General features: G+C 38.8%; 4 protein-coding genes across 5 annotated transcripts; all 4 read left to right on the forward strand.

Moving 5' to 3' along the window:
- The first annotated feature begins 20,536 nt into the window (after positions 1–20,536).
- On the forward strand, positions 20,537–24,640 carry LOC107784131 (uncharacterized protein At4g15545-like). The gene is made up of 9 exons (XM_016605201.2): positions 20,537–21,007; positions 21,096–21,164; positions 22,335–22,391; positions 22,626–22,668; positions 23,115–23,195; positions 23,328–23,582; positions 24,019–24,061; positions 24,164–24,242; positions 24,331–24,640. Exons 1-9 carry the CDS (start codon positions 20,744–20,746, stop codon positions 24,421–24,423), a joined length of 984 nt encoding a protein of 327 aa, XP_016460687.1. The 5' UTR covers positions 20,537–20,743; the 3' UTR covers positions 24,424–24,640.
- A 587-nt stretch (positions 24,641–25,227) lies between these two features.
- On the forward strand, positions 25,228–29,655 carry LOC107784130 (receptor-like cytosolic serine/threonine-protein kinase RBK2). 2 transcript variants are annotated; one of them, XM_016605200.2, is made up of 9 exons: positions 25,228–25,416; positions 26,147–26,250; positions 26,367–26,783; positions 26,886–27,137; positions 27,225–27,379; positions 27,744–27,823; positions 27,910–28,045; positions 28,166–28,315; positions 29,006–29,655. In XM_016605200.2, exons 1-9 carry the CDS (start codon positions 25,379–25,381, stop codon positions 29,123–29,125), a joined length of 1,452 nt encoding a protein of 483 aa, XP_016460686.1. In that variant the 5' UTR covers positions 25,228–25,378; the 3' UTR covers positions 29,126–29,655. The 2 variants fall into 2 exon arrangements, with proteins under 2 accessions (XP_016460686.1, XP_075113319.1); XM_075257218.1 differs by lacking the exon at positions 25,228–25,416 and adding an exon at positions 25,611–25,788.
- Positions 29,656–31,309: 1,654 nt separating this feature from the next.
- Positions 31,310–44,075, forward strand: LOC107784132 (putative prolyl 4-hydroxylase 4). The gene is made up of 7 exons (XM_075257219.1): positions 31,310–31,553; positions 31,966–32,023; positions 32,126–32,230; positions 38,588–38,645; positions 39,567–39,742; positions 43,340–43,409; positions 43,516–44,075. The coding sequence occupies exons 1-7, from the start codon at positions 31,330–31,332 to the stop codon at positions 43,809–43,811; spliced, it is 987 nt and encodes a 328-aa protein (XP_075113320.1). The 5' UTR covers positions 31,310–31,329; the 3' UTR covers positions 43,812–44,075.
- Positions 44,076–47,493: 3,418 nt separating this feature from the next.
- LOC142162086 (uncharacterized) lies at positions 47,494–48,090 on the forward strand. Its single transcript, XM_075218393.1, has one exon. The coding sequence runs from the start codon at positions 47,494–47,496 to the stop codon at positions 48,088–48,090; it is 597 nt and encodes a 198-aa protein (XP_075074494.1).
- Positions 48,091–72,089: the final 23,999 nt, after the last annotated feature.

The following is a 72,089-nucleotide window of genomic DNA, read 5'->3' on the forward strand; positions in this document are numbered from 1 at the left end:
TACCAGCTGACCTACTTCGAAATTCCTGGGTCGGACTTTCTTGTTGTAGGCGCGGGCCATTCTTCGCTGGTACAACTGTCCGTGACAAACCGTGGCCATTCGCTTTTCATCGATCAAAGTCAATTTCTCTAACCGAGTCTTGACCCATTCGCTGTCTTCGATTTCTGCTTCGACAATGGTTCGAAGCGAAGGAATTTCTACCTCTGCCGGTATTACAGCCTCGGTCCCATAAACCAAAAGATAAGGAGTTGCTCCTACTGACGTGCGTACCGTAGTGCGATACCCCAACAATGCAAATGGTAACTGCTCATGCCACTGTCGGGAACTTTGGATCGTTTTCCTCAAAATCTTCTTGATGTTTTTGTTCGCCGCTTCCACAGCACCATTGGCCTTCGGCCGATAAGGAGTAGAATTCCTATGCGTTATCTTGAATCGCTCGCATACATCTCCCATCAAGTGACTATTCAAGTTTGCTGTGTTATCTGTAATGATAGTCGCAGGAATACCGAAACGACAGATAAGATTTGAGTGTACAAAATCCACTACAGCTTTTTTAGTGACCGACTTGAGAGTGACAACCTCTACCCATTTTGTGAAGTAGTCTATGGCGACTAGTATAAATCTGTGTCCATTTGAAGCCTTTGGCTCGATTGGTCCAATGACGTCCATGCCCCAGGCGACAAATGGCCAAGGCGCAGACATGGGATGCAGTTCTGTGGGAGGTGCATGGATCAAATCACCGTGCACCTGACACTGATGACACTTCCGAACGAAGCTAAAGCAGTCCTTTTCCATGGTCATCCAGTAATAACCTTCTCGAAGAATTTTCTTCGCTAAGACATACCCCTTCATGTGAGGTCCGCACACACCTGCGTGTACTTCGTGCATGATCTTTCTCGCCTCCTCGACGTCGACACATCTTAGGAGGTTGAGGTCCGGGGTCCTCTTATACAACAATTCACCGCTCAGAAAGAAACCACTTGCATGTCGCCTAATGGTTCTCTTTTGATCTCCAGTAGCATGCTCGGGGTATTCTTGCGTCTTCAAGAACCTCTTGATGTCATGGTACCAAGGTTGCGTATTTAATCCCGCCTCGATTAAATTGCAGTAACCGTGTCTTTCCCTGATTTGGATTTCCAAAGGATCGACGTGGGCATTGCCCGGGTAGGGTAGCATTGAAGCCAGAGTAGCAAGTGCATCTGCCAGTTCATTGTGACACCTCGGGATATAGCTGAATTCTATTGATTTAAAACGCTTGCCGAGGTCTTCCACGTACTGTAGGTAAGGGATAAGTTTGACATCCCGAGTTTCCCATTCACCTTGGGCTTGCCGGATAATCAAGTTAGAATCTCCCATAATCAGTAGGTCTTCGACATCCTGATCGATCGCCATATGCATGCCCATGATGCAGGCTTCATACTCAGCTGTATTGTTTGTTCAAAAGAAACGCAGTCTAGCTGTGGCGGGATAATGCTGACCAGTAGGTGAAATCAAAATTGCCCCGATCCCTACACCTTTGGCATTCACGGCTCCATCAAAGAACATCTTCCAAACATGAGCGTCCTCCGAGACTACTTCTACGGTGTTTACTTCTTCATCTGGAAAGTAGGTACTCAATGGCTGGTATTCCTCATCGACCGGATTTTCGGCCAAATGATCTGCTAATGCCTGGGCTTTTATTGCCGTGCGAGTGACATAGACTATGTCGAATTCAGTAAGCAAGATTTGCCACTTGGCCAGTCTCCCAGTAGGCATCGATTTCTGAAATATATACTTCAAGGGATCCAGCCTGCTTATGAGGAAGGTAGTGTGGGCTTGGAGATAATGTCTCAGCTTTTGAGCAACCCACGTCAGAGCGCAACATGTTCTTTCCAGCAGAGTGTACTTGGCCTCGTAGCCGGTGAATTTCTTGCTCAAATAGTAGATTGCTTGCTCCTTTTTTCCGGTTATGTCGTGCTTCCCGAGGACGCAACCAAAAGAGTTCTCCAAGACTGTCAGATACAAGAACAGTGGTCTCCCTGGCTCTGGAGGGACCAAAACTGGGGGATTCGAAATATATTCTTTGACTTTATCAAAGGCTTCTTGACACTCAGTTGTCCATTTGATCGCCGCATCTTTCCTTAACAGCTTGAATATGGGTTCACACGTGCTCGTCAGCTGGGCAATAAATCGACTGATGTAGTTCAATCTGCCCAACAAACTCATCACGTCTTTCTTTGTTCTCGGGGGAGGTAAATCTCTGATAGATTTTATCTTAGTTGGATCTAGTTCGATACCTCTCCTGCTTACGATGAAGCCCAAAAGTTTGCCCGACGGAACTCCGAAAGCACATTTGGCTGGGTTCAGCTTCAAGTCATACTTCCTTAGTCTCTCGAAGAACTTCCTCAAATCTTGGATGTGATTATCCTGCGTCCTGGACTTGACTATCACGTCGTCCACGTACACCTCTATTTCCTGATGCATCATGTCATGAAAAATGGCAGTCATGGCTCTCATGTAAGTAGCCCCAGCATTATTTAGACCAAATGGCATGACCCGATAACAGTAGGTGCCCCAAGGTGTGGTGAAGGCAGTTTTCTCGGCATCCTCTTCATCCATCAATACCTGATGATACCCAACGTAACAATCTACGAAAGACTGTATCTTGTGTTTGGCGCAATTATCAACGAGGATGTGGATGTTGGGCAGTGGGAAATTATCTTTAGGACTTGCTCTATTCAGATCTCGGTAATCTACACATACCCGAGTTTTCCAGTCCTTTTTCGGTACTGGAACCACATTTTCCAACCATGTTGTATACTGGACTACCCGAATCACTCCCGTTTTTAGTTGTTTGGTGATCTCCTCTTTAATCTTGTCACTGACCTCTGTTTTGAACTTTCGTTGCTTTTGTTGAACTGGAGGACAATCAGGATGGATCGGCAATTTATGAACCACTAGATCAACACCTAGTCCCGGCATGTCATCGTATGACCAAGCAAACACGTCTTTAAATTCAAAAAGAAGTTGAATTATCGCATCTCGCATTTCCTTATCCGTGTGAATGCTTATTTTGGTCTCCCGGATTTCTTCAGGAGTTCCTAAATTAACTGGTTCGGTGTCATTCAGATTTGGCTTAGGTTTATTCTCAAAATGTTCCAACTCTCGGTTTATTTCCCTAAAAGCTTCCTCTTCATCATATTCTGGTTCTGGGTTCATTAATTTACAGTTAAATAGCTCGTTGTGATCTGGTCGTGAAGTCCGCAAGCATGTCATATTTAAAGCCGCATTATTATAACTGAAAGGAAAGATAAAAGGAAGAATAACAAAAATCAGAACAAAGGAAAAAATGGGAAAGCAAATGACGATTTTTTTTATTTTTTTTGGGAAGTTGGAAGACAACAATGTTTACAACTTAGAAATTCAAAACAACGATTGAAAGGAAGAAAACGTTCAAATTATGTCCTGGAGATAACTTGTGACACAGGAAAGGTGGCAGGACAGGTCTACCCGGACTTCCGTCTAGTCGGGAATGGCGTGGCCTCTCAGTTTCGAAGTTTGGCGTTTGGCCCCACGTACAGCATCTCAGCAGTGCTTGTGCCTTCACCTGGTTGAACCATGTGAGTCTCGTAGAGCATTTCTCTCATTGCCCCACATATCTCTTCGATTTCCTCAGTCGTGAAGACCTCATCGTCTTCTTCTTTGGTGTACCTAGGCCTAATGAAAGTTTCATATAAATCCGGCAATGGTCGAGGTAACTTCCAACCCTCATTTTTCCTTTTCTTTGCCCACTCTTCATTTCCTGGAGTGGGTTTGAAACCTAGTCCAAAAGGTTTCTTGGTGGATAGCAAGGTGATGGGTTCTGTTATTCCCTGAAGGGTTCGTCCAAGCCCTTTCCCTGGCCTAAATCCGTGTCGGATCATTTCTTTGGCACCATAACTGAGGCGTTAGACAAGAAAGGTTGGGGGCAAGGTATTCCCTCTTCATGCTGCTCTGTCAGTACAATCTCGAAAGCTTGATAGACCGTATGTTCGCTCCCTTCTCTTGGTTCAAGATATGGGACGGATAGGTCCCGATAAATAGCATGCTCTTCTTCTCCATGGACCACGATCTCTCGGTCTTTGTACTCAAACTTCACCATCTGGTGAAGAGTGGAAGACACAGCTCCTGCCGCATGGATCCAAGGCCTGCCGAGGAGAAAATTGTAGGATGTATCCATGTTGAGCACCTGGAAGGTTACTTCAAACTCGACTGGTCCTATGACCAACAACAGGTCTATTTCCCCCATGGTATCTCTCTTGATTCCGTCGAAAGCCCTTACGCAGACATTGTTGGGTCGGATTCTTCCGGTCCCAATTTCCATTCTTTGTAGCATGGAGAGCGGGCAAATGTCAACACCTGAGCCCCCATCCAACATTACCCGCTTGACATAGTAGTCCTCGCATTTAACTGTTAGATGCAAGGCCTTGTTGTGTGCCGTTCCTTCTGGGGGTAAATCGTTTTTGCTGAAAGAGATTTGGTTGACGGCGAAGAATCTTTCTGTCATCCGCTCCAGTTGTTCAACCGAGGTTTCAACTGGCACGTATGCTTCATTCAGGGTCTTCAGTAAGATCTTTTGATGCTCGGCCGACCTCATCAACAATGATAGCATGGACACTTGCTCGGGGTACTTGCGCAGTTGATCTATCACTTCGTAATCCGGCATTTTCATTTGTTGGAAGAACACTTCCGCTTCTTCAACGCTTACAGGCTTCTTTGGTGGGAAGCGCCTTTGTATGGCGTTGTTCAGCTCTTGGGTATTTGAATACCTTCCAATGAAAGTATTTTCTAGAAGTTCTCCCATGACCTCTTTACCTTTGTACATTACCAAAGTCTTTTGATAATTCCACGGCACTGTGGACGGGTTGGTCATCGGCTTTTGTGGCACGCGTCCGATAACCACTGGCTCATTCAGCCGAGGTGGTTGAATCGTCCCCCGGACCACATAGGCCCCTTTTGGCACGTACATAGGTTTTGCCTTTTTGATCCCGAAGTTCTGCGTCTTCTCAGCTCGACCTCGTGGTATGTAAAGAATTCCATCCTTTACCGGTACCACTTTCTTCTCCACCTTCTTTTCAGGCTCGCTCTTTATAGCCTTGGCCTCCTCCCCCTTTTCTGGTTTCTGGTCTGTCTAAGGCCTTTTCCCCGTGTCGACAATGGCGATTATAGCTTTCAGAGCAGGGTCGAATTCTTTGTCTTCGCAAATCATTCCGATCAGCGGCCCATTATTGTGAGCAGTCAATGGATTGTTAGTCACATTTGGGATCTCCTCATCCCTTAGCACTATTTTCCCTTGCTCTATCAAATTCTCGACCACTCTTTTCAACGACCAGCAGTCATTTGTATCGTGTCCCTCGGCCCCTGAATGATAGGCGCATCTGACTCCAGCTTTGTAAGAAGGTGACGTCGGGTTTTGCCTCGTTTGAGGGATTGGTTGCAAGAAACCCAACTAGACTAGCTTCGGGAACAAAGTAGAGTATGGTTCACCGATGGGCGTGAAAGTCCGCCTTCTAGGTGGCTCCTGAGGGCGGAAGTTATTCTGCGGGGGTTGTGGGTTATAGTGGTTGTGGTAAGGAGGATGATTTCTGGGAGGTGGAGCTTGGCCTCGGTTGGCTTGTTGCGGCGGATGGACATAAGGTTGGGCATTCATGACCATATAGGGTTGATGAGCATATGCCAGATTTGAGTGGGGATAGTAGTGTTGTGGGGTTCTTTCTGGAAAACGGGGCCTGGGATTACGATATTCCCTTGCTTCCGAGGCTGCCATGGTCGTTTCTTCCTTTTTCTTCCTTCTTGCCATTCCTCCGGACCCGCTTTGGACGGCTTGGGAGGTCGCCCTTATGGCTGCTTGACTCAGAATCCTACCTGTTTTCAGACCATTCTCCACCATCTCTCCAATCTTAATCGCTTCCGCAAATGGCTTTCCCATGGCTGACATCATGTTTTGGAAATAATCGGACTCTTGAGCCTGGAGAAAAGTAGTGACCATTTCTACCTCATCCATGGGAGGCTTCACCCTCGACGCCTGCTCACGCCACTTAATAGCATATTCTCTGAAGCTTTCTGAAGGTTTCTTCTTCAAATTCGACAGAGAATTTCGGTCTGGTGCAATGTCGATGTTATACTGGAATTGTTTCACAAAATCTCTGGCGAGATCATCCCATATATTCCATCGGGACATTTCCTGGTCCATATACCATTCCGAAGCTATCCCAACTAGACTTTCCCCAAAATATGCCATTAGTAGTTCCTCTTTTCCGCCGGATCCCCGCAATTGGTTGCAATATTTCTTAAGATGTGCAATGGGGTCACCGTGCCCGTCGTACTTCTCAAACTTTGGGGTCTTGAAACCCATTGGTAGGTGTACGTGAGGGAACATGCATAGGTCGGCGTAAGAGACGCTCTTCTGTCCGTACAATCCTTGCATATTCTTCAAGCTCTGTTCAAGGCTCCTCATTCTTTTGGCCATCTCATTTTGTTCTGCAGTTCTGGGGTTCTGATCCTGCCCGGGGTGCAAGCTCGCACTGAGGCGGTGGAGGATTAGTGTTGGTAGCGAACCTAGTTGGTTCCATTGAGAACGAGGGTGCTTGAAATGTAAAAGAGGATGAGTCAAAGCTTGGCTTGTACGTAGCAGGTTGTGCCGTAATCGGGCAGGGCAGTGCAGTAAAGATGTTCATGCTTGCATCGGTGGCTGACATTCGGGATAAGGCTCAGAAGGCGATCCAGTAGAGAAGGCTGAAGTGGCTAGGTACCCGAATGGGGTAGCGGGATAATTTATGGGGACATTAGAAGTCCCGCTTGACCTGGAGAATAACTCAGGGAATCCGGGGACGACACTTGGCGGTTCTTTTCGGTTATTCCAGTCGTCCAGCATTTCCAACATACGGAGTCATAGGATTCTATTTTCTTTCGCAGTTGCGGATTCAGGTGTGAGCACGACTGAGATTGAGCTCTCCTCGGAAACAGGGATTGTTTGTGACGGAGTTTCTGAAGACATTTCCACACTTCCTTTTGACCTGGTGAAGTAAGTGTGAGTACTGCTTCCGGTCTTAACAACAGGTAGTTGAACACTTCTCTTTGACCTCGTGAAGTATGAGTGCGAGGCCAGACTTTCACCAGACCAACCGTCTTTCCGAAAACCTGGAGAACTCAACGACACACGAGTGGTTAATTCGAAATAAATAACAGATAGGCAACCTCACGTTGAGCATGATGCACCTATACAGTTAAGTGAATTCTATATGTTTGCGACGAAAGCATGCGTCATTCCGGCATTCTTTTTAGGCTTCCCTTTTCTTATCATTTTTTCTTCTCTTTTTGTTTTTCTTTTTTAAAAATGCGACCGGATCCGATAAGGATTGCCTACGTATCACGACGCCACGTGAATCAGATCATTACGTAGTTCAAAAACACAAATGAGCATAAAAACACACCTTTTATTGTTGAAAAGGTCTATTACAAACTACATTTTGCAAAAGAAAGAGCGAACTTTGAAAATAAACCTAGACTCAACATAGACTAAAACAAACTGATGGGAAAAACAGGCAAAAGATGCTAAGATACAGACTCAGACTTATGAGTACATTATGGTTTTAAAAATTGGTGCCCGCGGGGCATCGTTCGGCCTCGCCGCGGTCCTAGGTGTGAGATCACTCTCGAGCTGCTCCAGCTCATGCATGGTCTGTTTGACATAACCCATCACTGCCGAGAGGACGGTAACACTGGTCATGTCCTCACATCGTAGGCATCGTCTGGTGATGGCATGGGCAATGGCCTTGATCCTATCTCTGGTTTGCTCCTTCTCTATAAGTAGGCGTTTTATCTGATCGCTACATATCTTGAATACCTGGGAATCCTGTATATGTTGGTTCTTCAGTCGCCGTACTTCTAACTTCATCTGGGCTATTGAGTCGTACCAGTATCTGCTCTCAATTTGGAAATTCTTGGCCTGATTAGCTACTTTGATCTCACGTATAGCCATCTCTCTCTTCATTTTGGCAACAGTTTTCTCGTGGTCGCGTTTCGATTGGCTCAAGTATCGGCGATGCTTCTCTACTTTTATTCCTCACTGTGTCTTGAGCTTCGCCATAATCTTTCCCAATTCTTCTAAACCATCTCGCCATTCCGCGACTTCTCTTCTTAAACCCTTAATCAACTGCTGGTCTGATCGACTTCTGGGCTGTTCATCAAGAGACAATCTCAACTTTTGGATTTGGGCCTTAAGTTCTTCATTCTCTTGGACCAATTTATTCTTTTCGCTTCGATCTGCCACGATTTGTATGCTGTTATTGAATTTCAGACTGTCAATTTGTAGCTTCAAATCACCGATCTCTGGCCGATACCCTTTTTCTTTTGCTAACCAGTTCCATTGCCCTTGGGATGATTCCACAAAATCTTTGAGATGCGGTCTCTTAGCTGGTCTTTCACAAGACAGGTCGCCTCTGAACCAAGCGTGATATCCTGGGGCAACTTCCCCTTTTGCTATATCCATCACACAAGTGCTTGCTGTCAGAGGTTGGCACTCACTCCAGATTTGGCGAACTTCTTCTTCGGGGAAACGACCGTCTGGACTGATTTCAATCACTTGGGTACTCAGATCTTCATCTTTCGGCACCACTTGATATCTCTCAAGTTGCCTCAAAACCCGATATGGTGCGTAGGGTTGGATGCTTTTAAGTCTCATCAACAGGAAATGGGGCCTGGTTTCCGGCATGTATATGATTTCCTCAATAGGCGACCATCCGAGCGTCCACTGGATTTGGCTAGCAGTGAGAGTTCGGAAAAATGAGGTCCATGATGCGACGCCCTCAGGTAGATTGAAACCTTTGACTCTAGTGTAGAATTCTCCAATACAAGTCTTTTCGGGCGAACCGTAACCCAAGAGCGGGGAGCGGTGGCATAAATGATCGGTCATCCATATTTGCAACAATAGGTTACATCCTTCGAAAAAGTCGCCCCTGGCTCGACAAGCGGTGAGAGCCCGGAAAATGTCAACCATAATCATAGGCGCTAAAGTACTTTTATCTTGGGTGAGCAAAGTACTGACGACCCCAGTTATTTTTAGATCGATGTTGCCGTCCTTCCTTGGGAACACTATAAGACCCAAGAAGGCCGTCATAAAATCTAACAGCATGTGCTCGTCCCACTTTTGTCGGTTGCCTTTACTACACAGTTTGAAATTCGGCTTATTGAACCCGCCCTCGTGACCGTATCTAGCATACATGAGGTGGAGACTGCAGAAACCTTTGGCAAGATCTGGATGATGAAATGTTCGGGGTATTTTTAGAAAATCCAGAAACCGGTGTACCCTGACGGCCCTAGGTGCAATCAAGTATTTGAACCTTAACGGAGCTTCATCACCCCCAATGTATCCCGCTATTTCCTCCAATGTCGGGGTGAGTTTGAAGTCTGAGAAATGAAATACATTGTGCGCCGAATCCCAGTAAGTGACCAATGATCTGATAATATCGCCCCGAGGCTGAATGTCTAGTAAATCTGGGAGATTTTTCAGATATTTCCTCACTTTGCCTTGCCCCTCCTTGCCTAAGTCGTTCCACCATAATCGCAACTCAAAGGGGATCTTGGTCATTATTGAAAACGGTTCGTTTTGTATCGTGCTCATCCTGCACATTTATTTAGAGTGATAAATTTCTATTAGACCCAAAAATTGAAATTATCTAGATTCTTTTTAAGAGATTTTTTTTTCAAAACGGGAGGTTGGACCCGACGAGGGTTGCCTACGTATCTCACCCCGTGCGAGAATCAAACCGGCGTAGTTCGGTTCAAAATAGGGGAAACAAAAATACAGTCCCTTAAAGAAAAAAAAAAAGAATAACCCTTTTTTTTTTAAATTTTGTTATATTTTTTATTATTTATTTTTGAAAAGAGACCAAGGAAATATTTACACATTTTAAACTTCCTCTTTTTTTGAAATTTCGAAAATCTTTTAAAGAGGTGCTACAAATGAAACAATAAACTTTTTTTTTATTTATATAATTTTTGGATTTTGAAAGTGATTAAAAGGAATAGTCAAACTGAAAGACAAGCTTCTTTTTTTTTATTTTTCTTTTATATATATATTTTTTTAAAAGAAAATTCCGGCGAGGTTTTGACATTACTTGGACATTGGTTTTTTTTTCAAAAGAATAAGTAATTATCTCCCTACCCTGCTATTCTTTTTTTTTTTTTGAAAATTTTTCGGAAACCGGTCAACATGCAGATCTGAAGCAAATAGATGCGCAAAACAAACGGGATGCAGCAGGATGGTCTTTTCATTCCAGGTTGCCTGTCCTAGACGGACCCAACCCCTGTGTTGAGTCCCCTATGTCAAATGCAACATGATGCAGATAAGCGTTCCTACTAGGGATCCGACATGAGGTTTCGTTATACTAGGTTTATAACCTGGGTAGATGTTCTAGACTGTGTACCCGAGCGGACAACTCGAGTCGAGGAGGGGCAACTTACCGGGAACCAAAAGGCCGTCCGGCTTCGTAACTTATCCGACCTCTTTCTTATTTCAGGTATTGACACTAACAGAATAGGGAGCCTCGACCAGCGAGCTTCTCCCCGGAGGTGAAGAGAGAAGGGTTTCGGCACAGTTTATATACAGTTCAGATAATATCAAAGCGGTAAAAGACAACATTTAGTACGTTATGTCAAAACATGCAATAAATATCAGATAATAAAGCCAAATATAACAATTATTTTAAGCTCGAATTCTTAACCCTGAACCAGTGGTTCTGGGTCAATCATTCCCCAGCAGAGTCGCCAGAGCTGTCACACCTCCTTTTTGCGCGCCCGCCCCGAAGGGTTAAATGCGCGAGGGGTTTTTTCCAATTTAAGTGACAATATTCGAAATTGGATTATTTATTTAATTCAGAGTCGCCACTTGGGAAAAGTTTGGTTTTTGGTGTCCCAAGTCACCGGTTTATCTTGAATCCCAAATCGAGGAAATTTTTGACTTTTCCAAATGAAGTCTGCGAACCAGAAATTCTAAGTAAGGAATTCTGTTGACCCGAGGGAAGGTGTTAGGCACCCTCGAATCTCGTGGTTCTAGCACGGTCGCTTAAATTGTTATAATGGCTAAATATCTGATTTAAATACATGTTGTGACTTATGTGCTTTTATTAAGTTTAAACCACTTTTATAATTGTCATTTATTTTTATAGAATTGCACGTCGTGAAAATACATCTCGAACCACGTCACAATCAATGCACCCGTGGTCGTCGACACATTTTGACTCCGTTGAGATTTGGGTTTGGGTCACATCAATGTGGACCCGTGTTTAAGAAGGTTAAATTATTAAAGGTGCGCCTAAAGCAACTAGCGTATTGTTATTTTGGGAAGGCCGTAAAATTCGCTAAACGGCCTCTCCCGAATTCTAAGTATTTTAATATATACATTTAGAGGGCCCCGCAGCTTGTGCATTTTTGTTTGTCGAGGCTCGTCTCAATTTTATTTAAAAGAATAAACCTACAGTGACTATATTTTCCTATTAATGTTTGTCTCCAGAAATAGAAGAAAGAAAATGTATGTTAATTGAATTGCAGGCATAGCCAATCCCGACCTCTTATTAATTAACTGATTGATTACTGCGAGGCAAAAAATTATGCTTTATTAGGCATGCTTTCAATTTGACAAAAGAAATTGCATACAAGATAAATATCATGCTAAACTCATCGTAGGCGTCTGTCTCATTTTATTTGGACTGACCTTTTGAACAGATTAACAGTATTGACTACTATGAATTATTACCAATGAGATTCAGACGTGATCCTATAAACTGCCTAACACGACCCAATTTGATAGAGTTAGTTCGAACGATTCAGAATTATGATGGGTCTTTCTGTTGAATTAAAACATCCTGCCTTTCATGTTAGGGAACAAGAACAGAAATTGATATTTGACTGCCGATATGCTAAGCACACATGCACTCTTCGTCGTACAGACCTCTTAATAACTATAACCACGTGATGCTGGATAGACTAAAACTTCTGTTAAGTACATATGGCGCAAAGGTATATTTTAATGAGCTATAAACTGATCTAAACAAATATATCATCTTCCGACACATCTGATCTAACAATAATCCTGTCTAGTAATCCACCTCGGTTAGGATGTACATCAATTCGTACAGAGTGATTGTAGATAAAAATGAACTAAACCAAATACAAGCTAACTAACACTCAATTTGCTATGTTTTTTTAAAACACAAGTATTGTAAAATAAACAACATTCATTTCTTTATTTCTACTTCAAACTTCAAGTTTTCAGCCAACAAGGTTTCAGGAGTGTGTACCTGGAAATGCTTACAATCGAAGAAGAAGGGAAGTCAGTAGAGTGACAATGGCAACAGAAACAGCAGCAGTAACAGCAGGTAACAAATAGAACAACTCCCAGTACAAGATACAGTTAGAGCCGATGGAAAAATGGCAGAAATACAGCAATAACTAGTAGCATAGAAACAGAGATCCAGGCAATCCAATTCCAGGAGAAACAGACCAATACAAACCAACCAATGGACTTAGCCAATACTTGAAAGAAGACAGAACTGATTGAACAGTTTGAACAAACTAAGAATCGAACAAACAGCAAGAAGAAAACAGTTTCTGATTTTTGTGATATCCCTCTCACTGTCTCCTTTCTTTTCAAAATCCAATGTCAGTCTTGAAATCTATTTGAGCTATCAAAAGAATTCTTTTTCCAGTTTTCTGTTTTTCAGATCTCAGCTCTCAATGTTCAATCTGAGTTCCCTATGTGCATCTGTGTGTCTGTGTCTTAATGTGTATCCTCCTCTTCTTTTTTTTATCTCTAAGCCTAAAACTCAACTCTTTAACAGCCTGTTTATCAATCAGAAAACCCCTCCCATGTGCTGTCTTCTTTTCAGTTTCCACTTACTATTTAAATAAAAACACACCCCCATGATATTCCCCGGCAGACTTACCTTTTGAGTAAGGTTTATTATTTCTGAACTAAAGCAGAATATGGACAGCAGAATGTAATCTGACAGCATATGCTGTCAAACTATTTTAACCCAAAAAGGGCCTTTATGCACATGTTGTGCACAAGTGCACATGCCCTCCAATTCAGATTGCAGCTAACAATCTAACCTTTTTATTTTTAGATTCAAATACAGCAACTATAAGTAGCCATACTTGATTCTTACTTTGATTCAAACAAAGTTGCAGCAGGCAACAGATTCAATTGTTAACATTCTAACTACTGAGATTAATTGATGGCATTTGTCGACTCGACTATACTAATTATAACATATACAATCAAAGACCATGATCAGAAATCTAACAGTATCAAAAATGCTATTCAAATTACACTGTCAAAACAAAATGCCCTTGGGAACTAAATAATCGAACAATTTCGAATTCAACTGACTATACAGTTTAAACACCCACACATTATTAGTGAATGAAGAAGGACTTGACCAAATGCAAGGGCCCGGGCAAGGTGGACAACAACAGTTGATGAAAATCCGAAACACAAACTAAACAAGACATTTCGGCCATACAAACGGACCTTTAATAAACACATGACATGAATAAAAACAAAGAGAAACAAGCTTACCTTAAAAATCCTTGGAAAAATCAGAAAAATCAGCTTGTGTTTGAACAGACCCTTCTCAAGGTTGAACGGACTTTAATCGAAGTGTTTCTCAAATGAGAAACACTTCGATTAAGGTCCATTAGACCCTAATCTCTTGGCTTAAACGGACACGGACCAGGCTTGGGGTTTCTAGGGTTCGTAGATGGTAGATTTGGGACTTAGGCTTCCATGGTTAGATTCGGACCAAACCAAGCATGGTTTGGTCACGAGGAGGTCCGGGGACTATCTGGTATGAAACTGGGGTGCATCAGTGTAAGTTGAGGTTCTGCTCGAATCTTTAAATGAAGATTCGAGCAGCTAGGATCTGATTCGAGGGAAAAGGATAACAGCTCTATGCTCAGGATAATGAGGTGGTCCTATGGTGTCAAGGAGGGGGTCATCGGCGTCCATGCCGCCGGCTTTCATGGTGAAGGTGTACAGAGGCGGCTAGGGTTCAAAGGGTTCGGTCTGTGAAGACGATGAAAGGTGGGGGGTGTTTGGAGGGTGTTTGGACGGGGCGTGGTGTATGGTTATAGGCTTATATAGTTAGTGAGGGGTCGATTCTTGGCCGTTGGATGGGGTGAGATGAAGGGTCAAGATCTTTTGGCTGGTAGGGAACGGTGTCGTTTCAACCAAAAGGGGTTTGGGTCGGTCCGGATGGAACGGGTCGGGTTCATCATGGGTTATGGGGAAGTGATCTTGGCCGTTGATCAATCTGAGATCAACGGCCTAGATCAGACTCGATCACTACGACGTCGTTTGGACGCTCTGGACGTCAGCTGGTGTGGACCGGGTACACATGGGGTTTTGGGTTTGATTTTGGGCCTCGAATTAAAACGAAAATAGGCCCAAACTGATTTCAACCCAATTCTGCACTCTCTTTTTATTATATTTTTTATTTTAAAACAAAACCTAAGTAAATCAAATTAAAATTCATTAATTAAACACTTAATACAATTATTTGCACACATATATTAAAATATTTAAAGCAAGTAAAATTAAACAAAACAACAATCACAGACAAAGATGCTTATTTATGATTTTTCTATTTAATAACCAGATTACGGTTCAAACTGCACATGACACACACTTTTTTTGTATTTTGTTTTAATAATAATAAAAAATGGACAAAAATCATAGATAATTAATAAAATGCCACGTGAAAAATCCAAAAATTGTACAGCAAGACCGATCGCTATTATTTTTTGTTTCTTTTGGAGTGATTGTCGCGTAAAACAAAAATCACGTGCTCACAACGAGTATCTATATGTTGGTGTCAAATATGCCTGTGAACCCTATACTATGATTAATGTAACTCCATTTGTATTGTTCATGCCTTATGTGATGATTTCTATTGTTAAGCAAAGCTTGTGGAAGTAATATTGGTATTTGAATATTGAAGAGCGTTGGCTCAAGTTGTAAAATGAATTGTGGAAGTATAATTGGCAATTGAATCTTATAGAGCATTGGCTCAAATTGTGAATTGAGTTGTGAAGTAAATGTGAAAAAGAAAAGAGGATTATGAAATTATCTCCCTTGCTGGGATGTTGTTGTTTAATGTTGTCTCCCTTGCCGGGATGCTATTGTTGATATTGTTTTCCTTGCCGGGATATAACTGTGGTGCTATTGTTCCCTTGCCGGGATTTAATTATAAATTTATTGATCCCCTTTCCCTTATTGCTTTGTGATTGTTATTTAGGTGAGGAAGAGTGTTAAAGCACGATGGGTGATGCCGTGCATTATTTTGGTAAGAGAGTGTTAAAGCACGAAGGGTGATGTCGTGTATGATTTTGTGAGGAAGAGTGTAAAAGCACGAAGGGTGATATCGTGTCGCACGATGTACATATCTGTGCCGATTATATTGACTTTTATGGTGAGGACGAGAGTAAAAGCACGAAGGGTGATGTCGTGCCGATTATATTGATTCTTATGGTGAGGACGAGAGTAAAAGCACGAAGGTGATGTTGTGCACTTGTTTGATTTCTGATTCTTGTTGATAATTGAGTTATGGCTTTCCTTATATTTACCTGTTGTTCTTCTGTTATTATTTGATGTTTCCCCGCAGTATGTTTCCCTCCCCCATCCTTAACTGTATAATCATGCTTTTATTTTTTGCGGTATATGATTTAACTGCACAGGTTTATTTGGTAGTCTGGTCCTAGCCTCGTCACTACTTCGCCGAGGTTAGGCTAGGCACTTACCAGCACATGGGGTCGGTTGTTCTAATACTACACTTTGCACTGTGTTCCGATTCCGGTGTAGCAGCTTTTGGACCTTAATTTTGGGGTTGTTGCCTTCAGTCCATTCGGAGATCCGAGGTAGTCCTGCAGGGGTCTGCAGGCCTTGGCATCTCCTTCTATCCTTTTATTATGTTTCTTTTATGTATTTCAGGGACAGTGTTATAATAACTCTTTCAGACCTTTATTTGTAGTATTCCTAAACAGTTTGTGAAATTATGACACCAGTCTTGGGTAGTTTATGTATGGATTGGTATTGACATCTTTATTAATATATTATATTTCAGTCTTTCGCTTTGAATTTCTATCGTTATTATAATGTTGCCTCTTAATTGTTAAAGGATTAAAAATGGAAAAAAGGTAAGTAATTCAAATGGTTGGCTTGCCTAGATTTCACTAGTAGGCACCATCACGACTCCCGAGGGTGGGAAGTCCGGGTCGTGACAATATTATAATTGAAAATACCAATCACAAGCAAGCTGTTGCTGACAAAGGAAAGGAGATTACTACAAGAGCCAACCTTGTGGAGGACAATAAGCGGAAGAACAAATCAAATAACATGTATGATAAAAAAAAAATGGTTATAAGCCCAAAACCAACAATCAAACCTTCAAGAAAAAAGGTAATTGCTTTATGTGTGGCAAACCTAGCCATCATGCTGCTCAATGCCGGAAGAGGGTTGGGAATGACAATCTCGCTAAGGCTAAAGTAAATTTAACTGAAGCCAAAACGGATGACATAATTGCTGCAGTTATTTCCCAAGTGAACCTTGTGGCCAATGTGAAAAATTGGGTGTTAGATTTGGGTGCCACTAGGCACATATGTGCTAACAAAAAAGACTTTGTGTCTTACACCCAATTTAAGGAAGGAGAAGAGGTTGTATATCTTGGTGACTCAAGGACTAACCCGGTTCTTGGAAAAGGCAAAGTTCCTCTCAAACTCACATCTGTTGAAACTTTGGCATTGAATGACATGTTGTATGTTCCTAGTATCCGAGCCAATTTGGTCTCTGTGGGATTATTAGGAAAAGTGGAGATAAAGGTATCTTTTGAATCTGATAAGGTCGTGTTGACCAAGAATAATAATTTTGTTGGAAAGGGTTATTATAACCATGGATTATTTGTACTAAATGTTATGAATGAAAATGCCAGTACTTCTTACTTGATTGATTCTTTTAATTTATGACATGCTAGATTAGGACATGTTAGTTTATCTTATATTAAGAAAATGCATTCTGAAGGTCTCATTTCAAATATTAATTATTCTAATATTGATAAGTGTAAAGTTTGTGCCGAAGCTAAACAAACTAAGAAATCATGTGCTTCAGTATTTAGTGAATCTGAATTATTAAGTTTAGTCCATACTGAATTGCTACAAAAGCCAACCTTGTGGAGGACAATAAGCGACAGAACAAATTAAATAACAGGTATGATAAAAGAAATGGTTATAAGCCCAAAACCAACAATCAAACCTTCAAGAAAAAAAGGTAATTGCTTTGTGTGTGGCAAATCTGGCCTACATGCTGCTCAATACTGGAAGAGGGTTGGGAATGACAATCCCGCTAAGGCTAAAGTAAATTTAACCAAAGCCAAAGCGGATGACATAATTGCTGCAGTTGTTTCCCAAGTGAACCTTGTGGCCAATGTGAAAGATTGAGTGTTAGATTTGGGTTCCACTAGACACATATGTGCTAACAAAAAAGACTTTGTGTCTTACACCCAAGTTGAGGAAGGAGAAGTGGTTGTATATCTTGGTGACTCAAGGACTACCCCTGTTCTTGGAAAAGACAAAGTTCTTCTCAAACTCACATCTGGCAAAACTTTGGCATTGAATGACGTGTTGCATGTTCCTAGTATCCGAGCCAATTTGGTTGCTGTGGGATTATTAGGAAAAGTGGGGGTGAAAGTTTCTTTTGAATCTGATAAGGTCGTGTTGACCAAGAATAATAATTTTGTTGGAAAATGGTATTATAACCATGTATTATTTGTACTCAATGTTATGAATGAAAATGCTAGTACTTCTGTTTACTTAATTGATTCTTTTAATTTATGGCATGCTAGATTAGGACATGTTAGTTTATCTTATATTAAGAAAATGCATTCTAAAAGTCTCATTTCAAATATTAATTATTCTAATATTGATAAGTGTGAAGTTGTGGCGAAGCTAAACAAACTAAGAAATCATGTGCTTCAGTATTTAGAGAATCTGAATTATTAAGTTTAATCCATACTGATTTAGGAGATTTGAAACAAACTTTGACTAGAGGAGGGAAAAAAATATTATGTGACTTTTATAGACGATTTTTCTAGATATACAAAAGTTTATTTATTGAGAAATAAAGATGAAGCCTTTGATAAGTTTTTAATTTATAAAACTGAAGTAGAAAATAAATTGGGTAAGAAAATCAAAAGAGTTAGATCCGATAGAGGTGGTGAATTTATTTTATTAAATGATTATTGTGAGAAAGAAGACATAATTCGCGAGATAACTCCATCATATTCTCCACAATCAAATGGTGTAGCGGAAATAAAAAATAGGACCTTAAAGGAAATGATGAATAACATGCTTGTTAGTTCTGATGCTCCGGATAATCTTTGGGGTGAAGCCATTTTATCTGCTTGTCATTTACAAAATAGAATTCCTAATAAGAAAACGGGTAAAACTCCTTATGAATTGTGGAAGGGCTATCCACCTAATTTGAAATATTTGAAAGTATGGGGGTGCTTGCTAAATTTATGTTGCCTTATCCTAAGAAAAGAAAAATAGGATCTAAAACATCGGATTGTATGTTTATTGGGTATGCTGAAAACAGTGCATCATACAGATTTGTAGTAGTCAAAAGTGATGTACTTGAAAACAATATTATTGTTGGAAAAAAAAAAATGCTGAATTTAAAAAAAATATTTTTTCTTTAAAATTTGAAAATATTTCTGATGCTCCTATTATTCCAAGTGATAATATTTCACATGTTCAAATTATTAGAAATGATTTTGAAAGTGAGGATTTAAGAAGAAGCAAAAGATCAAGGAAAGAAAAATCTTTTGATAATGATTTTTATACTTATCTAGTGGATAATGATCCTTTAACATATTCTGAAACTATTTCTTCGTCTGATGCCTCATTTTGGAAAGAAACTATTGATGTAGAATTAAACTCAATTTTACAAAATAAAACTTGAATTTTAGTTGATTTACCTCTGGGAGCTAAACCCATTGGTTGTAAATGGATTTTTAAGAAGAAACTCAATCCGGATGGTTCCATTGATAAATACAAAGCTAGACTTATTGCAAAAGGTTTTACCCAAAAATAAAATATTGATTATTTTGATACTTATGCTCTTGTAACTAGAATTTTCTCAATTCGTGTTTTATTTGTATTGGCTTTTATTTATGAACTTTTGATTCACCAAATGAAAGTTAAAACTGCATTTTTAAATGGTGATTTGGAAGAGGAAATTTACATGGAGCAACCTGCGGGTTGTATAATGTCTGGCCAAGAAACCAAAGTATGTAAATTGCTAAAATCTTTATATGGTCTAAAGCAAGCACCTAAACAGTGGCATGAAAATTTGATCAAATATTGGTTAATGATGGTTTTTCATCAATTGAAGCAGATAAACATGTTTATACAAAATGTGTAGATGGTACATGTGTTATTATTTGCCTTTATGTGGATGGCATGCTTATTTCTAGTTCTAGCCTTGATTTGGTACATAAAACCAAAATTTTCTTGTCTTCTAATTTTGAGATGAAAGACATGGGAGAAGTTAGTGTTATTTTAGGCATGAAAATTATAAGAGATGACAATAGTTTAATGTTGACTCAAGAACATTATTTTGAAAGAATTCTTAAAAAAAATTTAGTTCACTATATTTTTTAATATTCTTTTCGAGATACGTGGGGGATTGATAGAAAAAATAATATTTTTAATATCTCAAAAAGAAATATTCAAATTAATGTCTATGTTCATTCCTTGATATAATATTAATTGCTCTTTATTATACAAATTACTCTTATTATTTGTAATAGATTGTACAATACAATTTTGAAATAATAAATCTGATTTTGAATACCCATATATATGTATATATGAGATTTGAAGACATTTTTTAGCCTTAAATGGTTTTACATTTTGTTTATTAAAGCCTTATGGCTTTTCATTTTGGACGTTGCTCAGTCAAAAGCAAACTGACAATTTAGTCTTAATTGTATTTATGTTTCAAAACGTTTTAATTTTCTAATGAAAACGTTTGTTTGTAACAGTCATTCCATTTTGAAAAAGCCATTATGGCTTGGACGTTATCTGAAAAATAGTTCATTTGTTTTGGACTATATATATTTTTGTGTTTTCATCTTCTAAATAGAGTGATCAGAGTTAAAAACTTTTTTTCCTTTTTTCTTTTGTGTTGGGTTTTCTTCTCATAAGTCTTTGTTGTTGTTGTTGTTGTTGTTCCTAGTTATACTAGAAGAGCTTGTTGAATCCTGAACAATACGCCTAATAATATTCATCACCATATGAACGAAATATCCTTACGAACAGTATACTTAACACGCCTCAAACTAAATTTTTTAATACCGGTAATCATTCAATTTTTCCAACAAAGCAAATACCAAATCTTCCTAGAAAGGAGAGAACTAAGAAGCAACCACACACAAACATGACAATACAAGAAACCTTCCTAGAAAGTGGAAAATCAACCACACATAGAAATGACCAAGTATGTCCAAAAATAACCTTATCCTCCTCACCTTCACATAAATTTTACAGCAGAACTATACTAATAATTCCACAAACAGAAAGACAAAAGAAAACAATGGGGAGTTGTGATAACAAATTTACAAACCTTTTAGTAATATAGTACTTGTACTACTGTAGAAAACTAAGTAAAATAATGCTGGCTAAGGAATTCGATCTTCCCGAGGAAGTATTGGAAGTACTGCCGTCAGATCCATTTGAACAGTTGGATGTGGCGCGTAAGATCACCTCCATTGCTCTTTCCACGCGCATCTCCGCCTTGGAATCGGAAGCCGACGCCCTCCGCCGCCAGCTGTCGGAGAGGGATGACGTCATCTCCGACCTTCACTCCCAGCTCGACTCCCTCGACTCCTCCCTCTCCGACGCATCCGACAAGCTTTCCCGCGCCGAGCAGGAGAAGGTCCGACCCGACCAATTTGGGCTTCGTGTTGCATCTTCTTCTTCTTGGACTAGGGGTTGACCTTTTGATAGTGTTTGAATTTTTGCAGGAGAGTTTGGTGAAAGAGAATGCAGCGCTATCCAATACTGTAAAGAAGCTTAATCGTGATGTTGCTAAGGTATTATTAACTCTTACTCCGTCCCAACGTGACAGTGTTGGCTTGACACAAAATTTAAGAAGAAAAGAAAGACTTCTGGTACATGTGGCCTAAAACAAGTTATGAATCATGTTACTGAGGGTAAAATAAAAAGTTTGAAGTTAAATGTTTGTGAATGTAAAATGCGACATTCTTTTTGAACAAAGGAGTAGTTTTTAGTTTGTTTGGGGATGGATGGAGCATAATGGATATAGAGGATTTAAATTGCGAATTCCAGCTAGTGTGTGATTGAAACATAGTTTGTGCTGTGCTCATTTGAAAAATTGGGGATGGGGGTGGGTGAGACAGGAAAGCTGGATTATGGGTTTTTAGAGTTGGGCAAATTATCGCAATTTGGCAACTGAATGATGCTGCTGTACTTGGTCCATACTAGCATTTGTCTAAAGATTATAGTTTTCGAAACTCAAAGTTTTTTCTTAAAATCTTTTTATAGATAGCTAAAAATAAGTAAAGTTTGAATCTTTAAATAGGTGACCCTGTGGATTTGGTGTCTTTTTAATAGGTCATAATGTAGAAGGTTTCTTTCCTCTTCTTTTTTCCTTTAAGCATCCGGTTTCAAAAGTTTACTGACACGACTACTTCGGATTTAGGCTAGTCGCCAGGAAAGCCTACTAAGGGGGTAAACTGTTCTTTTCTGAAGAGTGAAGAGGACTCCATTCCCAAGGTCCGAAATCAGAGCCTTTAATCCAGAAGCTAGTTGAAATAGCAATATGCTTTTATGGCTTGATAAGAGATTTAAGAGAGGAAGGGGAAAAAAGGGTGGGAAGACAAGATTATTAGGGGTATTTGTCTAACAGTTTCACTTTATTCGGAGGAATTTTTAGCTAGTTAAAGACCTTATGGAGTGACGAGAGCTCCTACCTGTTATAGAGTATGCAATTGTCAGTTTAGCAATTATACAAACAAGCGTTTTTATACTTTCCAGTAATGTCCTCTGGTTAGAGCAGTTACATACATTAACATGTGTTAGCCTCTTTTAACTCAGCCTCTCGCACCCACAATCCACTTACCCCCATAAAGGCGCTATTCCTCTTGACCCAAATTTCTGACGTCATGTATCTACTATGGTATTTAGACTATTGCTTTTGGTATTTAATTGTTGAAAAAGATTTGTTGTCTTGAAAATTACAGTTGGAAGCCTTCAGAAAGACACTTATGAGATCACTCAATGAGGAAGAAGACAGCCCGGTAAGTCAATTGAAGTATTTCTCCATCTTCCTGTTGTTAATTAACTACACAAAAGTATAGTATTCCTGGAACTAAAATAATGCTTGTGAACTGAACTATTACGTGGATATGGGTTTGAATTTCTGGGTGCTCAAAGTTTTTCAGGATAAACTGGCAACACTACTACCTCCTAATCTTGCTATGTAGAGGATGTGCTATCCTTATTAATACCCTGTCACTTTTGGTGTCTGACAGGCTGGAGCTCCAAATCTTGCCAAAAATGGACAAAGCCAATCAGGTTTGTCCTTTTTGTCATTGTTCGATGTCTATATTCTTTTTCAGCGATTTGCTCATATTCATTATCTTTTTCGGGAACTTCTTGTGCTGCTCCAAAGTTTACTATGTGAAATATGCTGTGAAGTTTACTATGTGACATGTGTTCCAGAGTTTACTATGTGAAGTATGTTTATTAGAGTGGAGTTTCTCCACAGCTTTTAGATATAGGAATTTTTGTCTTTTCACGAGGATACTTCGACACATGAAGTTATCTATTATTGGTTCTAAGGATTAAAAGGTTTTTATTGATTTGAGAATCTATTCTGCATCTAATTCTACTATACTTGAGTCATTTCCTCTTCCCTTTTGATTTTCTCTTAGCATATGTACTGGACACTTCTTTTTCTATTTGGGGTAAATGGAGGTTGGAGGAAACAATTAACTTTGCCAATTCTATAAATTATTCAGATGAAGATGCTTCCCTGCCACCTCCTCGGGCCCAGTCAACAGAGAGTGGACATTCATATTCAGAGGATGCCGAGTCAGAAAGTGAGCTCTAAAACCCAAAATTGTCTGTATTGTGACATTGTTAATGACCTCTGGCTAAGCAACTTTTGATCTACGAAACACTTACATTCCGTAACTTAACCATAAACTTATATTTTTATTCAATGGTTGCAGCTTCTAGGCCTCGCATATCGCCAGGCTTGTTGTTAGCATCACAGACTAGTACTCCACGTCTTACTCCTCCTGGTTCCCCTCCAAGTCTTTCGGCATCTGTGTCTCCTTCAAGGTCACCAAGACCATTATCTCCAAGGAGACATTCCATTTCATTCTCAACAACAAGAGGCATGTTTGATGACAGATCTTCAGTATATTCGTCAACCTCAAGCCAGTATGGCTCGATGTCAGGCCTTGAAACAGGATCACAAACTGGTTTGTTCTTTTGAAAACATCAAATTGGGTTCCTTTCTTTGCTCAAGTTTGGCATGCATAAGTTAATATCTGTGATGTTTGTTTGATCTAAAACTGCAGTACTTTTGTCTTAAGCTCAAAGGTTGGTCTATAATGGACAACTTCTTTTGTGTAGAATTGTTGGGATGAATAAATTTTAGTTAATGAAATACATTCTTCCCAATTGAGGGCCTATCTTTGAGTAAGGTAATGCAAGGATGAGGGATGGCTCTCTTGTCTGCAATCACCACCTTCTACTGGATACCGTGCAGTTTAAGTGCCACCAGTACTCTTTTGCACTTATATATAGTGCATCAATGCGTACCCGTGTTACTACTTCTTAATTTAACAAAATTAAAGCCTTATGTTGTTTTGATGTCTGACATGAGTTTCACCACCTTTTCATGTACTATTCCAGCACGGGCTCGAGTGGATGGAAAGGAGTTCTTCCGACAAGTCAGGTAAAGCTATTGCCACTATCCTCTGTGATTCATCTTTATATGATCCCGATTTTCCATTTTGAGCTTGTGTTTCATTACCATGGATGGTTTATGCATTATCAGGAGTCGGCTATCATACGAGCAGTTTGGTGCCTTTCTAACAAATGTTAAGGAATTAAACTCGCACAAGCAAACAAAAGAGGTATGATTTCCCTACGCATATCACTTGATCTTATGACATTAACTACCACGTATTTTACAAATATAACAGCTTATTTTGATAATTTTAGGATACTTTGCGGAAAGCAGCTGAAATTTTTGGTGATGAAAACAAGGACCTGTATACCATCTTTGAAGGGTTGATTACTCGTAATGCCCAATAAAATGTAATCTTCCTAGTTTGGAGCCTGGAGCCTGTTGCATGTATTTTTACTGTAAAGTGATTAATAAATTAAATGTACCAAAAGTTTGTAATTATTGCTTCACTGCCTTGGAGCTTCTTCTTTTGTAATCTATGTATTGTATCTTAATTTATAGCTTCACCAGCAAAAAGCATTTCATGACATTTTTATTCAACTCAAATATTTTGAGCTTTGAAAATCTAGTACCTCAATGTCACCTTTTGTGTTGTAAGGCTTCAAATCTCATCAACTTCTATTGCTTCCCTTTTCATTCCGGAGTACTACTAAATCCAAGAATGAGTTAGCAGGTTCGGTAGAACTCAGTGTATTGGATCAAATCCTATATATATGTGTGCAAAAACAAATAGAAATAGAATTAAATATTGATTAACTCGGAAGGCCACAATGTTTACATTCTAGATTCGTCTGTGTGTTCATCCATCTCGAAAGAGAAACTGGAAAAAGAAAAAAAGGAACCTTTTTGAGTTTGACACTGGTGATCTCTATTTGATCTGCACGCAAAATTAAATGCTGAATAAATAAAAAGTGTGTGTATATATATATATATATATATATATATATATATATATATATATATATATATATATTTGTATATATATATATATATATATGATCTGCACAGGTCTGTGCATATCTACTAATATGCTATCATTAATTATATTTTGTATTTATAATCTTTGCTCTAGGTCCCTACAGTATTTATTTTTACACGTTCCACAATTTCGGGCATGCAAATGCAGGTTGACAACCGCTATTTTCCATATTTCCTTTTTCTCATTGTCTCCTTCTCCTATCTCTCTATACTTCTCTCTCATTCATTCTGCAATTCTCCCATTTTTGGATTCTGTTGAGGAAGCCTAATTCATCCTTTTTTGGTTTATTTGGCTTTAATTTTGTGTTCTTTCTGTGAAGATCCATGGAAACTATTCTTGAACATTCAGCTAATTCTCCATGGTATATATTCTCAAACTCATTTGTTATGACTATGATGATATTTGGTTTGGTTTGTTACTTCATAAAGTTTCCTCTTTTTTGCTAAATAGGAAATAGGCAGCCCCGTTAATTTTAGCTAGACCAATTTGTGTTGTTGACGAGATAGTAATGTCACAGCCCTCTATATATTATGTGATGTCATAAATGGATCACTGTATATCTCTATCATATCAACCACCTCTCAATCCCAAATTAGTAATTGGGTCGGGCTATATGAATCTTTACATAGAAGATTCATTATATTAGACCGTTGTCACGTTGATGATCATCAATCTATCGCGACTCTCCTCCTTTATGTGGATCATTGTCATATGACAAAATTCGGATGACAAGGTAACATATTAACATTTTTTTATGTTGGGGGGTAAAACCAGAAATGATGTTGGCAGTTTTTCTTTGGCAATTTTTGAATTTCTAGGCATGGTTTTCGCTCTTTAATATAATCTATGATTTTTGCGTCGTTTTCCTAAATTAGGCTGCAGGTAGATTCAGATAACATTATTTTATTAACAATTTAAGGGCATGTGATCGGTAAAATGGACGAAGAAATGGGAGAAGAAGCTTTTTCCTTGTTTGTATGCCTGTAAAATCTTTGTGGAATATTTGTATGATTTTCTAAAACTTAATAAAATCAGTGCTTTTCAAGAAATGATCTTTTTATATCTCTGGATTCCCAAAATTATGTTAACAGTGAGAATACCCGCAATGCCGATGAAGAAGAGTCAGACGAGGAGCTTTTCAAGATAGGGCACAAGCTACTATTTTGTGCTTCCTCCATTTCTCTCTCCGCTGAAGGTGAAAATCCATTGGACACGCTAGTTTCTCCATCATATAGTATTATATTACATCTGTTTATATACTCCATCAGTTTATCTCTTCCGTATATAAATCTTTTTATCATTTTATGCTAGAGTTTCGAAGTCTAAGCATGGGAGAAGATCATATGGATGAAGATTCTACTAGAGAAGTAATTGAGGAGGATAAAGTATATGAGGAGTCGATAAGAGAAGCTCCCGAGGATCAGACAGAGTCTGAGTCAACAACTTCCAAGCCTAGCACTTCAGATTCTGATGGTTGGCAAGGATTTATTAAAAGACTAAAGAAAGGGCCATCCATACATTTGCATACGTTCCATCCTAACATGCCTTCCCTACCTTCACTACCTTCTTTAAAGATGTTATCCAAAAGAAAAAGTAGGAGTGCACGGCGGAGCATGCCAATGTTGCCTGCTCCTAATCTAGATGTTGATTTGCAATACTGCTTTGAAGCTAACTGGAAGAATTTCTCCCTCTCAGAACTTCAGCAAGCTACCGACAACTTTAGCCCTGGTAACGCTTTCTATATGTATTCTGGCTTTTTCTTTATAATTGCTCCTACTATTGTTGTAGAACCACATTGTGATGCCTAATCTTTTATTGTCATTTGTGAAGAGAATTTGATTGGTGAGGGAGGTTATTCTGAAGTATACAAGGGACATCTCAAAGATGGCCAACCTGTGGCAGTAAAAAGGTTGACGAGAGGATCTCAAGAGGAAATGACATCTGACTACTTATCTGAGCTAGGAATTTTAGTACATGTCAAACATCCAAACATTGCCAATGTAATTGGATATGGAGTTGAAGGTGGGATGCACCTTGTTCTTCCTTTGTCTCCTCATGGGAGCTTAGCTAATATGCTTAATGGTATGTTCCCTAATCTTCTTTTTATGAAATTACACCTTATGTAGATTTTTAACTTACTTTCTTTTATTATGTATTTTACATTTTCAGGTGAGAGGGGTAAATTGACTTGGCACATAAGGTATAATATTGCTCTGGGCGCAGCAGCAGGCCTTGCATATCTTCATGAGGGGTGCCAGAGGAGGATTATCCACAGAGATATAAAGGCTGCTAATGTATTGTTGACAGAAGATTTCGAGGCTCAGGTATTTCTTTGTACTGGTCATCACACGATGAAAATATGTGGTGTTTCGAAGTGGCTTTATCGACATGCAATTAAATTCATTTCTATGTTTTCGGAATGTTATCTTTCATAGTACCTGCATATAATACATAATTTCAACTATGTGTTTTATTACTTGTTACCAACATGAAGTTTTCTTCAAGTGTCCGAACTCGATGGCTCTTATTACTTTAGGGATAAAACTCAATGCAGTTTATTTACAGATTACTAATTACTGATTCGTGTCTAGAAATTTGGAGTCACAAGTTCTACAAGGTTGCTGTGTTTCTATTTTGTTCACATTAAATTGCAGGATTTTTTGTTGCTCATCTTTTGATTTTCTGTAGATATCTGACTTTGGACTTGCAAAATGGCTCCCTGATAAGTGGACTCACCTCACTGTATCGCAGTTTGAAGGCACCTTTGGGTTTGTGGGAACCTAAGCTTTTTACCTATTGTAAATATGCGATAAGGATCCCTTGTGGTAACTTTCATCTTACATGTTCATGGCAGTTACCTCCCTCCTGAGTTCTTTATGCATGGCATTGTGGATGAAAAAACTGATGTCTATGCTTTTGGTGTGTTACTGTTGGAGCTCATTTCCGGACGTCCAGCTTTGGATGAATCTCGCAATAGTGTTGTGATGTGGGTATGTAATCATCTCAAGTCCCCTTCATTTAATCAACTGTAGACGTAGTAATACAAATTGGCTATTGTTTCAAGTATCAATCAGAGTGGTAGGATAAACTGTAACCAAATAACTTTACAGGCTAAACCTTTACTTCTCGGCAAGAAACATAATGAGATAGTTGATCCATCACTCGGAGATGCCTATGACTCAGAACAACTTAATCAGATTCTTATGGTTGCCTCATTATGCATACAACAAGATTCAGCAGATCGGCCTTCAATGAGCCAGGCAAGTAACATTAATTTTAGTCGGAGAATAGCCAACACTAATATTATCATAGTAACATAAATGTTGATAATATAACCATTTAAAAGAAGAGCATGGGATTTTTGCTGCAAATTTTGCCATCTTCTGGTATCTTCCATATTCACGCTTCTTCTAATTCTAGGAGCTAATGCATGATGGAACAATCAGAATGTTCAAAATTTTATTGATTAGGAAAGTGTTGATTATAATCATTCAAAAGAAAATGATGGACATAAGAATCACAATGTAAAACATTTTCCTAATTCTTGCATGTTGACAAAGACAGTTGCTTCAACCGAAGACAATATTTAAATGATTAAGAAAACTTTATTGGGAGAGGCAAGGTAATCTCCTCGTGCTATACTCAAAGCCATGATATATTGTGCTTTTTTCTGGGGATGTAGGGTGATAAGCTTTGATTGTTTGTTCCATTTATTCTCACCCTAGGCCAATGGCAAGTCTGTTATATGAACTATACTACAAATGGTTAGCAGTTATATCATATAAACACTATTACTCAAAAGGAACTTCTCTGTACATAAAGCTTCTTTTAAGTGTGGTTGGAAATGTTAAGCTTATATGAAGAAGACTTCGTGCTATATCTTTTAACATCAACAAAAGCATAAGAGAAGCCTATGTATTCTATTTTTCATCTTTGATATTAACATGCAGGTTGAGCAAATGTTAATTGGTGATGACGGTATTCTACAGAGCAAGAAAAAGTTCAAAAGATGGCCTCCCCTCAAGCGAAGATGTGCCATAGAACTGGATGCGCTACTTGAGTCTCCCTGACAAAAGTTTACAGATAATCCAAACAAGTAAAATCATCTAGAACTAGACCTTCTTAGCAGTGAGGATCTTTTTATGCGATTGAGCCCTCTGTAGTTGATGTCTGCACCATAGAGCTATTGGAATTCAAAGCAAGCATTATTAGGTGATTAAAAGTTCTATACCAGTTATGTCGGAATTTGACAACCGAAACTGGGATAAGAAATCAAAACAAGAAGTGTAATGCTTCAACAGTTTGAAGTTTTGACAAGCGTAGCAGCTTTTGTCAGTGAATGTTCGACAACTATGTTGAAGAAGAAAGATATGCTAACATCTCTAGGGTGCATATTCAGATTCATCTCTATTTGATGCCATTTTTGTTTAAATACCTCCACAACTTATCAACTTGCTAGATTTTGAAACGGAATTCAATGGATACATAGAATTCTGAACTCTAGATATATGTAGGTGAAATGTTATAAACTAGGTTGCATGTACTTGAGTTTGACATGGCCAGCAAATAAATATGCATAGTACATTCTTTTTGTCAGAAATTGCAGATTATTGTCTAATGAGTTGTGATTGAATGCTCTTTGAAGATTTTCAAATACATATTTTGCTATTTTATTTTTCATATTTGCTTTATTCTTGATGTCTTTTCTCTAGCACTGTGGTTCCAAATGAACTGGATGACCCAAGAGTTCACACTTCATGGTTTATTCAAATTCAAAACTAAACAAACCATTAAAATGGAGGGTTCTTGAAATCAAGCACGTCTCAATAAAATTTGTGGCTTAAAGCCAAATTTTAATAAGTGGCATTTCTTTTTTTTTCTTCTTTTTTCTTTTGTTTATACTGTAGTTATCTTACAAAATGTAATACTAATATTTACTTTGGTTTTTTTCTTTCTTTTTGTCTATAATTTAGTTATCTTACAAAATATAATACGTAGTACTAATATTTATATTGGTAAGAAAATTCAAGTTATTAATATATTAGTCATGTATTTATAATGTGTTACCATGAATCTTATTATGAAAATATTATTTACCAATATGAAGATTTGAATTCAAAGTTCTAAAATATTTCTATTGTTAAAAAATAGACAGTCTTTATTTCTACTTTTATAAGAAGTTTGTATAAACTTCAATATTGTCTAAACAAAAATAAAATAGAAAATTCAAAATTAAAAATATTCTTGAGATCCCAAAATTTAGGGGGCCTAAAGCAAATGCTTTACTAACCTTCCTCTTGACTCTTGAGCCACCCATGCTTGAAATAAGAGTGAAGTCTCCAAATAAAAGCAAAATCGAGGGTAGATATTAAGCAAAAAAAACAAAATAAAAATACGAGGGATGATACATCTTGTTGTTATTTGGAAGGATTTTAAGTTATATAAACAAATTTTCTTTTATACCCAGTTTAACCTATGACACGTTTTTTGCCATTTATATATATAGTTATATGATCCATAAAATATTTTTCTAGAAAAACGAAAATCATCATGTATAACATTTTACTTCAGTTCACTACTTTTTCGAAGACCAATTTTGTAATTAGGCCAAAATTCCAAAGGAGGTTCGTATAATTAATCTGAAGGAGGAGTCATAATAAAAGGAAAAATGTAAAATATTAAGTAATATTTTTCTTATATCTAAATTTTTGTAGACAAAGTTATTTGGCTAGCGTTTGGACATAGATTTGATTGAAACTTAAAAAAAGAAAAGAAGAGTTTTTGAAGTTGTGTTAGAAAAATAATTTTTAAAAATTTAAATTATGCTTGGACATGTATTTTATTTGAAGAAAGGTTGAAGTTATGTGAATTAAATTTTTTTTTTCTACCAAAAACTATCCTTGGGAATTTGAAATTTTTTTATAAACAAATAAGTAATATTTTTAAAATTGTTTTTGAAAAAATGAAGCCATAATATATGGCCAAACCGGAGCTGCAAATCAAAAAAAAAATGTAGCAGGTATTTTTCATTAATAAAAAATAGGACCCAACTATAAGAAGTAGTACATAAAACCGACTAAGAGGGTGTTTGGATTGACTTATTTTAAGTGTTTATTGGCTTTTAAGCATTTTTTTAATTTGTGTGGTATTTGACAACGATAAAAAGTGTTACAAGCACTTATTTTTAGGCATTAAAAATATAAAAATAAGTCATAAGCCAAAAATTGGTATTTTTGATTTTTAATTAAAAACTAGTTTTTATAAGGCAATCCAAATGCCCTCTAACTCATGTGCTGAATGTTCAAGTGACAGTTCACGCGAATTGGATTCAAAGTTGGATACTTACATTTTCCCGAGAAAATTCCACACTATGATTAACTTTTCGCAGATCGCCAGTTTCTTCTTCTTCATCTTGATCGCCGCCGCGTTCGTCACTAAATCATCATGCTCCGCCATCATCAATCCCTCTAAAGTCAAGCAAATTTCATGGAAACCTAGGTATTTCACTGTTTTCCTAGCTAAAAGGAGATAAAAATGCAATTATTGAGAAAAAAATAAAAAAATCTGTTTCTTTTTTAGTGTTTGTTTTCCGGTCTTGGAGCTAAGAAAACTTTGATATTATGGGAAGAAAAGTCAAATTATAAGTTTTTCTTTTTCTGGAATGTACTAGTGTTTCACCGATTTAGCTTTACGTTTAGCTAAGAAAAATGCAATATTGCTGAAAAAAGGTCAATTTTGTAAATTTTTGGTTGCGTAATGTTTCCCTGATTCAGCTATGTGTATTTCACTATTTTACGGTTTCTAAGCTTATAAAGTCGAAATATTATTATTGGGATAAAAGTCAAGTTTTTGAAGTGTTTATGTCGTGCTGTTGTGCCTTATGGAGCTTACTATTTGTGACTGTTCGCAGAGCTTTTGTGTATGAAGGTTTCCTTACGGATGAAGAATGCAATCATTTGGTATCTCTTGTAAGTGTTAATTTAGATTTTACTTTTTGGAGAATGTATTGGTTGGATCAATTTGTTGAGATCTGTTTGTGTTTGGAAGCTGATTTGTCAATTGTGGTGTAGGCGAAGAAGGAGTTGAAAAGATCGGCTGTGGCAGATAATGAGTCTGGGGAAAGTAAGCTCAGTGAGGTTAGGACTAGTTCCGGGATGTTCATTAGCAAAGCAAAGGTATGTTTTTTTATTACTTTCCTCATTGTCGTATTGCTAAATCGTGTTAATCCATAATACAACAATTTTATTTGTTTCTCTAAGTTGCAAAGATGAGTTGGTTGGTATGCACATTGGTACTTTGACATTATATGACATGTATTTCTAGTTTTATGAATTTCAATTACTTTAGTATGGTAGATTATCATGCCAGGGTCAGAAGATAAATTTGTCAATGGATTTGTAACTCTACCAGGTGCTCGTGGATGGTGGTTCTTTTAAGAGGTTTGTATGCTTAAGATCAAAGGCTTATCATCATGCTAAAAGCTATAGATGATAGTAAGGACGTAACTTTATTTTTTAACCAAACCATCAAACAAGCGATATGTTCCACCATAACTATGCCCCGGGCCGTTCCTGACCCATCACTGGTGTTAACCAACAATTCCCCCCTCCCCAAAAAAAAGGCCCTGCCACACGCAGCATGTTGTTCCTAGGTTAGGATCAAATGCTTACCGTCATTTCAAAAACTATAGCTGATAACAAAGGCGTAACTTTACTACTTAACTATGCTCATCAAGTAAGCATCATCTCTGACCTGCGCCATGTTCTTGAAGAATGAAGTGAAGGAAAAGGTCTTTATGCTTTCTGCCCCTTCCTGAATTCTTGAATGTTGCTTCAGTAGATTTTCTTAGGCGGTACTTCAATCAGCAAGCTTATCTCCTTATGCAGAGATTCTTTTTGAATCTACACTATTTTCTTGGAATAAGTTGTTTGATCTTGATTGCTTCCTGATTATCCTCTTTTCCTAAGCCTGTCTCTTGATTCTCGCCATTATTATCTTCTCCCGACTCACCTAATTTGTGGTATCTCGATACATTTCCATGATGATGCAAACTCTTGTTGCAGATCTTGGAATTTTGCTAATTTTGAATTCAATATCTCTAATTTCTTGTTTTGTGCTTTCCAGATCTTCCATTCAAAGCCTTCCTTTGTGACATCAATCAAATTTTACAATTTCTCCTTCCTTTAGGTTTCAAACGTCTTTCCTTGCTTTAAGGAATCTTCACAAGATCATTTTTTTCTACTGAGATTTGAACTTCCCTTGAATTCAAATGTTTTCCCGGTGTATGATTTAATTATCCCTAATTTTAGGAAATCCTCGCTGATTTTGGAAAATAGTATCTTTCTATAACATAGATTGTAGAAAGAATATTTTTCCATACTTCATAAAAAAAAAAGTAAGAATATTTTTTCATAAATGATGTTAGCAGTTTTGAACTCCTTGATTTTAGGAATTTTTCACTTATTGATCTAGGAAAACAACATCTTCTCATAACAGAGATTCTAGTAGCTCACTAATATCTTCCTTGCATAGTTAGCAAATCTTCCAATAAATTTTCAGGATTAGCATCCATAGTAACTATTTATCCTTAATTTTGTAGTAATATCAATACCTTCCTTCTGAACTTGTAATAAGTAATTAAATTCTAACAAATCATTTTTCTTTCATAGGATATCTTCCTTCCATAATAAATTAATATTCTTCCCACGATTTTGAGCAGATATACTAATCCTTGATTTGGGCAAGTTTTTTTCATATCTTCCTTGATTCCATAATTTCTTCAATAATCAAATTTTCAGAATTTTACCATATAATATCTTCTCTTCAATATGTATCTGAATCTCGATCCAACCAAATCCTCCTCGGTTGGATGAACCTGTCCTTTGATTAAAATCGCATCAAGTCAATATTAATCTTTGACTATGCTCATCAATATCAATTGGTGAAACCTCATAGTTAAATCTCAAGGTTTTAAGGTTTAGTTAAATCTCAAGGCGAAACCTCATTTTGATGATAACAGTCCAATATAGTCAAAGCTCACTTCTAACTTCATATAATTTTAATCAAATACTCTTTATCAAAAAAAGAAAAGATTTTAATCAAATACTAAGTTGCTCCGACACGGCAGTTTAGGTGCCTCACCCGTGTCGACACGACACTAATGTGAGGGTAGGTATGGGATCCGTACTGGATCTGATCAAACGATTTTGGGTACTTTGACCACGATAGACGAAAAAATTCGAGACAAGATACAATTTGATTCCTGAAATTAGAACCAAAACAAGGGTAAGTTTGAAGAAAATAGCATACCTTATCTAGGAAATAAATCATTTACTTATCTACAACTTGAGAATAAAAAAGAAATTCACACTTTCCAAGCTATACGTAAGTATTCCACAAAATTTCTCATAATTTAGAGATATTTTCATATTTTTAGTTTTTTCTTTTGAATTATTTTTAGCCGGATCCCCGCACCCGTATCCGTACTAGGATCCGTATCCCCGAATCTTAGAATTTACATCTCGAAGGATCCGATCTCTAGATCCACACTAGTGTCAGATACCTGTGTCTGAGCAACTTAGATCAAATATCATTTACTTGTATAAATATGTTATTGGATAGGTTTGAGAAGGATTTGATTGGATTGAACATTCAGATACGTATAAGAAAAAAGGTATTGTCTGGTAGAATTATGAAGATTTGATTATTGAAGGAATTATGAAATCAAGGATGATATGAAAGAGTTTTGTCCAAATCAAGGAATAGTGTCTCAGCTAAAACTGTGGGAAGAGTGCTTGTTACGGAACAAAAGAGATGTTCAAATTTGCTTATACTTGCTAAAAGTTTGGACGAATGGTACTGGTTTTACTACAAAATTAAGGAAAGATGTTTACAACGTGATGCAAATCCTATGAAGGATATGATTGAAATTTATTGGTGACATTTTCTAACATGGAAGATACCTTGATAAAAAACTAATAGAAGGAAGATGTTGAGTAAGCTACAACAATCTTTGTTATGGAAAGATGTTATTTTTCATGACCAAGGACGGAAATTATCTTAAAATCAAGGAAGTTCAAAATTGCTAATATCATTTATGGAAAAGTATAATCCTAATTATGTTATTGCAAGAGATTATTTTCCAAGATTAAGGAAGGAAGATTTCCAAAAATTAATGGAGATTAAATCATACTAAGATTTCTTTTTATTCAGGTCAAATCTCAGTAGAAAAGATTATCACGCGAAGATTCCTTAAAGCATGGAAAGACGATTGAAACCTAGAAGGAAAGAAAATTTATTAGATTTGACTAATGTCACAAAGAAGGAGTTCGTTGAATAATGGAAGATTTTAGAAAACACAAACAAGGAATTAAAGATACCAAGTTCAAAGTTAACAAATTCCATGATTCGCTAGAAGATCATGGCGAGAGATAGACTTAGAAAAAGACGATAATTAGGAAACAATCAAGAAGGAGATCTGGAGAAGGCGCGAGATCAAACAAATTAATCTAAGTAAAGGAGCTATAATCCTGTAGATCCCGAACAATTCTTTGCAGAAGGAATATACTGAAGCCAACGCTCAAGAAGGAAGAATTACAAGATTGAATCAATGCAAGTTTCGAGAAAAGGATGCAACAGTCAAGTTTGCACAAGTTCTTCGTTGTGCTTGAGTGAAACCCTAACCTATAAAAGGTTATAATGATTTTGTTACTACACTCCTCTAAAAGTCCTGGAGTTCTAGTGAGAGAAATGTTAGTCAACTTTTTTGTTGTTGGTAAACGAGTGAAAACCATCTTCTAGACGTTTGTGGTGAGCGTGTAATAACCATGTGTGGTGGTGAACACGTTAAAAGCATATGTTGGTTGTGAATGTATCAAAATCATATTGTAAAAGTTCGTGGTGAGCGTAGGTAAAATCGCACGTTTGGGTTGACCGTTCAAAAACTCTCCTTGCTTGTGACCGAGACAAAACTAGAGGTGAAGAAATAAAATTCCTTTGGAGCCAAGGGGATTAGATGTAAGCTTTCCAAACGAGTATAAAAATTCCGCCTCTCATTTACCTCACTGCAAGATATCTTTGGTTACATTTTACACCTGCTTTATTCCAAAAATTATCCGTTTCTGTGCAGATTAGTGAACTCAATATCAGTCGACTGAATCCTGGTGTCGTCGACTAACATGAAAAAAGGGCACAATTAACCCCTAACCCCCCCCCCCCCCAAATGTCTTTTTCACATACAATTTTACCTGAAAAAGGGCATGCCTTTGTGAAGAGCAGTGAGCTCTTCCAGGTGCATTGGAAGAATGAAAAGCAAGCTGCTCCCGGTGGGCAGCTGCTGCATTCTCTTTGGCAAATATCAGTTAATGGGTTGTTACTTTTGTCAAATTCTTGCAACATCAGAATCCTAAAATTCTGTTCAGTATCAGAATTCTCTTTAGGCATGTAGTAATATTAGAATTTAAATGTCAGCAGGCTATAGACCCCATTTGCTGTATTTTGAACGTTTCTATGTTTCCCATATTTTCTACGCTGACTTTTCATGCATTCTGATTCATTTGTTAAGACATGACATTGTTATGAGTTTAGAAAGATGTCGTTTATGTGATTTTTTGCACAATGAGCAAAAATTATATGTTGAAACATGAGGATAATTTGAAATTCTGGTTAGGCAGTAAATAATTATTTCTACTTCCACTACCCTTAGTTTTGGTGTATGAGATGTGTTTCTAAGCTGGATGAACCTGCAATTGTCAACAGCTAGGCCACTATCAACTGATAGGAGGTAGGTTAATTAATGCACTTAGTTCGGAAGGTCTACGATTTTATTACATGTATCTGTTGCAATGTGTTTAGAGTCCTTTGCTAACCTAATAGGAAAGCTTCACATAGTAATGTCAAATCGAACCTTTCTGCTGCAATCTTAAACAGATTGTAAAGGTTATAATCTTGCCAGTGTTCGCCCAAATAAAAGCACTAAATTTAAGTCAAAGTTATGAGCTGTTTGTAAAAATCAAATGGGGATTTGGGATATACTAATGGTTTATCCTGAAAAATATAAGATATGCGTCAAATTACGGGCCGGATCTGGTCAAGAATAACAACAACAACAACAGCCCAGTGTAATCCCATTAGTGAGATCTGGGGAGGGTAATGTGTACGCAGACCTTACCCCTACCCCAAAGGGTAGAGAGGCGGTTTCCAAGAGACCCTCGGCTCAAGAAGGAAACAAGAGACGATATATTAGTACCATCAATAGAATCATAATAAAATAAGCACTATAAGAAATACGAAACAGATGGAAAGTACAACAATAACCAGTAGATAAAGCCCTGCATCCTAGAACTAAATCCTAACTGGCTAGTCTCACTCTGGTGCGCCGTGGAATTATTCACAACTTCCTCCTAACCTATAACCTTAATGTTCGACCTCCACAATTCCTTGTCAAGGGCCATGTCCTCAGTAATCCTAAGTCGCGCCATGTTCTGCCTGATCACCTCTCCCCAATACTTTTTGGGCCGCCCTCTACCTCTCCTCGTGCCCACCACAGTCAGTCGCTCGCACCTCCTCACCGGTGCATCAGTGCTCCTCCTCTGAATGTGCCCGAACCATCTGAGTCTTGCTTCACGCATCTTGTCCTCCATGGGGGCCACGCCCACCTTCTCCCGAATATCTTCATTCCTAATCTTATCCATCTTAGTGTGCCCACACATCCACCTCAACATCCTCATCTCTGCTACTTTCATCTTCTGGATGTGTGAGCAAGTAAAGCAAAATTTTGTGCTTTTACCTATACTTGTTTCTGGTTTGACTGGGAGACTATTGTTGATACTAATACATAAGAGGAACCTGATCTGCTGTAAAGAATTTTAACATGCTCCAGGGAAAAGAAAGCTACCGAGATGTCAATAGTCGACAAGCACAGAGAAAAAGAAACTCTTTCAGAAACCAGATTTAGGGCCTGTTTGGTTTGGAATTTATACTTGATATCAATGACTTTTTTCTGATTGATTGGTTTTGTGAATGAGAATAATTAAGTGATGCCCACATATGACTCTTATAAAAATGATTTATGTAACATTGATTATTTGATGATCGTTTATTTGGATAACCATATTCAGTTCTATAATCCAGAGTATTCAGCATGACATATCAAAGAAATAAAAGGACTGCTCGATGCACAAAGCATCCCGTGTTCGCGCAGGGTCCGGGGGAGGGCCATACCCCAAGAGAGTATGATGTAGGCAGCCTAGCCTGATTCAATGGCTGATTCCACGGTTCGAACCCGTGACCTATAGGTCACACGGAGACAACGTGTGAAATACTCCGCAGAATTTCTTTGATTTTGACATATCAAAGAAATGCTGTAGAGTATTTCTCACGTTCATTTTTTAAATAGTTTTAATTGATTGCTGCTTACTCACGATATCATGAAGCATGACTAACCATTTGCTGCATACTCAATAATACAATATTCCATTTCTGTATTTTAATTGTGTCAGCTCTTCATTTTGCCTTTTCTTTTGGGGCTGCAGGATCCTATTGTTGCTGGGATAGAGGACAAGATAGCGACTTGGGCTTTTCTACCAAAAGGTCTGGCTTCCCCTGAAGGATATCACAGTCTAGGATTGTTAACCCATCCACAATTAGTTGCTATTTGAAGACTCTCCTCAATTCCCATTTAAAGTATGTCTGATACAAAAAATATTGACTTTATAGCTATTCGTACGGACGTCAAGAAAAGATTTGGCGGTAATTGATTCAACATAACTAATTGATCAATTCACTAACCGTGTCATCAGTCCTTCAACAAATCGAGTATTGGAATTTTATGAAACTTTACTAATCTTTTGGAAAAGCTTTTATAAGAAACAATTGCATGATATGACGATGTTAAAAGGGGGCCGCCAGGTAGGAGAAACAAAGAAAGGAAAAGATCATAATTTTCCAAGTTATTCCTTCTGTTTCTCTTTTCTTTTAGTTATAATTGGTTATTCTGCTTTGTCCAAGAAAAAATATTATCCATTATCCTGATATTGCAAGAGTTCTTACACTTCTCATCTTTTTATATTCTTAAATTGAAGACTTTCACTTCTCATCTGCCTTCTGCTCTCAGAGATGCTGAGTATTAATTTTATTGACTTATACTGTCTAATTCTTGTGCAATACAGTTGAATTATCCATCTTAAACTTCTGAAATTTCTGTCTTACCATATCAGAGTGAGTACTAAAGAAATATGTTATAAGGCGATTCTCTGGTTGAAAGAGGAGAAACTGAAGATCGAACAATTCATGGTGTCAATAAGAAGTAACATCAACATGTTAATAGGGTGATAGATAAAGAATGAAAGCACTGTTTGGAGGACTTGTTAGTTTTGGCTGTGGTTTCTTGAAATCAAATCTATTCCAAAATTCACTTTCACAGGCTTTGGATGCTTTCTTCACTCCCTTATTAAGGTCTAGTTATGTCTATGTGTTCCAATTTGATGGATATTTCTTTTTTCTCTTTGCCAGAGAATGGAGAAGACATACAAGTTCTAAGATACGAGGAAGGGCAGAAATATGAGCCACACTATGATTACTTCTCCGACAAGGTTAATATTGTTCGTGGTGGACACCGGTTAGCCACGGTACTCATGTATCTCAGTGATGTCGAGAAAGGAGGTGAAACTGTCTTCCCTGAAGCAGAGGTTAGTTCAAGTTTGTCCCTTTTTTGTACCTTTACACTGATAAAAGCGTGACGTTTATCCCACGTGCCGTACACAACTTTTTGTTTTGCTTGTTAGGTTCCACATATGAGGTCGTCCATGCTACTTTGTCCCCCTGAATATATTGTTTCCTAAATTTAGCTTTTCATTTGGATCACCAGTTGTGAGGTAGGTTTTCAAAGCAGAGATTAGCTTAGAAGTTCATGATGATGATGTTTTTTGGGGGAAAAAAAGGTGAATTCAAGTTTATTTTGCAGCACATCTGGTTCCACCAAGGGGAGTGGAAGGTGGTCAAAAGATGAGAAGCTCATCGGTTTATTTCCCTTTGGTGATGTGTTCATCATTTGTTTCTAGTTGTTTGGTAGGATTGGAAGGGAAGTAAAAGATTTATATTTCCTCCTCCTGAACCAGTTCCAGAATGACTGAAAAAGCTAAAATACATTTCTATGTTTGCTTCCTGCCCTCTTTCACTTATCAATAAAGAAATAACCCTTAACTCCCTCTTTTGTTTCTCCATCCTTCCTCCTTTCACCTACCTAAACAAATCATATGATTCACGATAATATTCATCCTTTACTTGTCATAAAGAAGATTAAACATACAATTAGGGTAAACATACCTTGCATTCAACAAAGCTTTAGCAGGAGTAAAAAGAGGCCAGAAATGTGGATCACATGCTGATGTGGCGCATATAGCTGTCTTAAATAGGGGAAGCCTTAAGCCTGTTTAACGGGCCGGGTTGACCCGTTTCCGGACTGGCCCAGACCAGTTGTAACCCGGACCTGACCGGCTCAGTAGTTAGGGGGTCGGGTGGGCTGGGTTAGGGGGGTTGGTCCGTTTAAAAAAAAATCGGTTAACCTGACCGGTCAAACCCGGTCAACGAAAAATACTGTTGAACCAGTTAAACGGCTATAAATCTTTTTTTTTTTTACGTGATATGACCGTTGGAAACGGTCAACTTCAATTTGGCCGTTGCCCAACGGGTGGATTGCAAAGATAGCCCTTTTTTGGGCAATTTTTTTTTAAAAATAACACTTTTTGTAATTACTAATTTAGCCCTTTGAAAAAATATAAATACACCCCATTTTCTTCATTTCTTCGCTCATCTCTCATTTCTCAAACTCATATTCTCAATTATCATTTTTTCATTCTTCACCTAAAGTGCAATCAACTATTTGGCTCTCATTTTTTTGGAATTTAATTTATTGTATTATTTATTATTTGAAGTTTGAACAATTGACGTTTCTTCATGGTAACATTGAAGTTGCGAAATCATCAAGTGTTCAATTTATTGGCTTATTGCCGAATTCGGTGCACTCCCTCCAAATTATAAGTGCAATTTTTTTCCATTTTTATTGTATTCTATTATCTTAAATTCTTAATGAAATATTCAAAATTTTCAAATATAAAGATTTTAAAGCCTTTGCATCCTTTTATTCAAACACTCTTTTTATAAAATTGTTTTTGTGTTTAATATTTTTACGTTATCTTAATATAAATTACGATAGTTATACAAAATAAAAATAAAAAAACACTAACCCGGCCCGGTCCCTTGGACCCGTAACCCTTCCGGTTCATTTTTAACCTGGATGGACCCGGACCCGTTAAACCCAGTTTGAAAAAACCGGTAACCGGCCCGGATTCGAAATCTGCCGGTCACCTTTTTTCTCAACCCGGACCGGCCCCGCCCACCCGTTAAACACCTATAGGAAGCCTTTAGAAAAACAAAACTGCATCTTTGCTTCTATTGGACATTACGCACAAGAAGACATGCTTTAAAAACAGGGGACTTTATGAATCATGGGGTAATGTTGGCTTGTCTTTCATTTATTGATTTCTTTTCTCTTTGTTCTTTATTCATATTACTTAGTCACACCATGAAAGTGTGGGAGAGGGTGGTTGAAGCGAGGGTGAAGATGTCGATATCTGTATCCAGTTCGGGTTCATGCCGAGTCGTTCTACTCCAGAAGCTATACACCTTGTTAGGTGGTTGGTGGAACAGTACAGGGATAGGAAGAAGGACCTGCACATGGTGTTTATTGACATAGAAAAAGCATATGACAAGGTTCCTAGGGAAGTTCTTTGGAGATGCTTAGAGGTAAAAAGTGTGTCGGTTCCCTACATTATGGCGATTAAAGACATGTATGATGGGGCTAAGACTCGGGTAAAGACAGTATGAGGCGACTCTGAGCATTTTTCGGTTGTTATGAGGTTACACCAAGGCTCTGCGCTCAGCCCGTTCTTATTCGCCCTGGTGATGGACGCGCTAACACACCATATTCAAGGGGAGGTGCCATGGTGCATGCTATTCGCCGATGACATAGTTCTGATTGATGAGTCGCGTACCGGTATTAACGAGAGGCTGGATATTTGGAGACATGCTCTTGAGTCTAAGGGTTTCAAGCTGAGCAGGACGAAGACGGAATACCTGGAGTGTAAGTTTAACGCTGAGCCAGGGGAAGTGGGCGTGGATGTGAGGCTTGACTCACAGGTCATCCCAAGTAAGCTCAACCTTCTACGAATAATAGGCCTAGGGGGAGGGGAGATCGGCGAGGATGTCACACACCGTATTGGGGTAGGATGGATGAAGTGGAGGTTAGCATCTGGAGTCCTGTGTGACAAGAGAGTGCCACCGATACTCAAAGGTAAGCTTTATAAAGCGGTAGTTAGACCGGCCATGATGTACGGGGCTGAGTGTTGGCCTGTTAAGAACTCTCATATCCAGAAGATGAAAGTAACTGAAATGAGGATGTTGAGGTGGATGTGCGGGCACACTAGGATGGACAAGATTAGGAATGATGATATTCGGGAGAAGGTGCGCGTGGCTCCCATTGATGACAAGATGCGGGAAGCGAGGCTTAGATGGTTCGGGCATATACAGAGGAGAAGCCCAGATGCTCCGGTAAGGAGGTGTGAGTGGCTAGTTGTAGTGGGCATGAGGAGAGGTAGAGGGCGGCCTAAGAAGTATCGGGGAGAGGTGATCAGGCAGGACATGGCGAGGCTTCAGATTTTCGAGGACATGACACTTGATAGGAAGATGTAGAGGTCGAGTATTAGGGTTGTAAGTTAGGAGGTAGTTAGGTCTTGCATTAGTTCGTTCCGTTGCTAAAGTAATCTTGTAGGGTTTTGTCTAGGTAACGGGTGACAATGTCGTGTCTTACTATTTCTTTTTTAGTGCCGGACCTATTTACTAGTTGTCGCTTTTGTTTTGCAGCTTTCTTCTGAATTTTATGTTGTTCCTGTTTTTCTTATATTTTTTATCGTTCCTGTGATAATACTAATATTGTCTCTTTTTGTCTTCTTGAGCCGAGGGTCTTTCGAAAACAGCCTCTCTATCCCTTCGGGTAGGGGTAAAGTCTGCGTACATACTACCCTCCCCAGACCCCACTAGTGGGATTTCACTGGGTTGTTGTTGTTCGTTATTCATATGTCTACGGATTGAACCTGGTGACATTTTTGATTTACCAAGGGTAAATTAGCTTTGCTATTTGCTTCTTCTTCGTCTCCATCCCAAATTTGCTCTCCTAAATCTTTGTTTTTCAGTTATATGTTTCTCAATAAAACTGGATATCTTTACAGGAATCAACTCGACGTAGGTCAATGGCAGCTGACGATACTTTGTCCGAGTGTGCTAGGAAGGGTATAGCTGGTGAGCCTATAGAGTGGATAACTGCTCAACATTGTCGCCTTATTACAGTTGTTGCAAAACCTAATCTGCATTTGTTTCTGGTTCTCTTTTTCGGGGAATATTTCAGTAAAACCACGGAAAGGAGATGCACTTCTTTTTTTCAGTCTCCATCCAAATGCCGTTCCTGATCCTATGAGCCTCCACGGTGGGTGCCCTGTTATTGAGGGTGAGAAGTGGTCAGCGACAAAGTGGATTCACGTGGATTCATTTGACAAAATCGTGGGATCTGAAAAAAGTTGTGCTGATCAAAACGAGAATTGTGAGAGATGGGCCGCACTTGGGGAATGCACCAAGAATCCAGAATACATGGTTGGAAGTTCAGATCTTCCAGGAAGCTGTAGGAAGAGCTGCAAAGCTTGTTAACTTATTATACTTAATTCTTCCACTAAATCAGTTCAGAAATAGTAACATGTTGTTCCTTATTGTTCTTGCAATCTACCCAGTTTTGCAAATAACATCCTATTTTCTTTTTCTTCTATAGAGCGAAGTTCGTTTTTTCTCTCTCACTCAAACATATGTATACTGCCTTTATGTACACATTAGTTAACTGTTATGTACCAACTTCGATTTGGTCTTTCACTGAGAATGTAATATCTGATAACAAATTATAGTCTGTTTGTGCACTAATTTTATGATGGTTATTTTGTGAAATGATATGTAATGATTGGTCATTAAGGTGCATACACTAGTTAAATTGAGTTGACACAATGATATGCCCGGATTAAGATGTTAATGGATTTTTTATTGCCAAAGCATAATAGAGATAAGAAAAGGGACAACTTCAATTTTTATGTAACATCTTTTTCATGTACTATCTCATGCTTGGTATCAACATTTTTTTTGGAATTGACTTTTAAGTAATTTGAATGTGAATATTTTTACATCGTGAATAGATAATACTTATGCTCTTGCACTTAACCCTTGGATGGTGACACTCTCAGATAATGAGCAAACGTATGCATCAAGTATTAAATTTGTTCCATTTTTTGTTTCTCGTCTCCATCTATATCACATTTTAACATGATTTATGCACTAAACAGATATCATTACAAATGTTGGTGGAGCAGAATGAGATTCCCATCACATCACAGATGGAACCAAAAATTGTTTGTTTGTTTGTTTGTTTGTTTGTTTGTTTTTTTTTTTTTTTTTTTTTTTTTTTTTTTTTAAAGAAAAAGGTAGAAAAGGAGAAAAGAAAGCGCACTGCTACGCCATCTCTATCTCATATCATTCATGCATCCATTAGAAATTTTAAATAATAATTATTATTATCTGTCTAAAGCGATAAAAGTTTTTAAAATATTCTTGCAGCAGTTGCGTTGTCACGTTATTTAGTAGAGTAATAACAAAAGATTACATTTAATAAATTTAGAATAATAGTAGAGAAGATCAAGCAGAGATCCTTAAGCAGACTCCTTAAAAACGACTCTTGACTGACTTTTGGTAGTATTAGAATAGATGCAATTGAATTAAGAATAGCAACTATTTTTCTTAAAATAAATTGGAGCATCAATGATGTCATAAGAGATCATTTTCTCTTATGATCTCAATAGAAACAAAAAAAATATTAAATCATTTTCTTCTATCTGCTTAAATTTTGTTGGCAAAATTGGTGCGCGTAAACTCACACAAGACATTTTATAAGGTAAAATTGGTTTATAACATATGGACGAATGGTAGCATGGCATGTGGAACCAAAGGTAAGAAAAAAGTAAGTCAGGTAACGATCAATACCGGACACAACGAATATAATCGATATCGAGTAAATCTCGAAGGGAGCATATTTAACGGGAGGAGATCAAGGGTTTGCCATCGGATAGCATTCAATGAGGGAATATTCTCTCACATTATATGAGCGACCGGTGCAGAGAATATTTGCATTCATGACCTGCCGCTACATATTCAACAATGATTCTTTTATTATCATTTAAGAGGAGCTTGATCTTAGGATCTTGTTTCCCTAGGTAAAGCTATAAATAGCAGGTTCAGTAGCCATTGCAAGGGGAGGAAGTTCTTTGCAAACATATGCTGTATTTTACTTTTGCTCTCAATTAAACAACTTCACTTGTTCTATATCATTGCTTTCACTTTTGTCCTAGGAGGCATTGCACTCGGAGCCATGCTTGTCATCTTCTTCAATTTCAATTGCTAAATCTCATTTTTAATCTTATCTTCTTATCATTTTTGGATCAAATCAATTCGCTTGTCTATAAACCACGTAACAAATTTAACTGTATCGTGTTACAGGTAAACAGTTTGGCGCTCACTGTGGGGCTTAGACAATTACGTAATTGCTTTGATCCTTACGTTTATTACTAACTTGTTTGGATTCTTTCCTTAGCAAAAAAAAAAAGAAGAAAGATATGGCAGCTAATGATGTTAACATCACGCACAATGCAGATGGGCACAAAGAATTGTCCCAACATGATGATTCACTCAGCGACACCCGTAACGAGGGTGATAAAACAACCCCATTTCGTGAAGAATGGTAACCTCGGTATGTGCAGGAGATAACTCCCGATGATGCGTAGGAGGAACATGTCGTGAAAACAGTAAAAATCTTAAGAGAACAGCAAAAAGCAATCATGAAACACCTCTCAAGGAAGGATCGGGTGATGACGGAGTTGAAACAAGCTTTATCAGGCCCCTCCAATAACGCGAACGAAAGGGGCCCGACTCCTCCCAATGCTCCTGCAAACCAAATGGCTTAGAGGGTCGACAACAACACCCCTAAAAGGCGAGGATGGTTTTGACGAAACCGGACATTTGGAATGATCCTTTCAAAACCAAGATCATGAGGTTTATGAGGGAAATGAACGAACGAATAGATCAAAATGCAAAGGAGTTTCACACTCGGATGGATCAAATTCCGGGCTCACCACCAATACTAAAAGCCCGGATTGGAAAAAATACATACAATTGCCGTTTAAACTGAGCGCAGCTCCAGAGTTAATTCCGAAGTGGTTCAAGATGCCGGACATACCAAATACGACAGGACTTTGGATCCGCAGGAGCATATCACAACCTACACCATAACTGTGAAAAGGAACGATTTGGCTCAGCATGAGATCAGATCGGTCTTACTGAAGAAGTTTGGTGAAACCCTCACAAAGGGGGCCCCGACACGGTATTCTCTCTTACCCGAGAATTCAATTGACCCTTTTGAGATGCTTGCATATTCATTCATTAAGGCCCATGTCGGGTAAGGAAAGTCCAAGCCAGGAAGGCGGACATATTCAGGATTGCGCAAGGTGAGTTCGAGCTGCTACAAGAATTCGTGATCTGGTTCCAGAAAGAGAGGATGCTGCTACCGGTTGTACCTAATGAGTGGGCAGTGGAGGCGTTCACAAAGGGTTTGAATCCATGGAGCTCCGACGCCTCCCGAAAGCTGAAGGAAAGCCTGCTCGAATTCCAAGCAACCACATGGGCGGATGTCCATACCTGTTATGAGTCAAAAATAAGGATAGAGGACGATCAACTCGGGTTCCTAGTATCAAACAAGGGATGAGATCGAGAAAAAAACTAGGATAAAGTTAAAAACGACTTTTATGCGGATCGACGGTCTTCTAGAGGTCATTTTTTGCCATATGAAAGAACCAAAGGTCGGAATAACAAAGGGTTTCGGTCATTGGATAGGTCCTCTTCTGATAGTAGAACTGATCAGGACCGTAGCAGTAGATCGTTACAAAAGAAGGAGATACAGGGGGTCCGAGACCCTGTATATCCCAGGTTATCATATTACGCCTTCAACATCAGTTTAGTAGAGTTGGCATCAGTGATGAGGAATATCAAAGAAGCACGGTTCCCGAAGCCAATTCGCTCCGATCCTAGCTAGAGGGATCCTAATATGTGGTGTGAATATCATGAGACTCACGACCATAGAGCTGGGGACTGTCGGCATCTACGTGAAGAGGTGGCAACATTTTTGAAGAATGGCCATCTCAGGGAATTCTTAAGTGACTGAGCCAAGAACAACTATAGCCGAAGCCGGGACAATGCCGAGCCTTCGAAGGTAGCAGAGGGCTCCCCTTGGTTGACTATCAACATGATTTTTGGAGGGAATGAAGTTAACAGTGTAACCTTCTCAAGTGCCAAGAAAACAAAGATATCAGTGACTCACAACAACAGACTCCGGGAAGTCGCGAAAGATGATATCACCTTCACGGAGGAAGATGATGACAAACTCCTCTTTCCATACAACAACACTTTGGTAATCTCTGTCAATGTTTTAGATTTCAAAATTAAACGTGTTTCGGTTGTTCCAGGAAGATCGGCCAACATCATCCAATGGAGAGTGTTGTTGCAATCGAAGCTGACCGGAAGCATCATTCCAATGACAAAACTCTTAGCTGGATTCAACTTGACAAGTGTGCCAACCCGAGGAGAGATTTTACCGCCCACAAACACCGAAGGATTTATCAAAACCACTCAATTTGAAGTGGTAAATGGCGATATGGGTTACAATGTAATCCTCGAAAGGCTGTGGATACACGAGATGAAGGTTGTGCCCTTAACATATCATCAATTGTTGAAATTCCCAACCTCAGAAGGAATCAAGCAGATAAGAGGAGATCAAACAGCGGCAAGGGAAATGAATGCGGTAACTATTTCCAGCAGCAAGGGAAAAGAGTCGAATAAATAGCAATTACAGGAGCCGATGCCTTCTCCATTTCTGAATGAAGACGATAAGAGCGAGGAGTCATTGGAATCCTATCAAGTTCCGAGATATTTTCAGGTACCTGAGGAGATGGATGGGACCAAGTCAACCGTAGAGGAACTGGGGCAAGTGGCCTTATCTGAAGAGTTCTTTGAGAGGAAGTTTCACATGGGGACATGATTAAACCCCGAGCTCAGGTTAGGGTCTATAAATTTTCTTAAAGATAACGTTGACGATTTTGCGTGGTTGCACTCGGATATGACAGGTATCCCATTAGAGGTGGTCGTGCACAAGCAAAGCCTTGATCCAAACTTCCCACCGGTAAGGCAAAAGAAATGCCTGATAGCGGAGGTCAGGAACAAGTTTATTAAAGAAGAGGTAACCCGATTACTCAATATTGGTTCAATCCGGGAGGTAAAATATCCAGAATGGCTTGCCAACGTAGTTGTAGTACCAAAAAAGAATAACAAGTTTAGAATGTGCGTAAACTACAAGGATTTAAATAAAGCATGACCTAAAGATTAGTTTCCATTGCCAAACATTGATAAAATGATTGATGCTACAGCCGGACACGAGTTAATTAGTTTCCTTGATACTTACTTTGGGTAAAATCAAATCAAGATGAACCTGGAGGATCAGGAAAAAACTTCTTTCATAACGAACTTTGGCACATATTTATATAATGTGATGTCATTTGGGCTTAAGAATGCCGGAGCCACTTATCAGAGGCTCGTTAATAAAATATTTTAAAATCATATAGGCAAAACAATGGAGGTATACATTGATGACATGTTAGTCAAGTCTTTAAATGTAGGAGATCATTTGAAACACCTCCAAGAAACTTTTGATATCTTGAGGAAGTATAACATGAAACTCAACCCGGAAAAATGTGCGTTCGTGGTTGGTTCCGAAAAATTCTTGGGGTTCCTAGTCTCGCAAAGAGGGATCAAGGTAAATCCCGACAAAATCAAAGCTATTGAGGACATCCCGGGCCAATTGACAAATGTAAAGGAAGTGCATAGGCTAACTGGAAGATTGGCAGCTCTAAGTAGATTCATCTAGAGATCCTTTGAAAAGTGCCATCACTTCTGAAAAAGAAGAAAAATTTCAAATGGACTTCGTAATGCCAACGGGCCTTGAAAGACCTAAACAGGTACCTATCAAGCCCCCCGTTACTGTCAAAATCGGGGGAAGGTGAGAAATTGCTAATATATCTAGTAGTCTTGGAAGTAGATGTAAGTGTCATTTTAGTCTGAGAGGAAGAAGGTACGCCATTTCATGTGTATTGTATTAATAAAATATTGTCAGGAGGGGAGACACATTATTTGCACCTCGAAAAGCTGGCCTTAGCTTTCGTAGTTGCCTCTTAAAAGCTTAGGCCTTATTTTCAGTGCCACCCGATAGCCATTGTGACAACCTTTCCCTTAAGGAATGTCCTTCACAAGCCTAATTTGTCAGATCATCTGGCTAAATGGGCAGTCAAAATTAGTGAGTTCGACATTGAGTACAAACCTAGAACTGCAATCAAGTCACAAGTTTTGGCCGAATTTATGGCTGATTTTAGTCCCGGGTTAATGCCCTTGGCTGCTAAGGAATCAATGCTGGTGTCGGAAATGACATTAGGAGTCTGGACCTTGTTTATAAATGGAGCTTCCAAAGTAAAAGGGTCCAGTCTCGAGATAGTTCTAGTCACGCCCTCGAGAGAAACACTGAGGCAGGTCTTTAAGGTTGTTCCATTAATTAACAATAAAGCCGAGTATGAGGCTTTGGTTGCAGGACTTGAACTAGCCCGAGGACTCAACTCCGAGGTCGTCGAGATAAAGTGCAATTCCCAACTGGTAATAAAACCAACATGAAGGAAGAGCGTATGCAATAGTATGTGAACAAGGTTCAGGCATTGCTGGCACGATTTAGGGAATGCTCGATCATACACATTCCAAGGGAAGAAAATGTGTAAGCAAACTCTTTGGCCAATTTGGGGTCATCTACGAAGATAAAAGTATCTAACACTGGTATTGTTGTTCAACTTCTACATTCGGTATTGGATGTGGATGGTTACTACAAAGTCAATTCAACCAATCTAGTCTGGGACTGGAGGAATGAGTTCGTCGAATATCTTCGGCATGGAAGATTACCCAAATACCCGAAGACATCCTGGGCACTACGAACCAAAGCATCTTGTTACTGCCTCATGGATGGGTAATTATATAGAAGATCATACCAAGGACTATTGGCCCGATGTTTGGGAGCCTCGAAGGTGGACTACGTGATGAAAAAAGTCCATGAAAGAATTTACGGGAACCATTCCGGTGCAGATTTGTTGGTACTAAATCTGGTTAGGATAGGTTATTATTAGCCCCGGATGGAGCAGGAAGCAAAGGCATTCGTTTAGAAGTGCGACAAATGTCACACCATGCACAGTTGGTACATCAACTAGCAGAACTCTTGCATTTGGTATTGTCCCATGGCCGTTCATGAAATGGGGAATGGACATAGTCGGTCCTCTACCACCGTGCACCGGAAAGGTAAGATTTATTTTGGTTTTAACTGACTACTTTACTAAATGTGTTGAAGCAAGTCCTTACCAGAAGATCTGTGAGTGCGAAGTGGTTGATTTCATATGGACCACATTATTTTTTGATTCGAAATACCGAAGGAGATTGCTCATGACACGTGCCGCAGTTCATATGCTCAAAAGTCACCAAAATTTTGGAAAATTTGAAAATCAGTAGGATCACTTCTTCACCGTAGCATCCAAGCTCTAACAGACAAGCGGAATCAACAAATAAAGGTGATTATCCAGAACCTTAAAAAGAAGCTAGAAACTGCTAAAGGCAAATGGCCAAAAGAGCTACCGGGTGTACTATAGGCATACCTAACAACAACGGAGTCGAGCAGGGGAGAAAAACCTTTCTCTCTCGTATATGGCACGGAAGCTCTGATACTGGTCGAAGCAGGGGAACCAACTTTAAGGTTTTACCGAACAAACAAAGAAGCAAACAATGAATCACTATTGGTGAGACTGAACTTGCTAGACAAACGCAGGGACTTGGCGTATGTAAGGATGATGTCTTAAAAGCAAAGGATGGAAAAATATTATAATCGGAGGGCCAATCTCCACTACGTCAAAGTAGGAGACACGGTTTTGAGACAAGTGATTTAGAGCACTTGGGAAGTCAATGCCAGGAAGCTACGCTGGGTCCAACATTGGACGGTCCTTACCGGGTTTCATCAATTACCGATAAAGGGTTGTACGAGTTGGAGAATCAAGATGGAGTCAAGTTGCCAAGAAATTGGAATGTGACTCACCTCAAAAGGTATTATTGCTAATGGATGCTACCAATACTGAAAGTATGTGCTGCATTTTTTCCTTTCGACTAGTTTTTATCCCAATCGGGTTTTTCCGTCAAGATTTTTAACGAAACAACAACGGAAAGCATACTACGAAGGGAACATCATCAGCAAATGTAAGACCTTTAGTTATCAAGGCACTAAAATTTTCACATCGATGGAAAACATCTACGTGTACGGTTAAATAATCTATGGTTCGATGGCAAGCTTTGGCTTCCATTACTAGAAAATGATTATTTAACCTTCACAAGTTGTTTCCATCGATAAAGCAAGACTTCCAATGTTTGAATTTGCATGCTTCGCATTTGAATACTAGAGGAGGGGGAATAATGTCCATACAGCACCAGAAGCTCTATGAAAACCTAGACTGCGAGAATCGGGATCAATGTTTCATCAGGACTAGGGACTGCATGATCAACCCTATAGAGATAAGTTGTACAAGTTAGCCACGTATATTGGCAATATGTACTTTATCAAATGAATGTTTATGTACTTTTAAAGATAGAAAGAATAAAATAAAGTCCTTTTATTTTTATCTTATTTCTTGTCCAAATGATGAGTTAATTTTATCATTTGAAAGTTAACAAAAACTTCAAATGCTTGTGCCGGAATGAATGATGTTGCCCAAATTCACACCACAAATATAGGTTGTAAGGCGGTCGAAGCAATAATAAAAACCCAACGCAAGTCGGGGTCGAATCCACATGGAGTTAGATATGGGATTAGGTATATGTCTAAACTAGATGTATGATATGCCCAAGATTGCACTTCCACATATTTGGTTGTTTCTTTCTACTTCTATTGACTATGCTAATGTTCGCAAATGAAAAGCTAAGAGACAATATTTTTGGTTTTGTTGTTTTTCAAGTTGATAAAAGGTCTAGGGTCGTGACTTCCACCTAGGTGGTTACCTAACAGGTTGTGAACTCTAGGCCAAGTTTGATTGGTCGGGGTTTGTAATATAGCAATCACACTCGATTACTCACTCTATACCTCTCAGTAGTTTGAGTGATTTTGCCCAATTTGGCTTTCTCAAGTCCAAATGGGTATTGCACAAAACAAATGATAAATGCTCAAGTCGGGTCTTACTATCTCTAGATTCAACCCTTTAATTGGGGATATCAATTTCTTTAGTTCACCCCAATTTCTTGTTAGCCAAGTTTTTCTAGACTTAGTCTCTCTTACTCAAGTACAGACTAAGTCAATTAGGCATTAATAAATATTCGCAACCATTAATTCTTGAATTCAAGCAAGAACCAGGCTAAATATCACTAACTCAATCACAAACAAGCCTTAAATCAAATACCCATTAAGTACCCACACTAGGGTTGGGTCACAACCCTAGCTAGAAATTTAACTACTCATGGAAAATGCAGAAATTAAAGAAGAAATTAAGATAGAATCCATAATAGATGATTAAGGGAAGAAAATATAATGTTAAAATGTTAAACTAATACAATGTTACCCAATACAGTAAAGAAAAACGACACAGGTGCTCTCCCAAAACAAAACTTGACCTAAAAATGACAAAAATTTCTATTTATACTAAGCTGAAAATATCTGACAATAGTGCTCCTACGGAGGTTGTGCGTCCGCACAATTATATGTGCAATCTGCACAATAAAACTTGGCTTGACATGTTCCAGTTTTGCGGCCGCACAATTCTGGATTGCGGCCGCACTCCTTCAACTTCTGCGGACCACACATAAAGAGCTCTTGATTATGCGGCTGCATAAAAATGGTGCGGTCCGCATTTGTTCTTGAACTTGAAATCGCATATCTCTGATCTTTGTCTTCTGCGGCCGCACCAGAATTGTGTGGTTCGCACTTTGCGTGTCATTTCTTGTCAGAGGTATTCTTCATGATCTGCGGCTGCACTCAATATTGTGTGGTCTTCACAGTGCCCTTTTAGCCTTGTTTCTGTCCTTATCCAAAATTACTTCTTCTTGAGTTGATTTTCATCTCTTTAGCTCATGTTCTATCATTCCTGCAATCAAGCACATTTCATTAGTTTGCGGGAGTACCTTTAAGCAATTTTGGTATGAAACGAAAGTAAAAGAGGGAAAATAATTGATCAAAATCCCTACTGATCAACTCCCCTAACTTAAACTTTTTCTTGTGTTGAAGCAAATAAGGCAATTCCCACATCCACACAAGACAAGAAATATTTCAACTGGCCTAAAGTGAATCAAACACACATCAATTGGGACCAACAATTACCCACAATAGGTATGAATTATCAACAATGCAATGATTTGACTTTTTGAGTACAATAATTCTAATGTGACACTAGAGCATCAAGAGTTGACTTATTCATCAAGGAATCTCGCTCTTTTACGTAGGTCATTGTGGATCCCAAACTCCTCTTCCTCTACTCTCCGTTAGCATAACTCACTTAGGAATGTAACACTCAATTCAAGAATTGTGAAAAGTTCGCTCTTCTCTCTCAAAAGAATGTCACAAGTACAACTTTAAGTACCATATGCTTGCCCCTCATGTAAATCACCACTAATGCAAGCTCACTCAACTTGAAATCATGTAGGGATTTTTCGGGATGTAATGAAGGCTTTTTGGATCAAGGTAGGAATTGATGGAATAGAATGGGTTCATTTTTCCTAAAACATTGCATATTCTTTTTTTAGCTCATACTTTGTTGACTTTTTGAGTCAATTTCTTTTTCCTCGGGTGGAACTAGAGAGACGTAACATCACTCTTTCTTGGTCATGACATTCATTTTTCTCCTTTTGTATTTACTCCATGCCTTTCATCCTTGTTTTTCTTTGAATCCCTTCAACTTTTACTTTATTCACTTTCTTTTTGGCATTTTTCTTTTTGTTCTTTCTTTCTTTTCTTTGCCTTCCCTTTTCTTCATTTCTTTATCTTCTTTTTACCTTTATATCACTTTCAAAATCCTCATCTCTCCCCCAAACTTATGTTTTTGCCAATTGTTTTTCAAGAATGCTAAGGAAAGATGGGGGTGCCAAGAGAGGGTCATTACAAAACGGATAAAGGCTTGTAACGTGGTTATTAAAAGAAAAAGGGCTTAGGCTCAAATGGGTTGACTAGGGATATCACATTGGTAGGCTATGGAAGATTTCAAACTTTAAATTGGATCAAGGAGAGCCTACAATCATTTCTCGAGCCAAGCTACACTTAGAATTTTGCCTAGAAAAACATTCAGGGCAAGTTCTAGACTATTAGCACGAGTACTTGGACTTGCAATTCAATACCTCACCTCTCATGCTTTACTAAAGATAATGGAGTCGAGGGCCCACAACAACCCTAGTTAAGATTGAGAATCACAAATGGCTCGACTGAACCACTCGATGACTGTTTAAGTCAACACAAGAGTCAAAAGGTCACAACTAGAGCTATTTTCTACCAACAACTTGTTTTTAACCATAAGGTCGTAGGAAAATGTGTTGGTACCAAGCGAACCATGCTTGAGACCCTTTTATTCATTACTACTATTTTTTTCTAAACAAAAAAGAAAACAGACTCAATCCCTTAAGAAGGTTGTCACGCCATCTATCGTTGGGAAGATCCACCCGGTTCACACAAAATCCACCTTTAGAAAGAACCATGGCATTAAGAAAACCAAAGGCTTATTGATCACTCAAACGTAAAAAGAAGCTAATAAATCTAAAAGAAACTACTAAAATAAATAAGAAGTTATACTACTAAGAAATACAAACTAAAGAAGTTATGAAATAAACTACGGAAAGTAAGACAAATGAATATACAAACCGAGGGGAAAATGAATATATACATAAGGGAACTAAATATACACATCAAATGAAAGGGAAGAATATATACATACCAAAGAGAAAATAAAGGTAAAGTAAAATAGTACAAGAGTTATTATAGGCCAATGTCAATGTCAAATCAATCAAAATAGACCACCCCCAAATAAAAATAAGCATTGTCCCTGATGCTTAACAAAAGTAAGAACAAGGAAGGTTAGAGAGTTAAGAGAACTCCCAATGTGGTCTCAGTCTTCATGGCATCTGTAGCACTCTCGGTTTCCTCTAGCTGTATCTCATCATCACCTGGCTGAGGGACAATAGGGTTGCTAAGCACTGGATTATCTCCTCAGTGGTGTGGGAAGTCACAACTGACTCCTCAGATTGACCGGCTACTGCCTCTGATGCCTCGGGCACTGCTAGTACTGCCTGTGCTGCTGGGACTGCTGGCTCCATAAGCAGGTCCAATGGTAGATCTCTAGAAGATGCAATCTTGGCAATCTCTTTTCTCAACCTCTCCACTGACTTCTTCAATGCCTAAGACTTCCGCATCTTCTTCGTCTGCTTTCCCAACTCCTCAATGACCTCCCTATATGCTACTAGAGTCTCTATAATGGTCTTCTAGTTGTCCAGAATCTTCTTCAATACTTCCTCCACTTTTGGAGGTACCTGTGGTGCTGCCGGGGCAGAGGACTCCGCTGTAACAACACTGGATATGTCAGACAGTTTTGAAGTAGCTGCTGCATCCAGTTGTTAAGGCTCGCCAATATCTAGGAGACTTGCAGCGCAGTATGTGGATAAGTGGATGAAGCTGACACTGATAATGGAGCTGGTGGTCTAGAAGAAGAAGGTGGAGGCATGGCTGCTGTTCCAGTGGAAGGACCGGCTGTTGTAGAAGGCATAGCATCTATGGAAGGCTTAGTAGCTAAATCAGTAACTACTATCGTTGGCTCCTCAAACTGTCCAGCGAAGGTAGTTGCCTTACCCTTGAACTTTGGGTTGTCAGTACCCTATAGGTGGTACCATAAGAAAGGCTTCTTGGCCTTTACTTTTATGTCATACTGCCTCGACTCCACCTTTTGATCATTGAAATACTCTGTGAGGAAGTTTGGGTACGGGTATGATCTCTCATCTTTCTAAGCAGCTAATGTGATGTTGGTGGACATGATGACACCAACATTAATTGGGTAACCAGCCATAATAGAAGCCACCAGGACTGCTCAGGGAAGTGGGAGGTTGTTCTCATTTAAGCACGGATCAATGCGGCTGCATACGAATGTCTGCCACCATTTGGCTTCAAAATTTAGGGTGGCCCGGATTATGGGAACCCCTCATGTGAGCCACAGAGGTGGTGGTCCTCGAGCAACCAAAATCTCAGCTAGCCACAGCCGAGATGCATCACCCATAGCAAGCTTTTCCAAGTATTGCACTACCTCCACTTCTTCAAATCCTACATATGAGTTCAAAGCACAGGAGTCGAATCTAATTTTCAGATTTTGCACCTGTGTTATCTTGGTACCCTTCTTTATGTGAGCCACATTGACATAAAATTCTTTAACCAAGTGCTCATTTGCGTCGATGACACTTTGGGTGAACCATTTTCGCTTCCGAAATTGTCTAAGGACATTTGGATTATGAATGTCCAAATCCTTCATCAAGAACTGTCGCTCAAGTGTGAGTGATCTCTAGGGCCACCACTCTCTGAATTTGTTGAAGGTAGTTAAGCTGAAGAATCTGTCTTTCTCTTCTTCTTAACCTCTCAAGGCCGCCCACTCGAGTGTCACCTCCTCTCCCATCATCCAGGACATCATCATCATCATCTATATTGATTAGTGCGGGAGGAGAGTGTTTAGAGGAGGGCTCTAAACCCTGGCTACCAGCATTTGAACACTCAGAAGAACTAGCTGAGGTGGAGGATTTGTCATGGAGTTGGTATCTCGTTTGAACTTGATGTGATTGGGAATCCGGTCGTGCTTGTACAGAGTTGCCCTCTAAAGCTTCCCCAGACGGGGCATATTCACTGGTGTCGGAGGTTTCAGGAACTCTGTTGGTTGTAGCCTTCTTGTTTATTGCTCTCTAAATGGAAAGTGGTAGGTTACTCTTGCTTCGGCCTGTCCCATTTAATGTATCGCTTCTGCCCCGTGATCTAACCATTGTCTGCAACACATAAGTAATAGAAATGAGTTAGAATTGAAGCTCATAGTGTATACAGATGCATGCTTGATAGTTGTAGTAAAGCAGACTCAGAAGAGGAAGTGCGGACCGCATAAAAGTGAGTGCGACCACAGACAGCCGAGTGCGGACCGCACAATTTCACAGTGCAGCCGCACAACCAAAAGTGCGGACTGCATAATTTTGAGTGCGGTCGCACAACCCCATGTTCAGACTACTGGGTTCTCTGATCATTCAACAGTGAGGATAGTACAATTTTGCTGCGAACCGCATAATTTTACCGCGAACTGCATAATTTTGAGTGCGGTCCGCACATATCAAGCATCAATTTTACCCTAACTCTAAGATCTGCGGATTGCACAAAAATATGTGCGGCCGCACAATTTGAAAATAGCACTGCCTTATGTTTCATGCAATTTTGTTCACAAATTAGACATGGTTTGAGCAATTAAACATGATTAGCTACTTACCTAGGCCCCAATTAACATTTAAGATACTACTCACATGATTCTAAGAAAATATGACTAACTATTGACATTTTTAGGCTTGAAAACAAACCTAGACAAAAGAATAAAACTAAGAAAGGATGAAAAATCTAAAGATAAATGAACATACCAGTAATGAAGGATGCAGGTAAGAATCTACACAGATGAAATGCTTGAAATTTGAGAACTAATGGGGTATACACTGTGTTTTCTTAGGGCTTGAGAGTTCAAAGAGTGTAAAGCGTAAATAGTGGTGAAAAGCCCTATTTATAGGTTGACCCAGTCGGGCCCAGAACTTACCTGAGTGCGGCCGTACAATTTTAAGTGTGGTTCGCACTCTTTACCTGTACCTTTGAAGAAGTGATGCGGTCCGCACAAAAGTGAGTGCGGCCACAGAGTTTGCGCGGACCACACAATATTGTGTGCTGCCACAATTATTTAATGAAATTTGACAAGCCAAACTTCAGAGAGAATGCACTTTTGGTCTTCCAGTTGTGCGACCGCACACAGAATTGTGCGGCCGCAAAGTGATTGTTCGGTTCGCATAATTCTGGTGCAGTTCGCACTTTTATGACACTTAGCCAATTTTTCTTGCACAATCCCTGCAATGCACACCCATTCCTGCATACACTTCAAAACTGGTAAGCACAAAACAAAGCATATTTAATCTAAAGAAGAAAACCAAGAAAAAGAAAATTACACATGGGTTGCCTCCCAAGAAGCACCTTATTTAACGTCGCGACACGATGCATATTACCAATCATTTGAAATGAAGAACCACCACAATGTGTCCATCATCAACCTTGCCAAGATAATATTTAACCTGGTGCTCATTGACTCTAAACACCTCATCGTTCTTATTTTTTAAATATAGAGCACCAAAGGGAGTTACATTCACCGCTTCAAAGGGGACACTCCATTTTGACTTCATCTTGCCCAGAATCATCCATAACTGGGAATTGAACATTAGCACAAGATCACCTTCCTTAAACTCCTTGTTGTGGATGTACTTGTCATGGAGGTACTTTATCTTCTCCTTGTAAAGGGACGAACTTGTGTAGGCATGATACCGGAATTCATCAAGCTCATTCAATTGTGCCACTCTTAGGTTTGCAGCGACATCCACTCAAGGTTCAACTTCTTCAAATCCCACATGGCTTTATGCTCAAGCTCCACCGAAAGTTGACACGCCTTCCTAAATTCCAATCGATATGGAGACATCCCAATGGTGTTTTGTAGGCCGTCCTATAAGCCCAAAGAGCATCATCAAGTTTTCTTGACCAATCCGTCCGGTTGGCATTCATAGTTTTTGACAAAATACTCTTGATCTCCTGGTTGGAGACTTCAACTTGTCCGCTTGCTTGAGGATAGTAGGGGGTCGAGACTTTGTGAGTGACACCATACTTTGTGAGTAAGTACCAAAAGCCTTGTTGCAAAAATGCAAACCCTCATCACTAATAATTTCCCTTGGGGTACCAAACCTCATGAAGATATTCTTTTTCAAGAATGCCACCACACTTCGAGCTTTGTTGTTGGGTAAAGCCACGGTTTCAACCCATTTTGACACATAGTCCACAGCTACCAAAATGTAAGTATTCCCACAAGAGCTCACGAATGGTCCTATGAAATCAATACCCCAAACATCAAAGATATCAATTTCCAAGATGGTGGTGAGGGGCATCTCATCCTTCTTAGAAATCCCACTAGCCCTTTGACATTCATCATAACAGTTGACTAGATCACTTGCGTCCTTGTAGAGAGTAGGCTAATAGAATCCATAACTCAACACTTTTGTATCCGTTATCGCTCCACCATGGTGACCACCATACGGTGAAGAGTGGCAAGCCTCAAGAATTCCTATTTGTTCTTTCTACGGCACACATCGTCAGATCACACCGTCGGTACATATCCGAAAAAGATACGACTTATCCCAATAATTGTCAAGGCAATACCGTTTGAGCTTCTTCCTTTGGTTTGAAGAGAACCCATTCAGTACAATGCCTCTCACAAGATAATTGGCTAAATTGGCAAACTATGGCATCCCGGTCATTAAAACGGCTAGGGGTTGCTCGTCGGGAAATGAATCATTGATCTTAAGGCCGTCATGTGGCCTCCCCTCCTCCTCCAATCGGGATAAGTGGTCCGCCACTTGATTTTCACGACCCTTGCGGTCTTGAATCTTTAGATCAAACTCTTGCAATTGAAGCTGCCGCGCCCCCTTTTTTCTCGTAGAGTCCGGGTTTCGACATTGTGGGGACAACTCCTTTCCTTTTGGGAATTGGTATGGAATTTGAAGAGTCACTGCCTAACGGATTTAAGGTGCATTAGTGCACCAAAAACAAATAACTCATAAACTGATTTGCATTACCGGAGATTGGGTAAGGGCTCGAAATAAGCTTAAGGGAAAAGTGTTAGGCACCCCTCGAGGTCCACAACGGTGGGTCCCAGCCAAACTCAATTTAAGTGAATTAGTCATAAGCAATTTAAACAAATAGAGATTATTTAAACGAGAATAAATGGGGTCCTAGGTTTATTAGCCTATATGATCACTTCTGTGCAATACTCGGTAAACTTTCTTCAAATAGAGGTGTTATGCATAGCATTAGTGCACAGATCATCATATCCTTTACTAACCAATTACCCTCCCCTAGATTATGATCTAAGTGTTCTAATAGCATTGAATACGTACCCTATGTGTGCATTACCCGTCCCTTGATTAGGACCTTGGAGGTGCTTAGGACCTCTAGTTAAGATGGTTCTAGACTTACCTATGGTGCTTTAAAGGAGAAAACTAGGCATCAAATAAAACATGTAGCACTATCACATAAGGAGTAGTTAAAGGGGCTCACATTTACCTCCACAAATAAGCAAACAATTGCACGTCTCACACAAAACGTTTTAAACGATTTAAAGTCATATAGCAGGATATCTAGATTAGCACAAAATATGCAACAGTTTCATAAAGGCGAAGAAGTAAATACCTAATTAGTTTGCCTACTGATTTTATTACTTTCTGAATCTGGGCAGTTTATAAGCAGTCAAACAAACACAGTTTTTGGCAACTTCAAGGTTTTAATTATCCTATAGGCTTCCCTAGGAGATAACCGGCAGGATCCTATAGGTATGATATTAAATTTATTATAAACCAGTGACTAGTTTAAACATGCAAATTTTATCTGTTTAGACCCTATAGGCATGCTGTTTACGCGCTGAAAATGATCACAAACATTACATAACTGATTTTACATGTTTATCTCTATGAGCATGATATTGTTGCAACTATTTTTATACTAATTCCTTATAGGCATGACGGTTAAGGGATGAAACTGATTTTATATATATTTTCCTATAGGCATGATATCTAGGCGAATAAAGGTGTCAATTATTGCCAAGTGAGTGCAACAAAATATCCTAGTAACATGATGTCTAATGCACACATAGAGGTTTTGGAAACATGATTATTGCAGAATGGGTAAACGACTAGAAGCAGGATTTCTAGGATGAGAATTCAACATAATGAGATAAACCCTATGAACATGGTTTCTAATGCAAATAAATATCATCACAATAGTCCTATAGATATGGTTCTACCCGATCCCCAAAAAGTTATATATAAAATCCCTTCCCAGTTTTACTAATAACCCCAATATCTCTTTTTACATGAATTATTATTACAGACATATATAAATGAATTACAGAATGAAATTGCTATACTATAGGGAGCCTGGATAGGCCCAAAAGTAAACCTAGAAACTAGGCCTTCAATCAAGTCTGAAATATGCCAGTATCTCATAGTATACCAAATGGCCTTCTGGTGCGTCAAAGTTCCTAAGGGCCTCAGGGACCCCGGACAATGCTCACACCAGAAACCTTTTAAAGAAACAGTTTTGTGAACAAGTTTGGAAAAGCCAGCCCCAATGTGTTAGAGTTCGGAGGAGTCTCATGGACTCCTAGGCAGTGCTCACACTGGAGGAGCAGGACCCTAGATATTCTAAGAGTAGGAGTTGAAAATAGTACATAAAAATAGGAGATAGTTTTAAGAAAACAGTTTGGATTTTAGGAGTAAATATGAACAACCAGAGTCATTTCAATACTTAGAATTCAAACAAAGATTCCAGCAATCAAATAGTAGACAGAAACAGGATCACAACCACTTCAAGCAAAGTTTCATATTGCCTAGATTTGACTTAGTTCATTAATCATCACTAGGTGGTTAGATAGTATGCTGGGAACAGAATAATAAACAAACAACTACACAGAGAAAGGTAGCAGGGGTTGGGAACATAGAAGTCAGGAACACATAAAATAGGGCAAGCATGCTAGTTGAGAAAACAAGTTGATAAGCATCATGTATCAAATAAGAACATGCTAAAGTGTGTGAACTATATTGACATATTAAAGAAGACAATTTCATGAGAGTCAAGGGCATGCTAGTTATCAGAAACATAACACAAGCAAAGACAGGTTGACATCTTATAACAGTCAGATTCCACAACATACTGAATAGGACATAGCAATAGAAGTACTCTTGCTGATTTAAAGCAATGAACAAAAAAGACATACACAGTAGTAATCAAGCTAATTGTGAGCAATAATAAACAGGAAAGACAGGAGTGAACTACACAGAAGTGGTCATTCTGATTGAGAGCAATAAACAGGAAAGCACATAGGTTCAACTCCATAGTATATTGAATGATAATAGGAATGGGGACATACCAGTTAGGAAATAGCAAAAAGAAAGTTGAAAGTATGCAGAATCCAATAGTCTAGCCTTGGATTTCAGCCGGCTAGACAATGTAGCAAACACATGTAACAGAAAGGTTTGAATGAGAGCAAGAATTTTTGTGTGTATGTGTGTATGTGTTTCTTTCTAAGTGTGTTCGTGTCTTTGAAAGAATTTAGAATGGAGTATATATAGCATTCAACAGAGAAGACAATTAAGGCAAGAAAGTTAGAGTTCACAAATAAGGTAAGCAAATACAATCAGCCAGTTAATTTGGGGGCTAAACTTGATCAAATAATTCCCAAAGAATCTGGAAAACACCCCCATAAATTAAGGAGAATCAATTAACAACTCAGATTGGGATTCAAATAAGGCAGAAAATAAATCCTAAGTCAGTTAGAGTAAATCAAATCCTAAACATTAGGCTAATAAACTAATTAAGGCAAGTAATCCATTAGGCATCACAAATAAGGAAAATATGTAAAAATCACAGGGAAGTACTAATTTCAACAGAAAAATATAATTTGAACCTTAATAAAATTAGTCAATCTCTTTTAATTGACAAAGATGAAAAATAACGGGCAAATATTGAAATAATCAGTGAAATACGCAGAAATCCTAGGGTTTAGAACATAGTCATGAGAATCAGTCGAACAAGTAAAGAAAATTAGGGTTAAACACTTAAAAAATTAGTATTTTTCAGAAACTTAATGGGATGAAACCCTAGCTTTAGAGAAGACAAAAATCGGCTAATAATAAGAACACACAGAAAGTTTTTAAAGAGAAATAATAAATAAACTTAAAATTATCTTAGATCTACAAGGATCTGAACAGATTCGAGTAGTAAGAGACTAGGGTTTTAAAAGAATGACAGAGATGAAAGAAAGTCTGGTTTGGAACCATAGATTCGAGCCATAAACACGAAGATAATAGTACTCACAAACGGAGATGACCATAGGTAGGTTCATAAAATGATTTTGAACAAATCTGAGTTGAATCTCTTCGAGATTCCTTCATGTAACAACAAAATCGAACAACCAAAAGAGATAAGAGACCGGCAGGGGCCTGAAATCACAGAGGAACCCCATGGAACGGGTAGTTTTTCGGTGATGACGGCTAGGGTTAGGGGAGCATCTAAGAGAGAAGAGAGGAGAAAAGGGAAACAGAGGCGGCGGAATTAAAAAAAATGGGTAGGGTTTAGGGGTGTTAGGGGGTAATTAAAAATGGTAATTGATCCTCGACCGTTGATCTTTTGAAATCAATGGCCAGGATTTGATCTGGTGATGGGAAGGGTTGGATAGAAATTGGGCTTGGGTATTTTAATTGGGCTGGGGGGTAATATTTTGGGCTAGGTCCGAAATTAAAAAAAATTTAAAGAGGCTATTTGTTATATACCCAATTAGTTGATAAAATAATTTATAAAATAGCTAATAAATGATAAAAAAAATGTTTATGGTGCATAAAAATAATTTTAAATAATTACTAAATATTATCAAAATATAAAAAGCTATTTTCGATGAAATAAGGTAATTATGCACACATGGGCTATTATTGCAAAGTTATTGCAATTACAACCCTAAAAATGTAAGTATGACTATTCATGAAATAATTACAGCTTAGTATGAATATAAATTACAAAATTAAGCACTAAAATTTTTATAAAACCATTTGTGGTTTAGTTAGTAATTATTTATATAGTAAAACACTGGGGATAAATTAATCAGAAAATCCTTTTAAAATGCAGAAATTATGGGAAAAATATTAATTAATGCTCATGCATTGTTTTGAAAATATATATGCATTTTGAAAATAATTTAGGGAAAAATTGGATATCAATAGCTACCCCTCTTTACCCGGGAAGGATGAAAGAGTTATCGGGTAAAGATATGATGGCCAATTTTTACCGAGTAAGGTGATTTGAGAGGCATAGGCCGCACTCTGGTTTCCGAGCTGCCTACATATCCCTGGTTTTACAGGAATTAGGCCACATGTAGTTCTGTACCCAATGGTGAATGAAGCCGATGGAGTTGTTATAGAAATGGTAGCAAGTTTTGGAAAGGCTCCTTCTTTGGGTAGGATAGTATCAAATAGGTTTATGTTGAGTTATGAGTACGAGCCTGAAGTGTAACAGATGTATCATAGGGCAAATATCTGAATGGTCACAGAGTAAAGGTGGGTAATTGATGGGAGTCGATTATGTTTGAAATAATGGTAAGGCACAAATGGAAACCGGAAGGGTATGAGTGGAAACGAGAGCGAAGGTTGCTCCTGTTTGAAGAACGGTTACTTCCTGGATTACCTACAAAACTTAAAACACAATGCATGCGAGTATATAGAGTATTGCGAGAATTTAAACATGATGCAAATTCCCTTTTGGACCATGAAAGGTTGTCTTTGGACAGTGAAGATGACGTCCTTAGACCATGACGTCCCGGGCCATGGATCATGAGATAAGAGATCCGCAGGCCATTAAATGATGTTCTCGGGCCATGAAAATGGTGCCTCTGAACCATGAAGCCTTTAAATAATGATGTGCAATATTGAGAGATCCTCAAGCCATGACATGGTGTCTTCAGGCTATGAGGATGATGCCTTCGAATTATGACGCCTTTGGACAAATTGGCTATACATCAGCCCATGATATGCGAAAACATGATACCAAAGGTGACAACAAGATAGAGCTTAGTCTTATGCAGAGTTTTGGGGTAGAGATTAGCCCCGAGAGAAGAAGATAATGCAAATTGAAAGTGGAGCAACACTTATGCAGAGGGAGATAATGCTTAGTCTCACGAGAAAGCAGTGCTTAGCCTTATGCAAATACAGAGGAAGATCTTAGCCTCATGCGAGCTTTGAGACATGGCTTAGTCTCATATAGAGAGAAGGCAATGCTTAGCCTTATGCAAATATAGAGGCGGGGCTTAGCCTTATGCAAGATTTGAGACAAGGCTTAGTCTCATTCAAAGAGAAGGTAGTTCTTATCCTTATGCAAATATGGAAGCAAAGCTTAGCCTCATGCAAGATTTGAGACAAGGCTTAGTCTCATGCAAAGAGAAGGCAATGCTTACCTTATGCAAATAGGGAGGCAAGGCTTAGCCTCATGCAAGAATTGAGACAGAGCTTAGTTTCATGCAACGAGAAGGCAATGCTTAGCCTTATGCAAATAGGGAGGCAGACTTAGCCTCATTCAAGAATTGAGATAGAGCTTAGTCTCATGCAAAGAGAAGGCAATACTTAGCCTTATGCAGGTGAGGAGGAAGGGTTTAGCCTCATGCAAGATTTGAGACATGGCTTAGTCCCATGTAGAGAGAAGGCAATGCTTAGCCTTATACAGATACGGAGGCAGGGCTTAACCTCATGCAAGATTCGGGATAGGGCTTAGTCCCATGCAGAGAGAAGGCAATGCTTAGCCTTATGCATATAGGAGGCAGGGCTTAGCCTCATGCAAGATTTGAGATAGGGCTTAGTCCCATGCAGAGAGAAGACAATGCTTAGCCTTATGCAGATACGGAGTCTGGGCTTAGCCTCATGCAAGATTCGGGATAGGGCTTAGTCCCATGCAGAGAGAAGGCAATGCTTAACCTAATACAGATATAGAGGCAGGGCTTAGCCTCATGCAAGATTCGAGACATGGCTTAGTCCTATCTAAATTGAAGGCAATGCTTAGCCTTATGCAGATATGGAGGCAAGACTTAGCCTCATGCACGATTAGAGACAGAGCTTAGTCACATACAAATTGAAGTCAATGCTTAGCCTTATGCAGATATAGAGGCAGGGCTTAGCCTCATGCAAGATTGAGATAGAGCTTAGTCTCATACAGTGAACAAATGTTAAATAATAGCAGAGTATTTCTTAGTTGGAGATGGATTCAGTATCCTTGTTGTTATGAAGGTTGTGGTTCCAGGGTGTGCATGTTCCTTGTTCCTGCATTCAAAGAAAAGTCGTGAGTTTTGTAGAGGGAGGTTGGTTCATGCCTCCGGTGGCTTGCTTGACTTGCTTCGTTCTAGAGACCCTGTTCGAGTCATCCTGGGTAATGCCTGGCTGCCATAGAAATAAAGATTTCAAAAATATGCACTTATTGATGAAATAGAATTATTTAGAAAACATAGTGGTATATAATATCGAGTAAATTATATGAACTAATGGCTGGAACATTTTTAGAGGCATTGCGACTTTCTTGTACTAAAATTTTGATGATCCTCCTCAAAATTCTGCCCCAATTTGATCTTTTTGTCGTTCTGCATGTAACGAAGTTTGTTGGATCTGCTCCGGAATTTTGAGAATACTTCTCAAAATTCTGCCCCAGTTTCTTAATCGGTTTCTCACTGTCTTGCATGTGATGACATCGGCTACAATTGTTCTGGAATTTTGAGGGTCCTCCTCAACATTCTGCCCCAGTTTTTAGTTTTGGGGAAAATGAAGATTTTATTAAGATATGACCAAAACCACAGGGCTGCCTACGTATCCCCTCTTAAATGGGAATCATGTCAAGCGTAGTTCAGTTACATTAGATGAAGGAATGTAGACAATCTAAGCATAGTATCTCTTGACAACATCTGAATTGATAGGTTTTGGCCAAACTTCTCCGTCCATTTCTGCAAGTTTGAGTGCTCCTCCTGTTAGCACCCGATGAACCATGTAAGGACCTTGCTAGTTGGGTGAGAACTTCCCTTTGGCTTTATCCTAAAGCGGGAAGATCCGCTTCAGTGCCTGCTGCCCTAGTGCGAATTGTCTTGGTCTGACCCTTTTGTTGAAAGATTTGGATATTCTATTATGATAAAGCTGACTTTGACATACTGCGTTCATTCTTTTTCCATCTATGAGGGCTAGTTGCTCATAGCGGCTCCTTATCCATTCTGCATCACTGAGTTCGGCTTCCTATATAATCCTTAAAGAAGGAATTTCTACCTCGGCTAGAATGACAACTTCGGTACCATAAACCAGTAAATAGGGAGTTTCCCCAATTGATGTGCAGACCGTAGTACGGTATCCCAATAGTGCAAAGGGTAACTTCTCGTGCCATTGTTTGTGATTTTTTACCATCTTCCTTAGTATCTTCTTGATGTTTTTGTTGGCAGCTTCCACAACTCCATTCATCTGAGGCCTGTATGTTGTAGAGTTTTTGTGCCTGATTTTGAAGGTTTCACACATGGCTTTCATCAAATCACTGTTGATATTGGCGACATTATCAGTGATAATGGACTCTGGAACCCCAAATCGGCAAACAATATGATCCTTGACAAAATCTGTGACAACTTTCTTGGATACAGTTTTGTAGGATGCGACCTCTACCTATTTTGTTAAGTAATTGATGGCCACTAAAATGAACCGGTTCCAGTTATAAGCGGTGGGCTCGATTGGACGAATGACATCCATTCCCTAGGCAACAAAATGCTAAGGTGCACTTGTTGCATTAGGCTCGTTTAGTGGTACCTTTATCATGTCTGCATGTACCTGGCACTGGTGGAATTTCTGGATGTATCGGATGCAATCCATTTCCATGGTCATCCAAAAATATCCAGTTGTGAGTATCTTTTTGGCTAGAACAAAACGCATTCATATGTGGTCCACAAGTTCCGGCATGTATCTCCTCAAGTAATTTGGAAGCCTCCTTTGCGTCAACACACCTTAACAATCCCAGAGGAGGAGTTCTTTATACATGGTCCCTCCGCTTTGAAAGAAGTGATTGGACAACCTCCGCAGTGTGCGTTTCTGAGTATGGTTCGCATGTTCTGGGTATTCTCTTTTTGCCAAATATTCCTTGATGTCGTGGAACCAAGGCTTTCTATCCGTTTCTTCTTCAATATGAGCACAGTAAGTTAGTTGATTATGGATCCTCACAGGTATGGGATCGATGAAATTCTTATCTGGATGTTGTATCATTGATGACAAGGTGGCCAGTACGTCTGCGAACTCATTTTGAGTTCTGGGTACATGTTTGAGTTCTATCTTTGTAAACCTCTTCATCAATTCCTGCACATGATACAAGTATGGTAGTATCTTGGTGTTCTTCGTAGCCCATTCTCCTTGAACCCGATGTACCAGAAGATCTGAATTGCCAATTATCAAAAACTCTTATATATTCATATCGATGGCCAAATTGAGCCCTATGATGCAAGCCTCATATTCTTCCATATTGTTGGTGCATGAGAACCTAAGCTTTTTGGATACCGGGTAATGTTGGCCTGTTTCTGATACCAAAACTTCTCCAATGCCCACTCCTTTGAAGTTTGCAGCCCTATCAAAGAACATTCTCCAACCGTTGTAGGCTTCAGCAATGTCCTCTCCTACGAATGACACTTCCGCATCAGGAAAATACGTTTTTAATGGTTCGTATTCTCCTCCCACAGGATTTTCAGCAAGATGGTCTGCCAATGCTTGTCCTTTGACCACCTTCTGAGTTACATAGATGATGTCGAACTCACTTAACAATATCTGCCACTTGGCTAACTTCCTGGTTGGCATGGGCTTTTGAAAGATGTACTTCAAAGGGTCCATCCTAGATATGAGGTATGTGGTATAGGCACAGAAGTAATGCCTCAATTTCTAAGTTGTCCATGTCAAAGCACAACAAGTGCACTCTAGCAAAGAATACCATGCTTCATAAGGTGTGAACTTCTTACTCAAGTATTATATGGCTTGCTATTTTCTTCCTGTTTCGTCATATTGTGCCAAAACGCATCCAAAAGCTCCATCTAGCACGGACAAATACAGTAGCAAAGGTCTGCTAGGTTCTGGTGGGACTAGGACTGGTGGTGTGGACATGGATTCCTTGATTTTGTCTAAAGCCCTCTGACAATCCTCAGTCCAACTGGTTTCAACATCCTTCCGCAATATTTTGAAGATGGGTTAACATATTACCGTGGACTATGCTATGAAGCGGCTGATGTAGTTGAGGCGTCCTAGGAATCTCATCACGTCCTTTTGTATTCTTTGGCGGTGGTAACTCTTGGATAGCCTTAACTTTGGACGGGTCCAACTCAATTCCTCGGCGGCTGACAATGAATCCTAATAGTTTTCCTATAGGAACCCTGAATGCACATTTTACGGGGTTCAATTTTAGATTGTACCTTCTTAGCCTGTCAAAGAACTTTCTCAAATATGCTATATGATCTGCGGCCCTCTTGGATTTGATGATGTCATCGTTAACATACACCTCTATTTCCTTGTGTATCATATCGTGGAAGATGGTTGTCATGGCTCTCATGTAAGTAGCCCCAACATTCTTTAGACCAAATGACATCATTTTGTAGCAGTACACTCCCCACGTTGTGATGAAGGCTGTTTTCTCTACGTCTTCTTCGTCCATCTAGATCTAGTGATAATCCGCGAAGCAATCTACAAAGGATTATAGTTCATGCTTGGTACAATTGTCGATCAAGATATGTATATTTGGCAATGGAAAATCGTCCTTGGGACTTGCTCTGTTTAAATCTCGATAGTCACCACACACCCTGACTTTCCCATCTTTCTTCGGAACTGGTATAATATTGGCTAACCAGGTTGGGTACTCAACTACCCTAAGGACTTTGGCTTTGATTTTCTTAGTGACTTCCTCTTTGATTTTTAGGCTCATATATGGTTTGAACTTCCTGAGTTTCTGCTTCACTGGCAAACACATTGGATTGGTAGGCAACTTATGAGCCACTATGGACGTGCTCAGATTAGTCATGTCATCATATGACCATGCAAAGATATCCTCATATTCCTTCAGGAAACGAATGTACTCTTCTTTCTCTGAAGGTGATAAGTGAATACTTATGCAAGTCTCCTTGATGGTTTCGGCGTCTCCCAAATTGATTGCTTCGGTTTCGAAGAAAATCCAGGGCATCACCAAACTGGTACAGTTGAAACGTCACGACACAACTTTCGGGCTAGGATATCCATACACCTGGCAAGAATATAATGATTGGTTGTCACCATGGCGTGGTCCTTATTACCCTCTCGAGTAGCCAGTGCCACATCTGAGTCAAACTTTTCACTAGGCCGATACAATATGGGGATCTGCAGAGGAAGAAGCTTTGGCTAGACTGAGAAACTTGTTCCTAGAAGACAAAAATATGGATTGCAATGTGATAATTGAGGAGGAAGAGGAAGAAGGCCTCACCATTCAGACTGTGGAGAAGGGAGTTGTTCTCAAGAATTGGACTACCGCACCATCCCGGGCCCGCCGAGTTCCTGGGTAGCTTGGCAATTAGCCTGATTTGTTTTATAGCCATGCTAGGCATTTAAGATATTTTCAGTAATTTTTGTTTAGAGATGCATTTTGTTCGAAATAATTGCTCGAGTCATCGAGCCGTACTTGTTTTGGGATATTTTCAAAATTAATCAATGCATTGCTATTTATCATTCATTATTATCTTTCACATTTTCTTCCTACAATGTTATTATTACTTTTCCCGATGAACCAATGACTATGACATGTAATGAGACAACGCAACATAAGGATAGTGACTCAAAAGAAGAGGATGAAATACCTGAGGAAATTGTCAGAAAGGTTGAGAACTTTGAGAACAAACCTAAGTTCAACCTAGAGAAATTGTAACACCAGTTCTGGGTAATTTATGTATGAATTAGTATTGGCATCTTTATTAAAATATTACATTTCAGTCTTCCGCTTATTAAATTCCATTGTTTATCTAATGTTGGTTATTCATTGTTAAGGGATTAAAATCGAAAAAGGTAAATAATTCAAATGGTCAGCTTGCCTAGCTTTCACTAGTAGGCACCATCACGACTCCCGAGGGTGGAAAATCCAGGTTGTGATAATAGGGATCAATATTGACCCTATATGTCCAGTTTGCAAAAAAAAGGAGAAAACGATTTGTCACATATTCTGAGATTGCAATGAAATTAACAAGTTCTGGTACACTTATGGCCTCCACTTTAATACTGAGGCTCAAAATATCCATTGGCTTGATTACATTAGACAAATAATAGTTACTTTAACCATTACTATCTTACTTCACTATTAGAAATCCGGAAATTAACGACCAAAATTTAGCGACCAAAATTGGTCGGTCCAAAAAAGAGACCAAAGTTGGTCGGTAAAGGAGAGAAAAATATTTTATATTTATTTTAAATAAATTACCAGCCAAAGTTGGTCGGTAAAGTGGTCAACAAGTTGACTGAGCTGGTCAGACTTGTTTAGTCAAAGAAAATTTTAAATTATCGACCAACTTAAGTCGGTAATATGGGACCCCAGTTAAAAATTTTTAATAGTTATATTATTATTTAAAATATTTTATAAAATATAAAAAATCTTATTTAAAATTACCGACCAAAGTTGGTCGGTTAATACTGGGGGAAACATTTACCGACCAACTTTGGTCGCTATACATTAATTTCTGGAAAATAACCGACCTAAGTTGGTCGGTTATTAGGTCAACATTGGTCAAAATTTAAAATTACTTTTATATTTACTATCTAAACAATATAAATATAATCCGTTAATACTTTTGTAGTAAAAGAGATGAATACACTAACATATATTATAACATGCTATATATGTAG

This window comes from Nicotiana tabacum, chromosome 7, assembly GCF_000715075.1.
Source record: "Nicotiana tabacum cultivar K326 chromosome 7, ASM71507v2, whole genome shotgun sequence".
Taxonomy (NCBI): Eukaryota; Viridiplantae; Streptophyta; class Magnoliopsida; order Solanales; family Solanaceae; genus Nicotiana; species Nicotiana tabacum.

Bases quoted from the DNA above. Each gene is read 5' to 3' on its own strand.
- LOC107784131 (XM_016605201.2), top strand. From the start codon at position 20,744: ATGCTGGCTAAGGAATTCGATCTTCCCGAGGAAGTATTGGAAGTACTG. The intron at 22,669-23,114 runs GTTTGTCCTTTT...TAAATTATTCAG, and splicing joins AAATGGACAAAGCCAATCAG to ATGAAGATGCTTCCCTGCCA. The intron at 24,062-24,163 runs GTAAAGCTATTG...ATGCATTATCAG, and splicing joins GAGTTCTTCCGACAAGTCAG to GAGTCGGCTATCATACGAGC.
- LOC107784130 (XM_016605200.2), top strand. From the start codon at position 25,379: ATGGAAACTATTCTTGAACATTCAGCTAATTCTCCATG. The intron at 26,784-26,885 runs GTAACGCTTTCT...TCATTTGTGAAG, and splicing joins TACCGACAACTTTAGCCCTG to AGAATTTGATTGGTGAGGGA. The intron at 27,380-27,743 runs GTATTTCTTTGT...GATTTTCTGTAG, and splicing joins CAGAAGATTTCGAGGCTCAG to ATATCTGACTTTGGACTTGC.
- LOC107784132 (XM_075257219.1), top strand. From the start codon at position 31,330: ATGCCCTCTAACTCATGTGCTGAATGTTCAAGTGACAGTTCACGCGAA. The intron at 31,554-31,965 runs GTATTTCACTGT...GACTGTTCGCAG, and splicing joins CAAATTTCATGGAAACCTAG to AGCTTTTGTGTATGAAGGTT. The intron at 32,024-32,125 runs GTAAGTGTTAAT...ATTGTGGTGTAG, and splicing joins GCAATCATTTGGTATCTCTT to GCGAAGAAGGAGTTGAAAAG.
- LOC142162086 (XM_075218393.1), top strand. From the start codon at position 47,494: ATGATTTTTGGAGGGAATGAAGTTAACAGTGTAACCTTCTCAAGTGCC.